Raw genomic sequence first — 72,089 nt, 5'->3', positions numbered from 1 at the left:
TAACAACATTATTGAAGAAAGATGCATTTTCATGGACTCCGGAAGCAACAAAGGCCTTTGAACATCTTAAAGAGGCAATGTGCCAAGCACCGGTCTTAGCTACACCGGACTTCACAAAAATCTTTATTGTGGAATGTGATGCTTCAGGAAATGGAATTCGTGTTGTTCTAATGCAAGATGAAAGACCCATTGCTTTTGAAAGTCATCCAATCAAGGGAAATTTTTTAAGCAAAGCTATTTATGAGAAGGAAATGTTGGCAATACTCCATGCACTTAAGAAATGGTGACCCTACCTAATGGGAAGACACTTCAAGGTAAAAACGGATCATGATAGCCTTAAATAGTATTTAGAACAAATATTATCCTCTAAAGAGCAACAAAAGTGGGTCACAAAGATGTTGGGTTATGACTTTGAAATCATCTACAAAAATGGGAAGCAAAATGTGGTGGCAGATGCACTCTCAGGAAAGGATGGGGATGTGGAAGCATTGTTGTGTGCCATTTCTATTATCCAACCAGATTGGATAAATGAAGCAAGGAAGGAATGGAAGAATGATGAAGAAGCGTGGGCACTTATTTGAAAGCTACAACAAGATTCCAGTACGTCTGATACATTTAGCTGGAAAAATGATTCGTTATGGTACAAAGATCGCTTATAACTCTGTAAGAATTGCCAGCGAAAACAAAAGATTCTTATGGAATTACACACTTCTCCCTTAGGAGGGCACTCAGGATTTTTAAAAACTTACCACAGGGTTAAGAAGGAATTTTTTGGGATGGCCTTAAATTAGATATTCAAAAGTTTGTGGCGGAATGTTTGGTTTTCCAACAAAATAAAGTTGAAACAATTAAGACACCGGGTCTATTAAAACCTTTATCCATTCCAAGCCAACGTTGGGAGGAGGTTTCAATGGATTTTATCACAGGTTTACCCAAATCTGAGGGAAAGAGTGTAATCATGGTAGTTGTTGATAGACTTACCAAGTATGCATACTTTTGTGAATTATCACATCCATTTAATGCCAGTACAGTTTCTACAGAATTTATGGAAACAATTCAAATGCTACATGGAAACCCAAAGATTATTGTAAGTGACGAAGATCCCATTTTCACTGGAAATTTTTGGACATAATTATTTTCTTGTCTTGGTACTCAGTTAGCTCATAGCTCATCTTATCATCCTCAATCTGATGGGCAAAATGAGATAGTAAACAAATGTTTGGAAGGATATCTTCATTTCTTTGTCTCTGATAAACAGACACAATGGGTCAAATGGTTGCCTTTGGCTGAATGGTGGTATAACACTTCCTTCCATACAGCAACAAAAATGACCCCATTTATGGAACTTTATGGGTACCAACCACCATCCATCACGTCATATTTAAAAGAAAATTCTAAGGTTCAGGTAGTGGAACATCACATCGAACATCAACAACAAGTCCTCCAACTCTTAAATGATAACCTTGTGTTGGCACAAAATAGAATGAAACCACAGGCAGATCAACATCGCAGTGAAAGAAGTTTTGAGGTAGGTGATTGGGTATTCCTATGGCTACAACCATACAAGCAAGTGTCCTTAAATCAAGCTAAGAAGGATAATAAATTATCATCAAAGTATTATGGTCCGTACAAGGTGTTGCAAAAGATTGGTACTATGGCATACAAATTGGAGCTTCCTGCAGCTTCTCAATTGCACCCAGTTTTCCATGTTTCATGTTTAAAGAAGGTTATAGGTGACAAGCTCCCAGTTCAAACAATATTGACAAAACTTGATGAGGAAGGAGAAATTATATTGGAACTGGAAGCAGTCACAGAAACAAGAACTCGACAGCTACGAAATCGATCAATTTCAGAGTATCTTATCAAGTGGAATAACTTATTCGCTGAAGATTCCACATGGGAGGATGAGAATTTTATGCAGAAGTATCCAGAACTACTCAAGTGTTGAGGACAACACTTTTTTGAAGGAGAGGGGCATCTTGGGTCCCTATAATACTAGTGATTACCCCATTACTATTGTAGTTATACCCCTTATTTATATTGTTGTGCCCCTATTACCCCCATGATGTTATTTATGTGCCCCATGGAATCCCTCTATTGTTATTTTTGTGGCTTTATATTATTATTGTTAGGTCGGCTGGATTATATTGTGACTCCTTAGACTCCTATATATAGAAAGGAGGTTTTGTCATTTGAATCATCGAAGAATTGTTCATTTATGTAATGTAAAGGAGGTTTTCCCCTCGTAGAGGCTGAATTCTAAGGCGTTGATCTATCTTTTCTATCTTTTCTTGAGCTGGTTTCATAACATTATGATGGATAGAGGTTGGTAGTGCTCTCCTAGTGCAGAGAGCCAACCCCTGGAGCTCACCCCTGACAGATGGAATAGAGCTGACCGCAAAGGCTAGAGTTCGTTATTATCCTTAAATAAGAGACAGAGAAGCACTTTTTATGCAGAAGGAAGGTCTTGACTCATACATTGGTTCATGAGGTAGTGTATGCACACAAGGCAGGGAGGTTCATCAGGAGGATGAGCTGATATCTCCAGTTATAATAGTTGAAGTTCTTTTACGATAGCCCCTGTGCTCAGATCTAGGCTTTTTGAGTTTGAGTGATACAGAAGGGTTGTAAATGAAATGATAGATACAGAATACTTCGATAGCTACTTTCACAGTTTCTTCGCCCACCACCAAGCCCCTGATGCAATGAGGTTGGACCAGGCGTTATTCTCCCTTATAGCTACAATTAGCAAAGTGACCTTATGTAAGTGGAATCTCCTTAGGTAGTGGCACAAGTTCATGGCATTGGACGCATACCAGACAAGGGACGCATGCCATGTTATTTTCTATTCTTTATCAATATAAAGTAACATGGGGGTCCTAGCCGATGGATTCCTCATTGGGGTTATTAACCTGGAAATTCTTAGTCAATATATATGCCTTTTTTAGCGTTTCTTGACTAGCTATGTTTTAAAGACCGGTAGTCCAGGATTGAAGGATTGGATTCCTTAGACAAAATAAGCTTCCAATATCTAAGTTGATAAAATTACAACAAATAAGCTTGGCTTATGCATTGACATATCTTACAATCCGACCTATTCATGGAAGGGCCTAGTGAGACAAGGAGCTAGTCAACCTTAGCTAGTCACCCAACCAGATACAGATACTTTCATAGCATAGATAGAAGGTCACTGTATTTTTCCTAGCTATAAGGTAACAACCAACCTTACATAACCTTCCTTGCTCACATTATGATAAGCTTGGCTTATGCTGACATAAGGAACCAAGGATAGGTTGGCCTAGCTAAGCTTGACAAAAGCATAAGATAAGCCCTACCTAGATAAGCTTGTATTACCCTAGATAAGCTTGGAATAGATAAGCCCCAGATAAGGAGGCTTACATAAGGTCACTTTATTTGGAGCTATTCACACATCTGACAATCCGACCTATTCACGGAAGCAAGAAAAATGATGCAGGGGCCAATTCATAGCATTTGACATCAGTGAGAGAGGGAGGGATTGTTGCACATATTTGTTTTTTTTTCTTCTTCTAGTAGTCCATACATTTGAATAATTGCAGACTGTTAGGTGCACTTCTAATTTAACATGGAATACTAACTTGCATCTACTGCTAACATCAAGCATCTGTCAGGGCATAGTAGATCACAGATACTTATGGACCAGCTCGTGGGTCCACACCAAGAACAAACTGTGCCTAGGCACTTTACACTCCTAGGTAGGATCAGAAACCTTAATGGATGACACCCATGTTTATGAATAAAACACTGCAATAGAGCAAATTGCAGGTTATACTAAATGTACATGTAGTGAGCTACCGATTAAAGGGAGAATTTATGCTTTAGGAAACTTGATTTGTGGAGTTAAAGTATTTAAATCCTGCAGTGGGTCATTGGCTGAAGCTTCTGTGTGCATGTTAAATAAAGCACTATTTTGAGCTTGAAAAGAAATTAAATCTAAGATCAGACTAGTTGTTCCCCTTTCTCAGAATGGTAGTGACTAGAGTTGGAGATATGGTGTCCCTTTTTCAATATAAAAAGTAGGAGAATTGTACAAGATGATGATCCCAGATCTTCTTTAGAAACTAAACATAAAAACTACTAGAATCTTGAAGATGATGAATGCAAATAGATTATAAGTATGCAGGCTTTATATAGCATGAGATTTTCCTCCAAAATCAGTCTCCTTTCTCTGTTCAACGTAGATTTAGTGTCCCTATGTAAAGGAAGTCCTCATAAAATTACTAGGGAGAGTGAATAGTTAGATGTTAAATTAAAATAGGCTACAGCTGAACGAGACAACATATTAGTACAAAATTCCAAGAACTGATTGGCACCTGGAAGACTTTCAGCCTCCCATCAAAGTGTAGGGAGAGAAATTTCTGAAAACTTTCTGAAAACTTGAAATATTTGCTGTGTCATGAACCAAATATTTATAAACATGCAATCGGTCATGTGACCCACTCGTGTAGACAGAATGACATCTCCATTTTGCATATTTTGCGATCTACTTTATGCCCATGTGTTTAGAAAATACAAAATAGGTTGTCAAACTAATGGTATCTACGCCTTAAGGATTATGTCGATGAACTACTTAGTACTTACCACAGGGTCACATTGCTTGTGGACATTACATGGACAAGGCTCATAAAGTCATGTAAAAAATGATTTGGAAGACTTTCAGCCTCCCATCAAAGTGCAGGGAGAGAAATTTCCAGTGCTTTCATTTACATCTCTACACTTTTTTCTAAACTCTTGCCTACAAGGGGTAGACTCTTACAAACTGATTGTCTAACTGATTACAGACATGCCTGCAAAGTTCAATCTTCATTTGCATCCCTTAAAATTCACACTGGTTGGAATTTGAGGGAACACATATTTTCTGAGGTTGAGCATGGGGCACCTTTTATTTTTCTTTGCCTAATCACGCAATCATTGAATGGTCTATCCTAGTGCTGCTAAATTCCTGTGCACAGTCATGGCCAACCTTCTATATTTCTCATCAATGTTATGATACAGAAGCTAGAGAGTAAAAGCTAACAGGTCTTATGTTGAGGCTACTATTCACAAATTTAAGTGCAAAAAAGGAGAGAAATACACCAATGGTATGATTCAGAGCAAGGAAACTCTGTTTTTATTATTTTAAGAGTTTGCCATCTATTTCCCCTAAGATCTAATACCTCCCTCGAGAACAAACCTAGACACCTGGAATCCTCACACCATGATATCTATCTCAACAATGCAGCAATCAAGTCATTGCTACCATCCTGCACACAGTGGAAAAACGGGCACTCATTCCTGCAAGGACCTAGGCACTCATTCCTGCAAGGACCTAAATGTCATATAAGGACCTCTGTAATAATAATGAGGAGCTGAATATGACATACTGAGTTCCTGAAATTAAGCAACCAAAAAGGGAAAGAGAACTATGAGTATCCATATTTGAAGCCTGTAAACATGTGCCCATACTACGTCATCCAAGACAAGAGGAGCAACCAGGAAATAATGATTGGTAGAAATTTTCAAATATGTATTTCAACAAATTTGAGAGGATAAATCATTATACGATATTTGAAACATATGAATATGTTGATCATAGCTTCAAAGGACTGTGACACAAATGCAAACAGCTACGGTGCTACTAGAGAGTGACAAAGACGCCTTTTGAATATTTGTGAAGCCTATTTTGAACTTGAAAAGAAATTAAATCTAAGATCGGACTAGTTGTTCCCCTTTCTCATAATGGCAGTGACTGGAGTGAGCCTGCCTATGCAAGCTTGGTAATGAGAACATGGTCGGTAGAGTAAATAAACAAAAGGTACAAGACCAATCAGACACATACCTATCGAGGTGTACATTTGCTTAATGAAAGGTGGAGCATATCCAGTAGATACAATAGCATTCAGGCTCCTAAATGCCCGTTAATGCAAGACCCAGCAAGAGAAAATGGTAATCGTAACTTGCCAGGGTGAAAAAAAATACCATTGCCAAGATGAAAGCTGAAATCGTACACAGCCTAGGTTACGTAAAAAACTAAACCCTGCAGAGGCTAAAATATATCAAAAGAATTTTTAGTTCAATCCATACTACTTACATTATAGAGCGAAGCTTCAAGGTCTTTAGAAATGGAAAGTTTGCATGGTTGGGGAATCCTGATCTATAAACCCCCTTATCTACCATTGCAAAATTCAATGGAGGGACAAAACTACAAACCAGTCCTTGTTTTTGGCACATCAAAGCCGCCTCATTCCTTGACCAAGCTCTGCCTGTAGCTACTTCGTCACTTGGTTTTAATTGCAATTTCATCGTGTAGCAAAGATGAACTCTTCACACAATTGCAGGGCATGGATAACATAATTTCTAGCTATCCTTCCACCTCATATCCCTTAACTTCCCAAAAGCAATATTTTCATTTACTTGCGAGCATTTGTATACAAAACCACCATAACCCATTTCCCAACAATGAAGAACTGAGATTTTGGAAATTGGCACTAAGAATACTTAGAAATAAACTTTACCATTTCGATGTTTTGACAATATTGTATCAAAACCCTCCATAGCCCACTTCCCAGCAATGACAGAGATTTTGACAACACTGACAATAGACACAATAGACACAGAATACATAAAAAGTACGCATACCGTTTTGTTGTTTTTCACAGTACTGCATACAATCCTACCATAACCCACTTCCCCAACAATGAAGCACAGAGATTTTGAAAATGGTCAGTAAGATTACTTTGAATTAAACATGTTCTTTTGTTGTTTTGGACAGGACTGCGTACAAACCCACAATAAGTCACTTTTGCAGTAATGAAGCACAGAGATTTTAAAAATGGGCATTGGGATACTAGTTATCAAAACCTACATTTTTGTTGTTTTGGACAACATTGCAAACAAAGCCACCATAATTGGCTTCCCTGAAAAAGAAGCATCGAGATTTTGAAAACAAGGTGGTAATAAAAAGAGAAAACTAATAATTAAAAGTTATATAAAAAAATTATTAACTAAAATAATATAACAATTAGAATATATAAAAATATAAAAGTCGTTGCAGCTGGACTTCATGCTACCGCATGAATACCAAGTGTCACCTTACATCCATGTACCTGGCTGTGGGCAACGGGGGAGGTGGAAGCCAGGATGAATAGGCAATGAATCCTTTAGTAGTGAGTAGTTAGAATGGATAGATATCGATTTGCATAGAATCAAAACAACCTGGCTTTTAAGCCGTAGCTTCCTGCTTGCTGGTCTCGACTCGATCAATCGAAGAGGTTGGTTGGTAAGGATCATTAGCAGCAAAGAGTTTGGGGCGGGATATCGATTTGCCTAGAATCCAAACAACCATAGCTTCGTGCTTGCTGGTCTCAACTCGATCAATTGAAGAGGTTGGCTGGTAAGGATCAGTAGCAGCAAAGAGTTTGGGGCGGGCTTCAAAACCGGGGAACAGCTGAACAACAATCTTGAGCTGCTTGGTCGCCCTTGCTTAAGAGGTTTAAACGAGTCCCCCAGTTGATTGAAAGAAAACTTAAGCACCTGTCTTAAAGCTATCAGAACTCCTATAGCGGTAAGGTAATCCGAAGGATTTATGTTGCCCCCTGTCTTACAAGAATGAAATAGAGGTGTGTTCGCTTCGCTTTGGGATATCTTCAAATGCCCTCTGGGAAATCTCATCCCCTCCAGTATCAGTCAAAAATCCAAGCGCGGAGACATACATATTCCTATTGGGATTACGTATAACCTATATGGGCATAAATGGGACCATGCCAGTTTACCTTCCCCTTCCTACGATCGAGGGGGCCATGTCGACTCAGTAGTTTCACCACCATCTCGTACAGATATGTATCCAGCACCAATGAATGATCCAGTTGCTCACCGAGCACTTGTAGCGGGGGCTAAGCCATCAAAGCCATAAGTGGAGGCAGAGGTGAATGCACCAATTCGAGCATAAGTAGTGCCCGCAAGCGCGCTGCGTTGAATGGGAAGATCTGAAATGGGCCATCAAATTGCGAGCTATGCTTTGCAAGGTGTTGACTTTGCCCCCGCCTTCCCACCACGGGATAAGGTGAAACTCCTGCCTATGCCTCTATTGCAGCTCTGCATCTCGTACAGATATGTATCCAGCACCAGTGAATGATCCAATTTCTCACCTAGCACTTGTAGCGGGGGCTAAGCCATTAAAGCCTAAAGTGGAGGCAGAGTTATTGTGGGACGAAACATGACACCTCCCGTGAAATGGGGACGAAACATGACACCTCCAGCCATGCATGTACACCTGCAACACCTGATGCACAACACCTCGTAACATGGTCAAATAGCCTAACTTGCAAACCATTGTGCTAATAATTTAGCCTAACCTGCAAACAATTGTGCTGATAATCCAAACTAATGTCAACATTAACATGAAACCATTGACAGTTAGTAATAATAAACCGGGCCTAAAGCAAAATACGCTATGCTCCAGCCTCTTCGGCCTCGGGAACAGGCCAAATAAGATGGCAAACCTTCAGTTCCAAATAAGACTTTGGTTATCGTGGCACAACCCGTTTAAGAACTTTGTCATAATCACCGTATAAGAGAGTTGAACAAATTGAAACTAATGCTAAAGCAAGCCTTTTCGATTACTATAGTCCCTGCCCATTGCCAAATGACAGGGACTAATAAGTAATTGCCGAAGATAAAAGATTTTAATGTGGACCGCGGAATCATTCATGACTCCCCAGGCAGCAGCATGTTACTTGTAAATAAAGATCCTTCCAATAGCACGTATGTTATCATAATGCTACCGAAACTGTAATACCAAAGTACAGAAGTTTACATCATTTCTTAAAAATTATTATAAAATGCTAATTATTATGCTATGGAGAGTATCTGGTTGACAATGACCGAAGGGTCACAATTAACCCCAGATGGAATTTACAGGTGAACATCAAAAGATGTATGGCAAGTGGTTCAAATAATTGATAAGAATTAGGGTTAAAATTATTGCTTGTTTGTAGTACAACAAGACACGGAATTTTCCGAAGCATCTATGCTGGTGTTAACGCAAATCTATGGGAGAAATATCTACGTTAATGCAAATATATGGGAGAAATATAGGTATGCTTATATGTTAATGCAAATATATAGGAGAAATATCTATGTTAATGCCACTCTACGCGACTAACTCAAGTTGGCAGCATGTTACCTGTAAATACAGATCCTTCAAATACCACGTACAGATACCAAAGAATGTGTTGTACTAACTGACCTGTTGATACCAATGTACTAACTGTACATGGTTTTGCAAAAAATTATTATAAAACGCAGAATATTATGCTATAGATCGGATCTCGAGCACAGACACTGAAAGGCCGTAGTAAAGCTGATATGAAAATTTATGGATGAACAGCAAAAGTTGTAGGGCAAATGAGTGGTCTACGGAGGCTGATGAGTTGACTTACTTATCAAAAAGTGCTAGGAATATGTATAAAAAAATTTCAAAAAAGTTATGCAGTCCTGAATCATTTTTTTGATATTTTTGATAGTGAAAATAGATTCAGCACCATCAAAATATTATAAAGCACCCAAAATATTTAAGATTAACAATTATAACTAAAATTAAAAAAAATTCTTATAAAATATTATGAAAATATAAGTGAAATTTCCATAATTTTTAAACCAAAAAAGCAATCTAACCAACAATTAATTAAAATATAACTAGAATTTCCATAATTTTCAAAGTAAAAAAACAATCTGATTAGCACTTAAGTTATTGCTGGTTTGTGTACATCATGACACGGAATTTTCGGAAGCATCTATGTTTATGTTAATGTAAACCTATGCGAGATATATCTATATATGACCACTAAGAGCTCAACCAATTCGACCTAAGGGCATTTTTTCTTTTTGAATTATCTTTTTAGGAAGCTCTGTATTACTTCGATATATTCTCTGTATTCGTTCAAAAATGAAGGCCCGAATTGTTGCCGTTATATTTCTGCTATATTCCTATTTACTTAATTCTCTATTAACATTTCAAATTTTTATTCACAATTACATCCGAAAATTTTCTTCAACTACACAAATATTTTTATATATATTAAAAACAATATGAGATACATATAAATAACCTAATTACACTAATTTAAAATAAATAAATTATATATATATATATAACATGAAATTAATATCAAAATTTTAACATAACTTTATAATACTTATATAAATTATTTAAAATTCATATTATTAGATTACATGATGTTCCCTACGAAAATATTTTTCAATCTCAATCAAACATGATATATACACATTATTTTAAATATTTTTTACAAACTATTAAACTAAGTCTAAATTTATGAAAAAGGACATTATTAAATTAAATGCATTTCTCTACCATAAATATATTTTAATCTCAATAAAACATGATCAATAAAAATTATTTTAAAAATTATTTACAAACTATTAAATTGACCTTAAGTTTATGAAAATGACATTGAAAATCCAAATTATTTATAAATAAAAACTTAAAATTGAAAGTGTACTCTCATTTGATTTTTCTTAAAACCATATTAAGTTTCGTTGATCTACTGCCTTTGTTTACTACATTTGTTGTGAAATACATATACATATAGTCACCTTGCTTTCACTATGCTTATAGACAGAGGTAGGAAAACAAACTTATTTATGCCATGGAATTCTACACGTGCTGATTCAAAAACCTAATGATTTAGAAGAACTACCTGGGAAAATTTATTGAAAGGCAAGCGTAAGCTATCAGCTGATTGCATTACATGGACCTTCTATTTCATTTTGAGTAGTTTCGGAGTTTCCGAGATTGTGGTAGTACTCCATGGATATCAACTAACGCATTACATGGATTTTCTATTTCATTTTGACTAGTTTTGAAGTAGTGAAGATCGTGGCAGTACTCCATTTTTGCTTGATCGACTGCAATGTATTCATCCACTTCCCGAGCCAACAAAAATGTTTATATTTTCCTATATACTTCCCTTTAAATTTACGGATCACTGTTTCTCTTGGTAAATTGTTTGTTACATTAACCCAATCATCAAGTTATTCCCATTAAATTGACAGTTCTCTGCTTCCCTCTGTAAATCGTACGTAGTCATCATGAGATTGAAGGTCGATTCATATGACTGATAGTGGGTGCATGCTCGCCTACTTTTCCTCTGCTTTTTGAATACGACCAACTCTTGAGTTTGCTTTTTGTCGTCATTGATTTGTGTAGACCATAGAGTGTAATCTCTTCCACTGCCATAAAGTTATCTTTCGTAACAACAAGTTTTTGTTTTCACGCTGCTTGTTTCCATGCATTTCATTTCTATCATATTACTTCACTTATATTTGCCTTAACATTAATTCAACTTCGCATTCGCGTTCTTAAATATATGGAAGGGTATATATTTATTTTAATCATTTTAATCATGATATATGCAATAAATCTTTTGTAACAGTTTCGATTTAAAATATACAAATAATTACATCAATTTATATGATTAATAATTAACATCTAATTATTTAACTATTTGACATAGATTTTTCAAAAAAACGAGTAGAGACAAATTCCCTATATCAAAGACATTCCTTACTTGTGCTTTTGCAGTTGAATGCTCTTTGAATTATGCTAACGACAACAAAAAATTTGGGGATGGCTCTCCACCCAACCATAAGTTCACCTGCACATAATCTTTCTACAACTAGCCACCCCCGAGCCCTCAATCAACGTCTTGTTGTCCCTCAATCAACGTCTTGTTGTTAGTGAATCATTTGTGTCACAACATTTTTATCCCAAGAAAATGGATGAATCTCATTCTTGTCTATTAAATAGACCAAAAAATTAAAAAAAGGGACCCCATGCACATATTCCATCTCTCCACATACAACTTTTATTTCTTTATTTTAAGTTTTACTTAATTTAATATTTCTCTTAATTTAATTCTTGCTTATATTATTCCTTTTTACTTTTTCTTAACATTACTTATTTTTACTATTTTTATAGCTTAATTTTTTATATATTTATTTTAAAATATAGTTTATTATTTATTATTATTATATTCTTCACATTATTTATTATTATTTTATTTTCTTTAATTTCTGGCTAATTATTTATCATTATTATCATTTTCTATTGTTTATTATTGATTTACTTATATTTTAATATTTAATATTTACTATTTTTATTATTATTATGGGACATTACATACTCCCCCACTTTAAGGAACTTTGTACCAAAAGTAGGTTGAATCATTTAACATTTTATTTATTTAGTTATTTATTACTTCATGTTTGCCCTACTCCCTCTGTTGAACTAGTATAACTAGCACACATCGAAAGATTCCACAACAGCCAAAAAATCTCAAGGAATCTCTGTCATTTTTCTCATTTTCATAACTAGGCATAAGCCTCATCGGTCTGTACCATAGCCCAATGATGTCCTCAAGTCACGTGCTCGTCTCCAACCTCAACTGCCCAAGGCAGACACCCATCTCAGTACTCTATGCAATAGTAATCTAGGCATCTTGAAAGGTTTACCCACTCCCTCCACGCTCACTAAGGTGTACAACCACAAGCATCAAAGTTCTTTCACCCCCATTAGACTTCGACATCCCAATATATTATTAGGCAACTCATCTATAATATTAGGTACTTGGCCTCCTCAAGATGGTCCCATAGCCTCCCAAGAGCTATACAAGATAAAGGAATCACTACCATTTGTAGTGTTGATTGAGCATGTCCCCAACCCATATGGGGTTACGTATCTCCGCTCGTAGATATGGGCTCCCACAACATCATCAAATAAACCAGCCATCTCGGCCCATTTGTGGATTTCTTGTTAATCACCACATTTCAACATGTAATCAGTGCATTAGTTCTAACATCATAGTATCATAGAAAATAATTCTTATGCCAATTGTTACATGCCATCATGAGAATATAACATCATTGTTAATCAGAACACTTTGAATAAAATGAACTGCATGGTCATGCATGTCATAAAATATGCATTCAATTGTCACATGCTTTAGATCATGAAATACCATCATAAGTTATAACATTAACATATATGTATCCAATATATATCATAGCATCCCATAATGGTTGGAACCACATGGAAATATAACCTTATACATTAACATCGTAAATATGAGAATCGTTTCAATACATGTCAAATATAGAGCAATAATACACCATAAGCATCTTTATTATTTTTCACAAGAAAAATTAATTTTATTTGTTTGTACAAACAATGAATACCATCTATGAACTAAAATTATTCAACATCCATTTAGGATCAAATATGCAACTAGTTTGTTGGTGGCATGGCTAACTAGGCAGGTGGAGTTCGTGATAGTAAATCCACCACCTAGACAAAATGGATAACTGTTTATATATATATATCTGCCTCTTTTCAATTCCAATGACAAACCTCTTAGTTTATATTATTGATACATCTACATGATCAATAGAAATTATAAAAATAAATTCCTTATCGAAATATTATTTGAAAGCTCGGTAACCAATACTACCCTTCTTTCTTTGGTATCTGCAGATCTGAATCAGGGTTTGTACTACCTATGTTTTTAAGTGATCCCTTTGTGCAATTGGAAGCATATATAGTTATATGGATTTGAGGTAGTATATGGGATTTCACTTTTCATTACAATAACAAACTTCAGCTATTCCAAAATTCATAAATTCCATAACCTTAGTTAAAATTTACCTTTATTTCTAACTAATCAAAATAATATTCACATACTATAGCTTCAATGTCCTTCTCCCAACTATCTTAAGGTATAATTTCAACATTTATGACTTCTGTAATATTTTTCTTATTGCAAATTTATAATTGAACCCTTCATTGAAACTTCTTATGTGTCTAGGACTTAGTTTAGGACCTACACTCGTTCATATCTTACAGAGGTGGATTGGCCCTTAGGCCGCACTATTTGAATTTAGAGCTCTGATACCATTTGTCACATACCCTCGTTCCCTTAATTTTACAATTTCATACTAGGCTCCCATTCCAACATTTAACTTCGATTAAATTTCGATTCAATAGTCGTCACACGTATAATTATTTCATCATCACATGAAAACATACTATTCATGCAGCTCTACTCATACTTTTAAACATTTGACAACATAAAAAGTAATGAACCATAAGATAGAAAAATGGAATTATACTCCTAAGTTTAAAGATATGACACATAAAGTGTAAGGATCCACGTACAGAACATCCCAAGAAACTCAATCCAACTATATTACCTGAAGAAAGTCACTTGGAGAATCGAGCACTGCCACCCAACCTAGAACTATCATCTACCAGTTCACCCCCGAGATCAGAGTTCTTGCCATGGATCAACTGCCCCTTGTTGATCTCTTCAATGGGTATTTAATGCCCTATTTCATGATATGGTTTCCATTAGCGGCATCTCACTTTTATGGATCTTTTTATCAATTTGCCTATGATTTTCTTAGAAATGCTCATCTTTCTCTCTCGCAAGGGCTTTTCTCATAAAATATTTTCTTTGTCTTCTGCAAGGCTTTTACGTTTTTTTAAAATTAACATCTTTCTCTAGCTAAGTATCTTAATGGATATTTATCTCCAAATCCATTAAGCTTGTCTAGATTTTGATCTGGAAGTCTTATCATGAAATAATTATCCATTCCCATTAACCAATGGGATCTGGAAAGAATATCATCTCTTGGTGTCTATATTTCCCAAGTGATTAATTTATTCAATAATAAATATTTACTTTCATTGTTACATATGAGACCTATCTTTTCGTACCTTAGGTCAACAGAGTGTTACATACAATGGTGGGGTCTTACATAAGGAAAAATCTCATTACGTATTCTGATTGAAAAAAACCAATTTTTAATCTTATGGTAGACAATATTTGAATCGTCTAACACCAAAATAAATGGCTCAAGATGGTATACATTGCATGGGAAGGGAATTCTTCTTAGAGGGAACACATTACAGCGTAAAGATATGAAGTTATGAGGTATTGTTAAGTATTCTTATTATTGTATTCTTATATTTTAGTAAGATGTTTCACTACCATTGATAATATTCAGAGTAATGATTAAAATAGTATATAAGTAATTTTAGCTTGTTGGTTTTTGAGTTTTATTAAAATATTTTCTCAATAATATTCTCCTTGTTTGGAAGTTGTTTGATGTTATGAGCACTATTTATATGGCTTGTAATTTAGCTTTGTAGTGTAATATACAAATTGTTTTGAGTGAATTTGTGCACCATGACTAATCCTCAAATTTCTAATTTGGTATCAAAGTCCATATGCGATTGAATCCTTTAAGGGATAGCCCAAGAAAATGGAAGAGAACTAAGGTTTTATTTAGTGGTACATACATAGGATAGTGTGTGAGAGTGTTTAATTTCTATCGTCGTGTGCGATGTGATGAACAATTTCTTAGTTTGAATGTGCAAATTATTTGTTGGAAGCTATGTAGGACCCTGCTTGCAGTGCTTCACTCTGCAATGCGACTCATTTATAGGAATTTATGTAGCAATTATATCATGATAGATGTTGCGATTGTGCTTTTGATCATAGTTGCTATTTTGTAGTGATTTAATGTGGCACGAATTAGAGACGAGGGTTTCTGTAATAATTTTTATCAAATTTTATCTTCTCATGTATGTTCATGTGCACTTTGGATTATTGGAGAGTATGGTATTTCTCTGTCCATAGTAGAATATGGTATATCAACCATTAACCAATGCCTAAGGGAATTACCATTTTATACAGTAGTCGAGGTTTTAGGGATAAATAAATCTCAACCATAAAACACCTTTACCATTTCTTTATGAAGACTTGTTATTCTTGTCGATAAAACTTATGCTATATAGAGCATTGCCTCAGAAATTTTCATTGTGACTATTGTGATGATTCCTAGATCTGTTATTTCTACTATTAATATGAGATCAATCCCTTTAAAATGAGATTTCTTTTTTCGTGTTATCATTTCTTGTAATTTGACTAAGTTGGTTCTTCATTTGCAAAAGGTTCAACACCTACGACCTGTACAACTTATTGCAGGCCACCACCATGTACATAGCACTGCATACTTTGGACTCGAATGATGCTACACATGCACATGAGGGTGTTCTTCGGATACAATGGACAAAGAAACTAGTCTCCCACATGGCTTTGTGACTCTTGCAAAATCTACGGTTGATGGAATTTTCCATTAGTGATCTACACGTTTGGGAGGAAATATGTTGTAATGTTGACAATTTCTAGAGTCATTTTTTTGCTACATGATTGGGTGGCTTTATGCATGTAGCTTCAGTTTGTTTTGGTCAATTTATATTTCATATTTTTTTTGTGTACAAAAATTATAATATACGAATACCACTTATTGAATATATTACCACAATTTAAAATAATGTTTCTTACTAGTTTCAATGTAGAGAAAACATATTTGCTAGTTTGATTATGTGAGTTTGTTATATCTTGATGGGTCGTGTTGTGCTTCGAGCTTCAAGAGCATCAATTATAGGTTGTGTTATGATATCCTCATGTGTGTGAAAAGGTTATGTTTTATGGTGAAATTTTAAGCACATCCAATACCTAGACAACTATCCTTGATAATTGTCAGGCACAATGAGCTATGTCCTCTCACAGATGGTAGCTCGTCAATAGGATGACTCACTACTTGGCTACATTTTGTTCAGTTACAACAATTTATGTAATTTGGCAGAATAAGGTGTGTCGAAATTGTTGATCATGCAAGTTCATAAAAGATGGTCTGGGGCATTTTTGTTTTAAATGGAGTTCAAGTGATAGATCGAAGATGAAGTGGTGAAGAAAGAGTGGAATTTCTGAGATTCCAGAGTGGATGTCAGTGTTGATGAAAACCAACCAGAAAAATGTGACTATATGTAATTTATGATTCTAGTAATAATATTTGTAATGATGGAATGTATGCAATAAAGGGGGGACTTTGAATAATTCTTACAGTAGTATATAGGTAAGTTTAGTTTATTCATTTTTTAGTTTTGTTGAGAGATTTTCTCAACAATATTCCCCTTGTTTGGAATTTTTTAGATCTCATGAGCACTATTTATGTGACTTGTAATTTGGATTTGTAGTGTAATATACAAATTGTTTTGAGTGAATCTATGCACCTTGACTCATCTGGAGATTTCTATTTGATTATCTATAATTTCTTATATGTGAGTATGGCTTCCTCTAATTAATTATAGTTTATTATAGGCCACTTATGGTTAATTTTAGCTAACTTGAGTTGATTTTGATCTAATTTGGTTGACTATGTTTGATTTTACTTATATAAATTTCATTATAATTGATTGTTGTTAGCCATTGACTATTGTTAGTTATAGTAATCTATCCAACCTCCATATGTTCATTTATGAATGTTATAATTCTTATTAATCTAATGATGGATATTGATTCCCCTGCAATTGTATGAGGAGACTATCTCCAAGGAGTTGTCATAAATTAATGTACCATAGGTGATCTTTTCCTATTTGATTGTCATCATTTTTATTTAAATAACATGAATTTAGTTTTTTTGTGATTAATAGTCACATCCATCATGGAGTGAAAATATTAGAGGATTTTTAGTTTCTTTCCAAGATCATAATTTCTCGTCACAAAACAACAATACGATTACCATATACAAAATAAGTTATGACCATACTAGTGAGCTTGGGCCAACAACTTCTCTAGCTTACGAATTTATTTGTCAAAAAGGGTAGGTGATAAGGGACACCCTTTCTTGAATCTAATATTTCATTTAATTTCCTTTAACAAATGCTCAATTGTCCTAATATTATAAATAAAATTTTCATAAATATTCATCATGAAAACCCTCAACTCAAGATCAAACATTAGTTCTCCTAACTTCTTCCATAGGTTTATTCTAGGAATACTATATTTTTCTCAAAATAAGTTCTAAAGTAAAAAGATCAGTAGAACAGATCAATTTTATTATTTCACCATTCCATTATAAGTATCCTAAGGGTAAAAATATTATCCATGCTTGACTAATGTGTCCTAAACCTATCTTCAATTTTGACTCTTTTACCATGGATTTCAAGCGAAAGGATAATCTTTTTTTCCAAAATAAGGTTGTACAACCTCGCTAAAGTGTGGCTAATCACAAATATGTTGTAATTAAAGGGGATTATTTGATCCAAACTCTTCAAGATAGACACAATAAGGCTTTTCATCTAAGGATTAAATAAGAATTGCTTCACTACTAAATTAAAGAGCTTGCGTACGTGTGGGATGAGGATAGGTCTCTTTATTTTAAATTTTATAGCTTCCTAGCATTCAATATCCTTAAATTCCCCATTAGCTAGGTACTTAACTCAAAAATAAATTTCTTCCAAAGAAAATATATCATCCTTCATAAGAGTTTTAAAAATGGTGTTCGTGGAGTTAGGGGATACATAGAGATTTATAAGGTCAATATTCTAGTTCTTCAACGGAACCAAATGACGTTGTTTAGCTTTGTAAATCGTAATCTTCTTAAAAAAAATTCTAGAGTTATAGTAAGAGAGGTGCAGTAAATGCTCTTGATTTCTACTTATATACTATATTTTATCCTTTAATAAGATATTTAAATATATTTCCCTTATCAAGTTTTATGATTTCATTATGAGCATCCCTAATATGTTTCCTCGAAAATTTACTCAGGTTTAACTTAGAGAAGTACAGTAATAGATCTTGATTTCTGCGTATATAGTATCCTTTTTTTACTTTAATAATAACTTTTTATATTTATTTATTTTATTAAGTTTTTAGGTTTTTTTAGGAGCATCCGTAATTTCTCTCCTCCAAAATTTTGTAAGGTTAGGCATAGAGAGATGCAATAACTAATATTTCTTTATATATATATATATTATGTTTTCTATCCTATAATAAGAGCTTTGTACATATTTATCTTATCAATTTTTAAGGTTTTGATGTACGATAACCTCTAATTCTAAGGTTATAAGTAGAGAGGTGCAATAACATCACTTGTTTCCTACATATATAAATTCTATTATTGTGATCATACTAAGGACTCTTATTTCTATTATTATTTTTATATAGAAAAGAGAGTTGTAGTAAAACTATAATAGATGTTTTTAATATAATTTTTATAATATAAGATGTGAAAATACTTATTTAAATCCTTTAAAAATGGATCCATTTTACTCTTGTCAAAACTTAGGTTGATTTGACTCATAATTCTCATTCATATTGTGGAAGGAGCTAGTTGGGTTAGCCGACTAATCAAATATGAAGAAGGCTAGTTGGCCTAGCCAACTAGCGTCATTGTAAGAAGATTGTAATATGAAATATGGATAAATAACGATAGATTAGATAGTGTGGTTAATCCGATAGTTAGACTCTTGTAACTATCTATCAGTCTATATATACTTGTCAATATAACAATGTAACATATATTCTTCATATAATATAGAATACATATATGGTTATGTCCCAATTATTGTGTCTTATCTCTTTACATGCCTTTTGAATATTTACTTATGTCTATATACTAGTAACAATCCACACTATTCGCTAGATTAGAACATTGGTTTCATTGGTGGTAGAAAGCACCTGAGTCCAATATAACATGAGAGCATAAATGTTAACCCTATACAAGATACAATTATTGTGGGAAGCGAAAATCAATAACTATTTGAAAAGTTATGCGAGAAGGAATAAAAAATTTATAACGGAAACCAGGGCCAACTTCTTCACAGAATCACATGATCGTTTTACTGAAGGATCTCCAATAGAGATTAAAAAATACATTGACAATGTTACTCATTAAAAACCTCAAAATAAAATTGACACCTGGTTGTTATTCAAATTATCAAATGGGTATTGAATAGACCTAGATGAGTGGCTTGAGTTGATCTTAGAGGACTATTAGGAAGAGAAAGCGCTATAATCTCAAACATCCATCGAACATATAAAAATTGGATTCCACAAAAATCTACAGGACGAGTACTTTTCCACAATACAAACTCTACTACATAAGTTCCTTTTAGAGAGAAGTGTAGGGCACAATTTGACTAACTCCCACCATTAGCAATTCTAGCAAGTACCAACTAGAAACAGGACTAGGCGAGTTGGCACAAGTTTCTAGACACAAGTGTAAAGACACGAAAGAAGCATGAGATTATTTTCTAAGAAAATAAGTAAATAAGTATGTCCCACAGATACTCCCTCACAAACTGACACTAGTCTGGTCGACATAGGGGGGATAGAAGATCATGAGGAATAAAAAGGAAAATAAAGGAATAAAAAATAAGTTGAAAATGTATTAGATCCAATGAAAATGGAAGAGAAGAAGTCCTTTGACAAGAAAAAGAAACAAAAAAAGAACAGACCAAATAGTGACCAACAATAAAAGTGATCGACTGACATACAAAAATTATCAAGGTACCTTAGAAAAATGTCGATGAAAAAAATTAGAGAACAAGAATACTAGAAGAAAATAATGTAGAATCAGGAGCACAAGGGCAAAGATGAATGGGAATCCTCAAAATAGTTGAGAGGCATAACACCACCTGCCCTGTCAGAGAATGAAGGTTTGCTAATAAATCCAAGAGAGCAAGTAGATGTTATGGAAATAGATAATTCTTGTCTAGCAATAAGAAGGTATCCAACATGATCTATTTTGAGTCTGAATATAAGAGAATTTCTTCAGTCATGGAATTATTCTAAAATACCTTCAGTCTGGTATACCAACGACCAACAAAGAAACCCTCAAGAAAACTAAAATTCTACTCAAAACAAATTGAATAATTATGATGAATTAGACCAAATACTTCTCCAACTATCTAGCCTCACAATGATACCCCCTCTATCGTAGCTCATATGTGTTGAAGGAAAATGAAAAGCATAATTGGTTGACAGAGCATCACAACCATAAACATCTTTATTCATAGAATATATAGATACGAAATATCAAATTGACGAATTGTTATATCAAATCATCAGCGTAGGAGAAGAAAGTAAAGGCCTAAGCTCTAATGATGAAAATAATGATCAGTTTCACCCAAATTCACATGATCCAACTAAGATGGGACTAAATCATATACCCATTTATGAAGGGGCTGAAGGTTGTTGGATCCCATTTTTGTCTTACATTTATTTATTCCTCTCATGCTTTGGATTGGATAAAAGAGTACTTTCGAAGAGTATTAGTTACTTCTTTGATTTAACAGGATTTCAATAGCATTAATGAGAGTTTAATTAAGGTTTGTATGTTGCAGGATTAAAACTGGTTTGATTATACTTTGGGATGTACCTGCACCAGTGAATTTATGTGCCTCCACCATTGCGTTTACATGCCTGCACCATTTTATGGCTTCCTACACTATGTTGAACCCAAACCTGGTCTTATGTATATTCATGAAGGCAATGATATGACTAAGTATTTTACTGGAAGTGGATTTGCACTTGTCCATGAAAACTCTTACACTGATATCATCATTTTTGAAGTTGTACCTATATTCAAACCCTCTAGTTCATGGGGCTCGAATTGTGGCAAATGTTATTGGCAATCCTATGATAATATTTCTGCTATGTCTGTGCATTATGGATTGTTGCAAAAAAGGGACTATCTTCATTAGTTATAAACAAACAAGTACCCGGCTCAACACACTATAGCATGGTCATATATTTCATATCAAATCAGTTGTTGCTGGGATCACTATTACAGCCTTTTGTATATAGAGATTATGAATTTAGTAATAGTGGGCTAAATCTTATTCTGTCTATTTCAAAGGGCTCCTACATTATCAGGCATAGTGTTGGGAGTGCACCTTGTATTTTAGGCAATGCAGTTGATTGTAATTATTACCGTGGGAAAATGTAACTAGAGGTAGATGTTGATATAGGTTCTTCAACTATTGCTAATGGAGTGTTGCGTTTAGATTTGGGAGTTTTACCAACATTAGATGGTAACAAGCATCCAAACGCTGAAGTTATGGTGCAAGAAAGCGAAGTTAGGAATGATGAAACAAGAAAATGGAATATAGCAACATGAAAATTAGAGAAAGAGGACTCGGAATGCACACATTTAACTATGCAAAGAGAGAACTCTGGCCTCAGGCAAAGGCTTAGTGAAGCATAATGTTTATATAGGAATGAAGTTGGCAATCATTGGCCTGAAGATAAATTTTCCCCTTCCGATATCTTGTCTTGCCAAACTTGTGCCCATCACGGCCCACAAAACATGTATCTCTCGCATCAGGTCGCTCTCCAGCTAATATGCCTATGGTTCCTACTGAATTCCCTTCACCAGAACTACCACAGAATAACCAAGCTATCCCCAAAGCATGTCTAGTAGTAGATCACCTTAAATTTTAGAATAGAATGGTAGCCACATCAATGCTGGAGTCAACGCAATGCCATGTCGACATCTATTCCAAGTGGTTATGACACAGCATTGCGCCCATCCTACATGGAGCCCGTTAACATCACCGTACCAGGAAAAGAACAATGATTAACCATAATTGTCCTTGTTTCGACATTCAATTGCAAACTAATGTTATTCATGGAAAATTGTTATAATCAATGATCTACCTCTTATGTTTTTTTAATTATCTGTTGAAAAGCCCTAAATTTTAAATCAATGCATATATAAGATTGAGAAACTACCTAAAGCAGGAGTCAGTCAGTTAATCAATTAATTAGACAGTAAGGAAGGAAATCAATCCAGCTAGGGATACAACGCACGAAGGGAGCATGCAAGAGGGAAGATGAGCTATCCCAATGTAGCATCATGCGTCTATCACCAATGGATCACTCATCTTGTCTTGCTGGAGTTGAGCATTCTATGCTTCATGTAAATATTGTTTTTCAGGAGTTAATTAAAGCCATTTTTATCCATGCTTTGCTTATTCATTTATTGCACCTAATGATTTTGATTACTGCGTGAACGAGGTTAAGCGACGATGTGAGTTGGCTAGGTTGGATGTCAAACCAGCTCAACACTGCTCTACAATTCTAAACTAATTGGCATTTATATTATTATTTATTGTGTAACACTTTTAGTCTCTGGGGAGGCGCTCAGGGGATTGACCTTGGTGATCTGCCGCATTTGTTTTTTTTCCTTCACCTAGTTTCTCTTGCAATTTTATGTTCTTCAAATTTATTTCTTTCATGCACTATTGCTTTCATGTTTCTTATTTTCTTTGATGTTGAAAGAACTCCCCACTCTACCTATACACCATTCATGTGCTAACGAATGTACCAGTTGGCCTGCTAAAAATAGGAAAATGGTATTTTAAGGAATCATCTAATGAGGAACCTTTACGCTGCTACAGAGACATACAATTCATCCAATGAAGAGTTAACAATTGAAAAATCTAATATTTTGATTAAACATAAGAATGATATTATTAAATATTTGATTTCAAAATTGGATGATTTGCAGGAAGAGTGGGAGCAGGATGAAAACACACCGCTTATCTTTTGCGCCAAATGTAGAAAGAAACACCTCCTTGGAAAGTGTCCACTTAGTAGCCTGAAAATTTGCAAAATTTGTGAAGAGGATCATCCAACGGAACATTTCCCATCACTACCAATATTACTGCAGGTACTCAGGAAATCAAGTAAAGAATCAAATCGACTACCAAGTATAACTCAAAACCCATTATCGTTTGATACTTTGAATAATGCTTATTTTGGTAAGCAATCTCATCAACATGTTTATAATCCTGCATTTTCATGGAAAAATTGTAGTCCTCCTCTAATCAAATATCCTACTTCATGGTCGTAGTGGCCCTCTCCTTGGCCCTCATCCTTGAGGTAGATATCTCCACAACCTTAAGAATCGTTTGGATCCTTATCTCTAGTGCAATATCCCATGAAAATTAAATCATATGAGCACCAAGTACAACCACAATTTCTTTCCAATGAACCATTAAGTTATCTTCCCCAATGGTCTCAGTCACATGTGCAACCTTACCCTAGCCTCAATCCATACCCTACCCCTTATCCTAATACTTACCCTACTCCTTATCGTTACCCATAACCTAGCTCTCATTCAAACCCTAATCCGTACCCTAACCCTAGTCCATGCCCTCATCCATACCCTAACCCTAGTGTATACCCTTATCCATACCCTAGACCTAACCCTAGTCCAAACCCTAATCCAATCCAAACCCAAGCCTTAGTCCAAGCATTAACCAAAACCCTAGCCCAAACCATATCATAAACCCTAATCGAAACCATGAGGTTGAACAACAATTGGCACCACCTATTCTTCTAGTTGATTCCCATGTTGAAAAAAATACCACATCTTCCATGTTTGGAAAGGGATTGAATTTGGAAACTTCCCTCATTACCACAAAATATTCACCCTAGGAAGTTATCATTCAAATACCACCATAAGAGAAATCTTCCATTGGAACTTGTTCTGAAAATGGTGTTGAAAATCGAAACCCTAGAATCTCTTTCAACCATTCTTTTCAATTTGAAAATCAAATATTTCTGCCTGAATTTGAGGGATTTATCTTTTTTCTTTCACCAGATTCTTTGTGCCTCCAAGAAAATGACTATCAAACTGTGGCAGACTTGCATCAATTGGAGAATCATACATATGTGGATTCCATTGAATCCTGGTTTTGAGCAGTCATCCAGCCACCTTATTTCCTCATCACTTAGAAAATCTTGGTACCATGTCAATTGAAGCAATTAGTCTCTCACGCTTTGGTATGTCTTGAAGTCTATTATTTAAAACTAAGTAGGTGTATAATCAGTATTTTGTTACACACATGGCTTCATTGGAAGTATGCATTCACATAAAGGTGATATTTATTTCTTTAAAAATAAGGTAGGATAATAGGATAATAATGAATAAATATGTATAACAACACTCTTGAACTTGTGATTCCCTAAAAGCACAACTTTTTGAAATTTCTATTATCATGTACTCTGATGGTAAGACTTGTCAGAAGAAATTTACACTTAATACCTCATATTTTAAAGTGACTTTGATTATTGATCAATATGTCAGTGAAGTAATGTTATATGATACATGTAATACTATTTCTTATTCTAACAAACTATCATCCCGAAAACATTTTCAATTTCCTCTTTGAAGGGACCGGTGAAAAACCTCCTACAGTGGAGCAGGCCTACAAAACTCTAATAAGCTTTCATAAAGAACCCTGAAATGATCAACTCAAGGGATATTTTTGGTCATTGTCCGAGATGTTTTTTTAAATAAGTTGTTAGGGTAGCATGACCAACCAGTAAAGAATAGTAATTAAAAAATTTTCACTCCATCCTTCACTCTTAAGGAGTAGATTTTATTCCCCACCTATTAAGTAACCCATATGAGGTTAATCATAATCAGAGTTTTTTCTAAGAAACATAAACGAGTTAATTGAGGGATAGGAGGTCTCATTGTGAGATGACCTACTATGATCATGGGTCCTAAGGAGAATGACATTATCTCACTGGTCACCAAGGCAGGGTAATGGCTTTCAGTTGAAAAAACTGCAAGATGAGAGGTCTCATCGAGAGCCGGCTTTTTCATTCTTGATTAGTTCTCATGAATGGCACTATCAATAACTAGTAACCAAGCCAGGAAAGTGGCCTTCAATTAACTTCTAAAAAGAGAAAAAGTAAAGTGGTCTTAAATGACTCTGAATCTATATCTAATAGGTGGGAGAAAACCATTTCGTAAGGTTAAAAGATACCCTTGTCGAGGCTATGAACGCCTGCTAGCAGTAGGGCCATGCATGTGGTATTAAAGTTGACCCTACACTATAATTTACTTGGTTTTTTTCTTTCCTTGAACTCACTATCAATCTCTTTGAGAATGGATTTAAAATCCTTTTGTTGTTATAACTTGGAGTTATATCTTTTTGGAATGATTGTTATGGGTATGAGGACCCTTAATGCAGGTAATTGACTGTGCCCAGGCAAGAGGAGCTTCACCTATACATGGATAATGGTAAAATGGTCACTATGGGAAGGTATTACTATGTCTATTTTTAACACCATTCTTTTAAATCATGTCACTCACATTTATAATGACGATTTTAAAGTGTAACTTCTAATCAAGGATGTCTACGAGATATTCTTTTGGATATTTTAAAAGTTAGCTATTTTATTCTAGTAATAACACCATCCGTACAATTTAGTTTCTATGGCAGTTTTCATTTTAGGTTTTCTTGAAATTAGTATAAGCGAATAAAGAGTCCAGCAAACACTATGTCAGGGAAAATTTTAGGGGCTAATATTCACATATGGGCTGATTTTCCATTGTTGTTAAAAAAAAAGATTTGCCAAATCCCATTTTTTATTAAAAATGATTCGCCCAAATTTTATAAGAAAAAAATATTTTACCTTAAAAATCACCAAAATTTTATAGAGACAATATAACATCACTAGAAGTTTGAATATTTTTATAAAATATAACCAAGCATGTTATCATTTGCATATAATGGATTAGTAATATTTGCCAAGGTTTCTAATCTTTAAGATAAATATCCATCCTTCAAATTTTCCCTGCACTCTATTTTAGAGCAATATTTATCTAGTGCAGGAAAAGTTATGACGAAAAATTGTAGGAACATCATTTTCAATGCCTACAAATGTTTCAATTTTTGTTTTTTGCAAGGAAGTAATAGTACTATATTTCCTTGAAAGAGGACATGCAAGATGGCCAACATGGGGGAATGTTGGGTCTCAGTTTTGCCTTATTTTTATTTATTTATCTCATGCTTTCAATTGGATAAATGAGTATTTGTTACTTCTTTATTTTAACATGATTAAAATAGCATTAATGAGAGTATAATTAATGTTTGTAAGTTGCAGGATTAAAAATAGTTTGATTATACTTTGTGAAATGCCTGCATCAGTGCATTTGCGTGCCTACACCATTGCATTTACATGCCTGCACCAATTTATGGCTTCCTGCACTATGCTGAACTCAAACCTAGTATTATGTCTATTCATGAAGGCAATGATGTGACTAAGAATTTTACTAGCAATGGATTTGCACCTGTTTATGCAAACTCTTACATTGATATCATCATGTTTGAAGTTGTGCCTATACTCAAACCCTCCAGTTCATGGGGCTCGAATTGTGGAAAATGTTATTGGCAATCCTATGATGCTCTTTCTACTATCTATGCGCATTATGGATTGCTGCAGAAAAGGGACTATTTTCACTGGTTATAAACCTCCAAGTACCTGATTCAACACATTATAATATGGTAATATATTTCATATCAAATCAGTTGTTGTCGGGGTCACTATTGCAGCGTTTTGTAGATAGCGATCATTAATTTAGGAATAGTGGACTGAAGCTTATTCCATTTGTTCCAAAGGGTTCCTCGATTGTCATGCAAAGTGTTGGGAGTACACCTTGTATTTTGGGCAAGGCAGTTCATTGTAAGTATTATCGTGGGCAAAAGTACCTAGAGGTAAATCTTGATATAGGTTATTCAACTATCCCTAATGAAGTGTTGGGTTTAGCTTTAGTAGTTTTGCCAACATTGGATGGTATTGGGCATCTAGACGCTGAAGTTGTGGTGCAAGAAAGCAAAGTTAGGAATGATGAAACAAGAAAACAAAATATAGAAACATGAAAAGTAGAGAAAGAGGACTCAGAATCCACAATTTTAACTATGCAAACAGAGAACTCTCGCCTTAGGCAAAGGCTTAGTGAAGCATAGTGTTTATATAGGATTGAACTTGGAAATAATTGGCCTGAAGATAAATTTTCCCCTTTTGATATCTTGTCTTGCTAGCCTTGTGCCCATCACGATCCACAGAACATGCATCTCCCACATCAGGCTACTATCTTGATAATGTGCCTACGGTTCCTCCTGAATTCACTTCACTAAAATTACAATAGAGAAACCAAGCTATTTCCCGAACCATGTCGAATAGCAGATTACCTGAAAGTTTAGAATAGAATGGAAGCCACATCAATGTTGGAGTCAACGCAATGCCATGTCCACATCTACGCCAAGTGGTTATGAGATAGAATGGTGCCCATCCTACGTGGAGTCCAGCAACATCACCATTCCAGGAAAAGAGCAATGATTCACGAGAACTGTCCCTGTTTCAATATTCAGTTGCAAACTAATGTTATTCACGCAAATTGTTATGATCGATGATCTTCCTCTTGTGTTTTTTTAATTAGCTGTTGAAAACCCCCAATTTGTAAATCGATGCCTATATAAGATTGAGAAATAGCCTAGAGATGGTGTCAGTCACTTAGTGAACTAATTATACTATAAGGAAGGAAATCGATCCAGCCAGGGACACAACGCACGAAGGGAGCGCGCAGGAGGGAAGAGGATCTTCCCCAATGTATCATCATAGGTTTATCACCAGTGGATCACTCCTCTTGTCTTGCTGGAGATGAGCATTCTCTGCTTGATGCAAAGATTGTTTTTCAGGAATTAATTGAAGAAATTTTTATCCATGCTCTGTCTATTCATTTCTTGCATCTAATGATTTTGATTATTGTGTGAACCACTTTAAGAGAGGATATGAGCTGGCTAGGTTGGCCACCAGACTAGCTCGACACTGCTCTACTATTCGAAACTAATTAGCATTTAGATTATTATTTACTATGTAACACTTTCAGCCTCTTTTACTTCTTCAAGTCAATGTTATTTAATTTGCTATAACAGTTTCCTTTCATCTGCAAATTTCATTGGTTTTCTGCATTAAGAAATTATTCCTGTACTTGAGATTTGTGGTTACACTTGGGATATTTCTTCATATCAAATTGTGTCCCTTGAGTTGTTCTTATTTGCAAGATCTACTTATACGTTCATAAGCTATCATTTATCTATATTGCAGAACATGAAAACAATGCGAGTGATTATGGTTTTGAGGTACTGACATATTCATCTAAACTATGCTTACAAAAATCATATATTACTTGTATGCCACAGAGCTAATATTAATGAAAGAAAATTGTGTCATGTTGAAAACAATAATATTTACTTTCCATTAAACTTCTCAACAATTCTCCATGATTTATTTTCAGGGACAAGGAAGGTGAGATTCATATTAATTTAATTTCCTTCATAAGTTTATTTACACAGTAAATTTCCTTGACTAACTTTACACAGAATTAGTACAGGTAGAATTAGTGCACGTAGAATTAGTGAAAGCAGAATGGCTTTTAATTTCTTTTGAATTTATTCAAGAATTTACAATCTTTTTGTTATTATGTCGGCACTGCTTGATTTCTATTTTAGGTTTCCCTTCTATTCGCTCGTAATTAGAATTTCCTTTCGCATTGTTAATTACCTTTTATTTCCCGCATCATTTAATTGTTTGGATTGGTGTTTTCTTGAATTCTTTGTTAGTGCAATATTTCATTTATTGATGAAATTAATATGCAAGATAGACTAGCATTTATTTTTCACATTGCCAGGGCCTTTCTCTGGCATTTCCAGTGCTGTTTCTCGATGTTCATGAACTTTCCAGATTGAAAAATTAAATTTTGGTACATTTATAAGCCCTACACTACACCCAACAAAGATCCAAAGAGATAATGGTTTTTTTGCAAAAAAACTAGACCGTAAATGAAATAAACGTCTAACACAAGCAAATGGTGCAATGTGCTACGACACTAAGCAAACAAGCCCTGACATGGTTCATGAAATTAACAAAAAAACAAAATAAGATCAATGATGTGATGGAGGAGGATCTAGAATTAGCCAGCAATGTGATGGTTTGTTCACATGTTGTAGCTAAATGAGTTGAATTTCACTGACCTGAGTGGTCAAAACTCAGTTTTGGTAGAGAGGGTTGGATCTCTCAAAAATGATCTTTACTTCATTATTGTAATAGTTAGGAAATTGGCTTCTTTTAAAATAAGGGATAAGCTGTTAGCATAGGTGTGTAATAGAGCTTAAAAATAGGGATTTGACTGTTAGATTGATTAAAATAGAGATCGAGTTGTTAGTACAGTTAGAATAGGATTTGACTCATAAAAGAGAAAAAAATGTAATGGAAATGGATTAGCTAAGATGATTGAGATTTGAGTGAGAGGTGAGAGTTGAGTGATAGATAGGATTTTTGAGATTGAGTTGGAGGTCTGATAAATTGTTGTAATTGAGTCGAGAGGGCCAAGAATCTGTAACTACTATTAAACTGTAGAAATTGATTCAGAGTGCATCTATGTGTTAATTCTGGTGAAGACTCTCGTTTACCTCTATGAATCTATGTTTTGTAACATAACTAGGTATTTTCTATGTTTTCACACTTTAATTTTAAATCTCAGTGATTATTTGTTGATCATAGTCATTTAGTATTAATGGCAAAGGAATTGACCACAGGGATAGAAGAGTACGGAGTTACTGGACCATCGTTGAAGTCCCACACTTACTCCTAGTCATCAATCTCAATGTCAAACTTTTAGGTCCCAGTCAACGGGGGGAGGGTTAGGCTTGTATTTAACCTGTGTATTAATTGAAGACCCGCAAGCCATATGATTTGATGGCCTTTGATATCCAATGGATATCGGGACATAAGGAGATCAGACTTTAACTTCAAAGTCGGACCCAAACATTTAAAGAGCAAGGATTATATTCCTTATCGGCTTTGTAAGGGAAGTTAAGTGTCACGCAAGTTCCCTGGCCAATATCGTTGTGAACCATTGGATCCAGCACACTTTGATCAATGGTGGAGGATCAATGGATTGTTTTGTTGATCGATGTGAGTGATGTCTGTTAGATCTGGAGAGAATTTATTCACAACATAGTGTGATGCATTGTTTCTAAAGGAAAGTGAACGTGGGATGACGTATTTAAGGAAAAGTAGGACCCTCAGTGTAAAGTAAGCACGTACAGAATCTGCTACAACGCATCTGATTGGTTATAAAGTAAGAAATAGTCTATTTTTAAGGCTCCCACCTTGTTTTCATCAGCCTCCTACATCATTTTGGTATCAGAGCAAGATATTGAGTTGAATACAGTAAACATGCCGCCGACGAGAGGAGTTCCATAGGTTGAGGAAGACCTGAGGCAATTTCCATTCTGTTGGAGGAGATCTGGAGTCTACGTACAAGGATGGACAAAATGGAGACTACTTAGAGGAGAACACCTGATGATGGAGTTACCAGTGATGCAGAAGAATCTTTTGAGGAAGAAGAAGAGGAGGAAAATGAAACTAGCAAAGTTATCAAGATGTTGGCTAAAGTAGGTGGAAAACCAAAGGTGTAAATTCCTGTGTATCAAGGGAGTCTCAATGCAGAAGAGCTAATGGATTGGATTAGTTCATTGCAGAAACATTTTGACTATGAGGAGTTTGATGACAAAAAGAAGGTGAATTTGCAGTTACTAGATTAAAGGGTCATGCAGTTATTTGGTTGGATTAGCTAATAACATCAAGAACAAGAAAATGAAAGTCCAAGATCAAGCAATGGGATAAAATGGTGAGTAAAAGGAAGGATAAATTTATGCCAAAATATTATTGGTTAAATCTTTGTTATAGAATTTAAGGAAAAAAGGAATGTCTATTAAAGAATATACAATGGAGTTTATAGATTGAGTATTAGAGCAGGACATGTAGAGGATGACATGGAGAAGGCAGCCAGATATATCAATGGCTTAAGATATGACATACATGTTGAGATCAACTTGTTGAGTCTGAAGACCATTGAAGATTCCTATCAAGCATGTTTGAAGTCAGAAGAGAAGATGTTGAGAAAACAAAATCAGAGGAATAGAGGGAAAAGTTTAGTAAGAGGTAGAGGAACTACTAGACCAAGGTTTTAGCAACGTCAGAATGAAGTAGGAAGTTCAAGTAGCAAACCGACACAGAGGGGAGATTTTAATAGAGGAATATTTGCACCCAGAGTAAGAGATATTAAGTGTTACACATGTGGATAATGGGGACATGGATCATGGGAATGTCCTCATAATAGAACAATAGGTTAGAGGAAAGTGAATGTGGCTTAGGTGAAGCAAGAAACACCTCAAATTTTAGAAAAGGAAGAATCCCCTGAAGTAGGAGAATCCCTATTGTTGAAAACAGAATTTCTTGAAGCAGAGAAAGAGATTGGAGAACCAGCTCAGAGGAATATTTTACTCAGAACTACTTGAAAATCCAAAGGTAAATGTTGTAAAGTGATAATTGATAGTGGAAGCATTGATAATCTTGTTTCTACAGAAATGGTGGATAGGCTAGGATTAGTGAAGACAATACACCATACTCCTTGCAATGTGTCATGGTTGCAGAAAGGATATTAGATTATTATGACAGAACAATGCAAGGTAGATATACGGATTGGTACTTATAAAGATGTGATATTGTGTGATGTAATGCCAATGGATGTATGCCATGTATTGCTAGGAAGACCTTGGTAATTTGATCAGAAAGCTATTCATGATTGGAGGAAAAATAATTATACTCTAGAGAAGGATGAAAATAATCATACACTGCTGCAATTGAAGGATGAAGATGAGAAAGGTGAACCTGGAAACAATGTTATGCTGATGAGTGGGAAGGAGCTATTGCAAGAGGTTATAAAAGGTAAAGAAATTCATTTTGCTGTCATAGGGAGACCTAAGGTAATTTCAACTTCCACAAACTTAGATGATATACGTGAAGAAATAAAAACTTTGTTGAATGATTTTTCTGATGTTATTATGGTTGAGTTTCCAAATGCATTGCCACAAATCGGGAGTATTAGTCATCATATTAATCTACTACCAGGAGAAAGTTTGACAAACAAAGCAGCTTACAGGTTAACTCCTCAAGATAATGCAGAAGTTGGAAGACAAGTGCAAGAACTAATGGATAAGGGACTAATCAGAGAGAGTCTTAGTCCATGTGCTATACCAACCATACATAGTCCAAAGAAAGGAGGTGAATGTCGTATGTGTATAGATTCAGAACCATAAACAAGATCACCATCAGGTATAGATTTCCTATACCATGCATAAATTATTTGATGGATTGTTTGAGTGGGTCAAAGTATTTTAATAAAATAGATCTAAAGATTGGATATCATCAAATAAGAATTAGAGAAGGAGACAAATGGAAGACTACATTTAAAACAAACAATGGGTTGTATGAGTGGTTAGTGATGCCTTCTGGAATCACTAATGCACCTAACACGTTCATGAAATTGATGAATGAAGTCTTGAAGGAATATTCAGGCAAGTTTGTTACTGTTTATCTTGATGATATTCTAGTTTTTAGTAAAAGTAAAGAAGAACATCTAGAGCATCTTAAATTGTTTTTAAGAACTTTGAAGAAAGAGAAACTACTAATAAATTTGAAGAAATGTAGTTTCATGAAAGAAGAATTCATTTAGCTGGGATTTGTAGTTTCTAAAGAAGGATTGAAAATGGATCCCAAAAAAGTAAAAGGAATTTGGAACTAGCATATTCCAAGGAATATATTTTAGGTATGAAGTTTTCTTGGGCCTGCAAGTTTTTATAGAAAATTTATTAGAGGTTTTTGTCAGATTTGTGCAACAATTCTTGAAACAATCAAGTATACTAATCAGCCATTCAAGTGGATAGAAGAAAAAAACAATAATTTTATGTTACTGAAGAATAAAATCATAGATAAATGAGTTTTAGCTTTACTCGATCTTGAAAAAGTATTTCAAGTTGAAACAGATGCTAGTGAAGTTGCAATTGGAGCAGTTTTGAGTCAGGAACATAGACCAATCGCATACTTCAGTGAGAAATTAAATGAAGCTAACAAGAATTATTCTTCTTATGATAAATAATTTTATGCTATTATACAAGCCTTAAAAAAATGGAGACATTATTTGCTATCAAAGGAGTTTATATTGTATTCTAACAATCATGCATTACAGTTGATAAAAAACCAACCAAAATTGAACCAGAAACATGTCAAGTGGGTAGAGTTTTTGCGGAGCTTTAATTTTGTGATAAAGCACACAAGTGGTAAGTTGAACAAGTTGTTGATGCTTTAAGAAGGATAAATTTCATTGTGCAAGAATTAAAATTTGGTGTTGTAGGATTTGAAGAAATGGTTGAAATGTATAAAGATGATGCAGATTTCAAATATATTTATTCCGCACTACAAAATCCAATAGTTCATAACAGAAGTCAATGGTTAGATTATCTTATCCAAGGAGGCTTATTGTTTAAAGGCAACAAGTTGTGCATTCCCAAATTTTCTATGAGGGAAGACATAATAAATGAGAAACATAGTGGAGGATTATCTGGTCACTTTGGACAAGACAAAACCTTTTCTCAGGTAAATAATTTTTACTATTGGCCAAAGATGTAGACTGATGTTAAGATATTTGTTGAGAAGTGCAGGATATGTCAGCATGCTAAAGGGAGAAGCTAGAATATAGGATTGTATCAGCCACTACCAATACCAAACCAACCATGGGATGCAGTTAGCAAGGATTTTGTTTTGGGGTTACCTAAAACTCAAAGGGGGAATGATTCCATTTATGTTGTGGTAGATAGATTTTCCGAGATGGAAAATTTCATTGCACGTAAGAAGACTAGTGATGCAACACATATTGCTAATGTATTCTTTTCTGAAATTCTAAGATTACATGGATTGTGTGTAAGTATTATGTCTGATAGAGATAAAAAGTTTGTAGTACATTTCTGGAGAACTCTTTGGACAAAACTAGGTGCAAGTCATAGCTTCAGTTCAGCATACCATCCTCAAACAGATGGAAATACCGAAGGGGTAAACAGAAGCTTGGGAAACATATTAAGAATTTTAGTGTATCAAAATCCTATGCAGTGGGATTTAGCACTAACGTAGGCTCAGTTTGGTTATAATTACACTCCAAACTGAAGTACTGGAATGAGTCCATTTCATATTATTTTTTGGATGAATCCAAGGGGCGCGTATGAGCTCAGAAATTTGGGTAAACAGGAGACAAGAAATGTAAATTCTAAAGAGTTTGCAAAGAAGATGTAGAGAGTACAAGAATATGTCAAAGGAAGATTGTAGGAAACCAGTAGAAAATACAAACAAAGAGTCGATATGAAAAGAAGAGATAAAGAATTCCAAGTGGGAAATTTAGTGATGGTGTATTTGAGGAAAGAAATATTTCCTCATAAGACTTATAATAAACTAAAAATGAAAAAGATAGGACCCTGTAGAACTATAAGAAAGTTTTCAACTAATGCTTTTGAAATTGAATTGGCAGAAGGAATTGGAATATCACCTATCTTCAATGTTGCATATTTGTATCCGTGCAAAGAGACAAAGACAAAGCTACAGGAGAAAACTACAGAAGATTAAGTTCAAACTTTGAACTGGGAAGAACAACTGCCAAAGACAGTTAAGAAAGAGGTGGAAGTTGTTTTGGAGAAAAGAGTATCCAAAAGAACCAGAGGACATGTTTATTTTAAATATCTAGGTAAATAGAAAGGAAATCCAGTGGAGGATGCTAGTTGGTTGACAAAATCAGAGTTGCAAAAGTATGGAGTAAACCCTGAAAGTCTGAGGGATGATTATTTTCTTCCCCAAGAGTCTGATGCAAAAGCATCTGGACTTAGCCAGCAATGTGATGGTTTGTTCACATGTTGTGGCTAAATGAGTTGGATTTCACTGACCTAAGTGGTCAAAGGTTAGTTTTGGTAGAGAGGGTTGGATCTCTCGAAAGTGATCTTTACTTCATTATTGTAATAGTTAGGAAATTGTCTTATTGTAAACTAATGGATAAGTTGTTAGCATAGGTGTGTAATAGAGCTTAAAAGTAGATACTTGGTTGTTATATTGATTAAAATAGAGATTGAGTTGTTCGTACAGTTAGAATAGGATTTGACTCATAAAAGAGAAAAAAATGTAATGTAAAGCAATTAGCTAAGATGATTGATATTTGAGTGAGAGGCGAGAGTTGAGTGATAGATAGGATTTTTGAGATTGAGAAAGAGCTCTAATAAATTGTTGTAATTGAACCGAGAGGGCCAAGACTCTATAACTACTATTATATTGAAGAAATTGATTTAATGTGCATCTGTGTGTTAATTCTGGTGAACACTCTCGTTTACCTTTGTGTGTTAATTCTGGTGAATACTCTCGTTTAATCTCTGTTTTGACACTTTAATTTTAAATCTTATTGTTTATATGCTAATCACGATCATTTAGTATTAATGGCGGAGGAATAGACCATAGGGATAGAAGAGTACGGAGTTACAGGATCGTGGGTAAAGTCCGACGCTGACTCCTATCCATTGATCTTAATGTCAAAATTTTAGGTCCCAGTAAACTGTGGGGGTTAGGCCTGTATTTAGACCATGTGTTAATTGAAGACCCACAAGCCATAGGATTTAATGGCCTCTAATATCCAATAGACATCGGGACATAAAGAGATCAAACTTTAACTCCAAAGTCGGACCCAAAATTTTATAGACCCAGGATTATATTCCTTATTAGCTCCATAATAGCGGTTAAGTGTCACGCAAGTTCACCGACTGATATCGTTGTGAACTGCTTGATCCAACGCACTTTGATCAATGGTGGAGGATCAACAGATTTTTTTGTTGATCGGGGTGAGTGATGACTATTAGATAAAGAGAGAAGAGATTCACGGTGTAGAGTGAAGCGCTATTTCTAAAGGAAAGTCAATGTGGGATGACATATTTTCAGGGAAAGGTAGGACCCTCAGTGTAAAGTAAGCACGTACAGAATCCAATACAGTGCATATGATTGGTTATAAAGTAACCAATAGTCTATTTTTAAGGGTACCACCTTGTTTTCGTCAGCCTCCTACGTCAGGATGAGATCAAAATGAGTTTCCTCACCTTCTTTAAAGCCTAACATTTTAATAATTTGGGAGAACAAATCTAAAAGAAATAAAATAGAGATCAAATGAATTTGTTCATGAATATGATAAGCTCTTTAAATACTTACTAAGTCAGATTACATACACTAACGACAGGAATATACTAGTAAAATGGTATATGGCTGGACTATTTCAGAAAATCCATGGGCCACTTTGAATGCATGAAATCGAGACATGTGAAGAAGCTCTCAAAATAGCCTAGTGAATTTTGCAAGATGATGAAAATCAATCAGTCAATTCACTAAACAATAAGAAAATTGAAGATAGATTAAACCAACTACAAAACTCTCTTCCGCAGTTATCTCACCAATAGAACCATGTATGGTGCGCTAATATCCATATTGAAGCACATACCAAAGATACATGTAGATTCTTATACTATTTTGACTAAGACCTTAAAAGGATACAAACCAATGTGTATTGTGACATCTATTAAACTACGTCTAACCACTCCAATAAATATTTCTAGTATAGCCTAAAAAATTCTAAACCAAAATGGTGTGCAATCTGTGAAGACAATGTACATTCCACCCAGGAATTTCCATTGAATGTAAAAACTAAACCCAATTATCATGATGTATATCATAAATAGGCCACTGAAAAATGATCCAAACAACTTCCATTCGAGTATAGAGGATGAGGTTGAGGAGGCGATGGTGGTCAACAAGGGATTTACAACAATAGAGGTCATGGTCGAGGGTAAGGTCGTGGGAGGTTTTACTGCTATACTTGCTCAAAGAAAGGACATTTCATGAAAAAATACCATTTAAAATATAAAATTGACTTATTCTTATGCAACATGTGTGGTACGGATGACAACTCGCTAGAAGACTGTGCAAAAATCATGTAAAAAGTTTTAAATAAAAGATCCATTAATTTATTGCAAGTTGTCGTGAAGCATGAGATATTGAACTAGAAAAACCTTCATGTATTTACAAGGTCAGGAGCTTGAAGAGATAACGATGATCAAAATAAGTAGTTGATCTCACCTGTCAAGAATTAAATAAAGTATCTAGATGTACAATAACAAAATAAAATAATGTATCGAGTAGTTGAATTGTTTACAATACAAAGTCAATATCAAAGTATATCTAAGAACCTAATCTTAGAAGAATTTCTTAAGATTCTAAAGGAAGAAAAATCTCTTGCCCGACTTGTTGAACTATTGAATATGTTTAAAAATTATAACAAAAAAACAAAAAGAGGAAGAAATGTGAGACAAATTTCTCATGGTAACTAGACAAATGAACTTGGCAAATAATTTGACATTGAAATAAATGGTTTTATCATTAAACAAGTATTTATTGACTTCGGATATTAAGTAAATATTTTACCGAGAGACACACAGATGGACATGGGATGACCAATTCTACATAGAACAACTAATTATCTTAAATTGGTTGACCAAAGATTCATTGAACTAATCAACACACTACAACAAGTTCAAACATCAATAATGGGTATCCCAACAATAGTTAGCATTGAAGTTATCAACTTAGTCGATGACATTACTACTTGTCCAATGCTAGTTGTCCAACTATGGAGATGAAGAATGAAGGAGAATATATCACTAGAAAAAGATAGAATCAAATGAAAAGGAAATAAAAAATGGATTATCATTCCTTTAGATCCTTGTGAAGGAAGTCCTTGCGTAGAGTCTACCGATGAAGGAGCTGAAATCATAAAATTGTACTAATTGCTACATGATAAGCATGATAATCGGCAACCAAATTATCTGGAAAAAATCTTAATTAGATCTCATATTTCAATACAACATAAATCAAATAGTGTATTATATGAATGACAAATCGAGAATTATGAATCAAAGGAAAGTGAGTGTTGGGCTAAACAAGCTATCCCAACATCAAAATTTTGGCCTTGTTATTCTATTGATGTTGTACCAATCATACGAGAAAATAAATAATCAGAAACATCATCCTTACCCTTGATTGATTTAAAAATTGACTCTAGTTCTCAAAAAGAAAGGACATCTCGGTTACCCATGTAGAAAAAGTAATGAAAGAAATTGGTGAACAAGGACGAATGCATAATCGAGTGCAAAAATTTATTGGTGAGGCAACAACATGGTTGGTTACACATTCACCCCTAATTCAGAGCTACATGACTCCAACCTCTTATTTTAATGAGATATTTGGATGGATAAATTTATCTGCAAAATAAAATATACCAACTTTTAGTGCTGGTTAGGATCCGACTGAACACATGAATCTCTGCGAATCAGAATCAAGAAGAATCAGATATAGGATGAACATGTCTTGCGACACATGTTCCCAAACACATTGTATATATTTCAAAAAAGTGGTACAGTCTAGAAGAAGCAAGGGTCCAATCCCTTCAATGGAAGGAATTAAAATAAAACTTCATTAAAGATTTTGAGTTTCAGCCAAAGGTGGAAGAACTAAAGGATGCAGTCCAAAAAATTAAAGAATTTGTACTATAAAAACCAGTTGATCCAAAGAATTTAATGAGTAATTCATTAACCAACAATTAATTTTCCTTTAATTGTGATCACAAGGAAACCAATTGGTTAGAAATGGAAGAATCACCCATTGTTCGCCACAATTTTACCTTGAATAAGAAACATCTAGAAGATTCTATGAACATTCAATCAATATACAAAGTCGATAAACAAGATATAGATAAAACAGAAAAGGTATACTTCCCATCAGCATATAAGGAGATCAAATTCGGGGACCAATAACTTGATGAATCTAAGGCCCCCGAACAAATGGACACAAAATTTAAAATAAAAGAAGTAGACATATCAAATAGCAACCGACCAAAAATCGCCCACGTGATGAATATTGGTTGCAGAAACAAATATTGTAATTTGTCAACTTGCTTAAAGAGTATAAAACTGTATTAGCTCGAGATTACAAATATTGAAAAGGGTTAGTCAAAGAAATGGGAGAAATAAAGATTAATCAGACCCTAGGAGAGAAGGGAATAAAGAAGAGACCGTATAAACTAGATCATAAATACAAGCCTATTGTATAATAATAAATAGAAGGAATGCTCGCTTCTGGTATAATATACCTGATAGAAACATGAGAATGGGAAGGTGCTATGCTTTTTCAACCAAGAAAACATTACCCAACAAGGCTATGCATTGGCATTGACTATCATGGATTAAAAAGGCTAACACTCATTGATCCATTTGCAACTCCCTTCGCTGATGATATCATTAATGAAGTAGCATGAGATGAATGTTATTACTTTACAAAAGGATTTTGGAGGTACAATAAAGTACCCATAGCAGAGGAAGACCAAGAGAAAACAACATTTGTAACGAAATTCAGCTCTTTTGCATATAAGTAAAAGTTGTTCGAGGTGAAGAATTCACTAACAATATTATTCATAATTATCATCAAAGCATTCTAGGAATATATTTTTAAGAACATGGCAATTTATTTTGATGACTAGACAATCTACACACTATTAGAGGACAATATTCAGTGGCTAAGGTTAATGCTCGCAACATGTAGATAGATACCGTTGTCTCTTAACATAAAAAAATTCATTTTTGCAACTCCCATTGGAATACTACTTGGTCACATCGTCTCAAATGACGAAATTAAAGTCGATATGGAAAAAATAAAAGTAATTCTAGACATGAAACCCCTATATAATCAGTAGAATATTGAAATACTTCTAGGACACATAAGGTATTATAGAATATTCATTCTAGACAAATTATCATGACACACAAGTTGACATGGAAATAAATGGTTTTATCGTTAAACAAGTATTTATCAACTTCGGATCTCAAGTAAATAATTTACCGAGAGACAAATGGATCAGCATGGGATGGCCAAGTCTAAACAAAACAACTAATTATCTTAAATTGGTGGAACATAGATTCATTGAACTAATCGAAACACTATCACAATTTCAAACATCAATAATGGGTATCCCAATGGCAGTTAACTTTGAGGTTATCAACTTAGTCAACGACATTACTACCTGTCCAACATTAGTTGTCTAACTATGGAGATGAATAATGAAGGAGAATATATCACTAGAAAAAGATAGAATCGAATTAGAATGAAATAACAAAAGGATTATCATTCCTTTATATCCTTGTGAAGGAAATCCTTAGGTAGAGTCTACCAATGAAGAAGCTGAAATGAGAAAATTGTACCAATTGCTACATGATGAGCATGATAATGTGCAACCAAATGCTCTGGGAAAAATCTTAATTGGATATCCTCTTTCAATACAACATAACTCAGATAGTGAATTATATGAATGACAAGTCGAGAACTATGAATCAACAACACTGAAACTCAAAATCAATCACCACTGCACTACAACCACCAAATACATATGCATCAACTAATCATTGAAACTCAATCATCAATCTCTGGATTACCCACAACTGAATCATTGAAAGCCCATCATCACTGAAGCAAATAACAATCAATCAATCTGAACATTCAGAATACTTTCATCAAAACACAATTACCAGAACATAGAGTAGAACCTAGAACTCTACAACAACCACTAGAACTAAATGCAAATTCAAATATCATATTTGATAGTGTATACACTACTTTGATGATTTGAACCAACGTGTATACATACTTTTACCAAAGCAAACCAACGTACAGATCTGAAAATGCTAACTTAAAACAACACAACTATTTCAGACTTTAGTCATACCCAGATAAAAACATTTTCAGTGTAAATCTCGCGTTAGCATTTAGATATAGACTATCCATGATGAAATCATATAATAATAATTCATTTCAGATCCTGATCCATCATTACATCTCATCCCTCATCAACAGCTAAGGTTCATCCTTAGTTCAGACTAAGCAAAGCACCATAAACCCATAACATGCATATTTTATTTTGATCACACTCTTCATAAGATATTCATAAATTTCACATCTAGCCTAATGATATTCTCCTCCTTATATACTCTTAGGCCTTTCTCAATACCTTGGACCAAAACCACTTAGGACCAATACCTTGGACTAGATACCTAGGGTCAATACCTTGGACCAAATATCTCAGACCAAATACCTTGGAGCAATACCTTGGATCAAAATACCTTGGACCAAATACCTCAGACCAAATACCTCAAACCAAATGCCTTGGATTAATACCTTGGACCAAAATCTTGGTTTTCCAACATGTATGCACTTTTCCTTCTGTGAAAGTGCATATATATGTATACAGTCCTTTTGTTCTATTAACCCGTGTGTATACACTTCTTGGACAAAGTGAACCAATGTATAATTCTTAAACCACTCTCTTTCTTCAATCTCTAGAGTCTGATCTATAAGTTAACCTGTTGCACTATGAACTGTGATCTGTTTGGGTTGCCATCAAGGACAACACGTATATCATAATGCCAACAATCTCCCCCTTTAGACCTGATTGCAACAACAACACCAAGACACTTTCCCCCTTTGACATCAAGGGTAGAGTGCATACCAAGATATTCTCCCCCTGAGTACATGTTGAATTCTCTTATTAAGCTCCCTCTTTGTACATGTTGAGTTTCACTAAACCGTCCATGCTCCCCCTAAGCACATGCAGAGTCCGCAATGAATATTTTTCAAAAAAATAACATGACTCTATAACTCAACTAAGTGAGTATGACCTTCCTATCACAATGACTCATATATACATCAATCTCCCAACCAAGTGTGGATACACCAAATGTTTATACATGAGTGAAATAGAAATTATTACATCATCCTTCCCATGCATAGTGGGGCTACAAATTAGGTCTTTTCATGACCTTTAGATCAGATGATATACATGACATTTATATCAAGGACCAACAATCTAAACAAGACCATGATAGTCATTAGAAACTATCGTACACCATATATGATCTACACCATTAGCATCTTTCAACAACATCAAGATCAACAACATGTATATGTACATCATCAAAAAAGTCATCTGAATCAAAACAACTATGTGGATCAAGCACTATACGCATCTTCAAGTACCAAGATTGTCTAATATAATGGAAACAATGCATTATTAGAAGCATATTCTCCCCTTGAACATGTGCCAACTGTTCATTGTAAGATCTGATTATTGCAAATATCAGTGAGAATCGTCAAGGCATCATCATTAATCAAATATACATAAACTTTTTTAGCACCTTGTGAGCACCAACATATTTCCACATATCATCAGTAGATTGTAGCCATGATCAAACAGAGCAGATAATTGGCTGAACCATATCAGACTCCTTTTCCTGAGTCTATCCCACTGCTTTTTCTTCAAAACACCATATACGTGATTATCCAGGTTCTAACTCGCATATATATGTGACTATACTTCATGAAACCCACGTATAATAACCTTCCTCTGAAAAAAATGGATTTAACAATAGCATGATGCAGCAACTACTCCGAGCTTTTGATTGAGAAATTCAAATGTTTCTCTGGGTAGTGGTTTAGTGAATATATCAGCAACCTATTCTTTGGAGGGAACATACTCTAATTTGACTCCAATTTGACCTTTTGTTGAAGCACTTTTTCTCGTATAAAATGGTACTTTAAAGAAGTCTGATTTTACATCCAGTTGATATACTTTGAATTTTTGAAAACTAGAAAGAGTAAGAAACATCCTTATGTCTTCAAGTCTAGCAACAGGTGCAAATGTTTCTTCAAAATCTATACCTTCTTGTTCGGCATAGCCTTTACAAACAAGTCTTTCCATGTTTCTAATTACTTCTCCATTTCCATTCAACTTATTCATAAATATCCATTTTGTTCCTATAATATTTTTATCATGAGGTCTAGGAATTAATTCCCAAGTATCATTCTTTCCAATTTTCTCAAGTTCTTCATCCATGGCCTTGACCCAACTGTTATAGCTCCAAATCTCACTCTTCTGGTTTGTGATGCTGTACTCATGGCCTAGGGCAACCCCTCCTTCCAGACTTGGTCCTAAAATTAAAAAAAAAATGTTTTATCCCTTATACGCGACATTGCACTGAGTTAAACGCGTGTATACGTGGGTATGTGTATAGCCAACCTGTGTGTATGTATTAAAACACTTAAAAAAATATAACACTCCTTATTTTCAGGCAGAGATCGCCGGTTTTACCTGCTGATCACTTGTTACTGCCCGTGGCCCAACTGTTCCCAACCAACTCCTAACTAAAAAACTATTTTGGAGATGGTATAAAAAGACCTCAAAGGGAAGGGGGGGAGAGAGGAGAGAGAAAGGTTATTATGCTGAGATTTTTCCCTTGACCAGGTCTGAAGTCCCTTCTGCCTTCTTCACTTCCCCCATTTTGTACAGGAAACCTTTGTTTCCTTGTGTGTTGATGTTCATCCACTATTTATGACATCATGGAGAGAGTCATGGAAGGAGTTTGTTAGAGGCTTGAGGCTGGAACGGATCCAGAAGGAAGCTTTGCTTGGAGCCTGCTGAAGGTGACTCAGGTGAAAATATTCCTTTTTATGTACTTTATTTGTCTATAATAAAAGAAGCACATGTCTTGGTTCCCAAAATGAATCTTTTTTATGTTAATGATATTCATGTTTAAAATTCATATATAAAAGGTTGTTTGGATTTCATAACTAACTACCTTTCTTTATAACATGAAGATGGTTTCTTTATTAGTTTTGTCCCTGTACTGATGTGTTCTTTGAATTGGTTGTTTTGCAGGACAAAAGAGAAGCAGGGAACTCCAAGCAGGGTTTGGACCCTAAGGGCCTTCTCAAACATAGGACCAAAGGTACGTACCCTTATCATAGAATTTTCTTACAATAGCATAATGGCTATATGAATGCATGTTTCTTTGAATAGATAACTTTCAGTCTGCTAGGGTGTCAACCCCAAAATCCCTAGGGGAACATTTCCCTCTATCAGAATTGGAAACTCCGCTGGGGACAACACTCTTGTTGTTCCTAGTTTGGTTGTTTTCAAGCCAATCATGGCTCAACTGCCTTGTCTGCTTGTTGTTACTGTCTGGTCTGTTCTTGAACTTTAAGCTTTGCCAGTTTCTTCAGTTTGTTTTTTTTATTTTTTTTGAAGCTTTTCATATACGTTGTTTTTATTAGATACAGAGGTGTATATACGCTTGTTTCTTTGAGTGAACCCGCGTATACGCAGGTTTCCTCAGACACAGTCGCGTATACACGCAATCTGTACTTCAGTACAGTCGTGTATATATTGCAATTTTCAAGATTTATAAATCTTTTTAGTCTCTGAAGGTTTGTTTGGTGGTTTGAGTTAGTCTGAAACAGTCATTTTCCAATATCAGTTATTTGTTTTACAGTGAGCAACTCGTTCTGAATTCTCTCTGATTATAAGGAGTATTGGTCTTGTTTTTTTGTTGATTGCAAGCGTTATCATTTTTTGCTAAAGCGCGCAAGATTTCTTGCTAGGAATCTGTTGAAGCCCCGAAAATTGGGTCGACAACAAGGGGGATACCCACCCGGTCCGGACCTTGGTTGGCAGCTCCTTATCCGTTTGGTATAGCGGGTCCGAATGGAGATAATGGGACCAGTTTCCCAATTTAAGGGTGTGTGTGTGTGTGTAGAGTTGGATGATGCTGATCTAAGAGTACTTAAAGCTAATTTAACTCAAACTTCTAAACTAACTCTATGCTATTGTAATCTAATGAGAAACAACACATCTAATCTACGCTAACCCATGGTGAATTTCTTCTATTATGCGATCTAAAAAGATTTCAAACAATAACTGGTAATAAATATCATTCAGCTATCATAAAAATAGAAATCGATTAAGATAAACTACTTTGCATAAAACGTTAGGCAAAACAGTTGTGAACAACATATCGCATAATAAGTTATTCATATATCAGACATAAATAAATGACTCCAGCGTACAAAAGTGCCAAATGGTAACTCATACATTCATGCAGTAGCATATAAACAACTAAAAACTGTATATTACTTTAAGAATATAAACAGAAACAGTCAAGAGATAAAAGTACCATTTATGACTGGTTCCACTCATAAGCTTCAAGCAACAATGATTTATCTCTCCTTTCTCTAACATCTACTAAGAGTACAGAAGTGAAACATCAGTAGCAGATATCAAATGCAAGCACTCATAAACCTTGATCCATCCATTCATCAAAACCCCCTCCGAGGGTGCAAAAGTGCATGTTTTGAGGACAAGTTTTTTGACAAATTTTTGGACCCTTCTCCTAATGCCTGAGAAGGGTTTAAATACTGCTAACTAATTAACTTAATTACATAAATTTAGGATACGGTTTTAAATGACCGTGCTTCTGCTAAAGAAAAACTATTTCTAAAAATTGAATCTAATTCGTAACCATTTATGTATTTGCTCCTTAGTGCTGCAAGCATGCAACATTCGCCTGGGAAGAGTCGGCTGGTCGCCCTCTGCTTTTGTTTGAGCTATGGGAATAGAAATAACAAGCGCTGACACCACTTTCTGGTAAACTAGAAGATATTTTCGAGAATCTTCCTCTGGCTGGGTGCATTCACTGCGTGTATACTTGGTAATAACACAAATTTCTCTCAAACTGATTATGCTTTTGCTATTTCGGTTTTCGGCCTTGCGAATGACTGAATAAGTTAGGGACTTTTCTCTCTGAACAATTTTCTGCATCGAAAACTGCCTCCGTTCTTTGTTCCAAGCTTTTCTGATGCGTTTTCCTTCTTTAGCGCCATTTTTCTTTTTGCTTTACTGAGCATAAGCTTCAAGATCTTTTGTAAACATGTTTCTTTTGTGCGCTTTTGACTCTGGGCATTGGATGGCCTATTGACATCAGAATCTATTGAGTGATACTCTGGGATTTGTGGTCCTGTTGCATGCGGCATCCATTTATGAAGGGATCTCTTCTCTGTTCTCCGAGCATTTGATGCTTTCCCCTTTTCCTTAGATGTTTCCTGCACATTGCTTCATGTTATTTCCTGTCTTACAGTTTACGCAAAGGAAAAGAGTAATGATAATAAGGATTGACATGAAAGCTTTAAGATCTTATGAATGCATAATCATGACACCTATAACGAACTGACTCTTCGAAAAACACAAAACTGTCCTTCTTGAATACTTTGGTGTACATTCATTAATTTCTTTTAAGGCGCGCGCCCAATTTTGGTTTACGGACAGCTTTCCTTGAATACTGTGTTGAGGAAAATTTGCGATGGGTGATTTCTGCGACTCGCATCACAACATCGCGGATCGCGTCGTCAGGATGTGTCATCGCAGAAATTCATGATCGCATTTATCGCAAATCGCATTCATCGCAAATCGCAGTATTGCAGATCGCAGATCGCGCTTAGTCATTGAATCATTGTGTGCTGCTTACGCGATGTTGTGATATGCGACGTCGTATATCGGCTGTCGGAGATTTCTTAAGATTTTTCTTTTAAGAGCGCTTCATAATGTATGCGATGCGATGAATTTCACGTCGCTTCTTCGCAGTTTATTATGCTCATAAGAAAATGTTTTATTCTCTTCTTGCGATGCGATACAGTTTTAAGGAGTTGAATACAAAAATTTTGAAAAAATGTTTTTTGGATTTTTTATTAAGGGTCCCCATTTCTTTGGTGTTATTGCTAATACCAAACAAAGAGGGGGGTTGTTGGTGGCTACAACAATGGCGATTCACTGGGAAGAACCAGTTATCTCTGCTTTTCTATTGAATTTTAACTTCCAAAGCAGAAAAATTTTCATAATTCTAAATTTTGTTATGGACAGATAGAGTACATTATGCCTTATCCTATCAATGATATTTTGTTTCATCCTTTTTCTATTCCAATTGTTTGCTTCCTCAGACTTTGTCCTTGCATTTACATCAGCCATTACTTGGTCTTTTAAAGATAAAATAAGGTCTTATCTGTGTGTTGGCTTTTAAAATATGCTCATTTGTCGTAGGTAGAGCCTCTGCTGCCAGCAGGCGTCCATAGCCTCGACAGGGTTACCTGTTACCCAGTAATGATCCTTTATCCTGCTTAAGGCTATTTACAACTTTTCAGAGAAAAACACATTTTGACACTTTTTCCTTTTTTACTCTCTAAAGAACAATGTCTTGGCTTGGTGGCCAAATTATGACACAGTCATTCACTTGATTTACACTTTTGCTGAACAAGCTGGCTCGTGATGAGACCCCTTGTCTTTTGATTGCAACAATCTTGAGTCATTGCCCTGTTTTGGTGGACAGTATTGGCAAAGTCAGCAAGTTATAATATCTGTGATCATGATAAGCCCGCTCGTGATGAGACCTCTTATTCTTTGAGATATAGTGTTTTCTCAAATTGTTCCCCTAAATGCTGCGATTTTCTTTAGCAGGGAGGAAATCATTCTTTTTCCTTAAGAAAGCTCTGGACGACAATAATAGAGTTTGAAAACAGCAGTTTTACAGAGAATATTTATTTTGTTATTGATACCTTTCATTGTGCTGATATAAAACAATTTCTTCGCTAAAGGTTGTTTTCATCAAATTTTTTGAAGTTGAGACTAGTATCATATCTACGCTAAAGTAACTCTATCTGTCAATAATAAAGATCAGATTTTTTGAAAAATTTTACTACTTGTACAAGCGAAAAAAAAAAAAAATCTGATAGAGAATTGGTGTCTTTTTCGTGAGCCCCTGTAGTAACCATCTACAACTGGTTTTATTATAAAAAAAGAAAAAAGAAAAAGAAAAACTAAAACTATCCTACAGAATAGAAGAGTAATCTTCTATGGAAAATATATTTTAAGGAGTTTTCCATTAATAGGCAAAGAATCCCTTCTACCTGCTAAATGCTGCAACACAAACATTGATGGGCCTATGACTTCTACAATCTGAAAAGGACCAAGCCACATCTTCTGAAATTTTGTATGTTTGCCCTTTTCTTCATGAGCCTTATCCCATTTCAAAACTAGATTTCCCATCTAAATTTTTTTTCTGGTCATTATGCTTGAATCAAAAGAGGATTTTATTAGCTCTTGGTGATGAGCATGGGTTTTCTTAGCTTGTTCTCGTCGTTCTTCTAACTTAATTATTTCCATTTGTCTTAATTGTAAGGAGGAAGTAGATACTTCATCGATGTATTGTACTAAAGACAAGGAGGGGATCACTAAGTGAGTTGGGAGAACCACTTCTTTCCCATAAACTAAATTAAAGGGAGAAGTGCCGATTGAAGCTTTCTTCGTTATTCTATCTGCCCATAAAGCATTTACCAAAGTTTTGTGCCAATTCTTTTGGTTCTGGTCAACTGTTCTTTTAATAATCCTGATTAGGTTTCTATTTGTTGACTCAGCCAATCCATTACCTTGCGGATAGTAGTTGGACGAATATTTTAGTTTGAACCCTCTTTTAAGTGCAAACTCAGTCATTGCATTCCCAGAAAAGTATGAGGCATTATCAAACATTAAAGCTGTTGGCAATCCAAACCTAGCAATTATAAATTGATCTATGAATTCAATGATGCTTTCAGAATTAGCTGTCTTGAGAGGAACTGCTTCTACCCATTTAGTAAAATAATCTGTTGCCATGAGGATGTATCTATGCTGCTTAGAAGAGTGAGGAACGATCTCACCTATTATGTCCAAGACACACTGACTGAATGGTTGATCAATGTTTATCGGCTGTAGTGGCATGGACGGTTTCTTCTGTCTCCCTGCAGTAGTTTGGCAGACTTGACATTTCCTCACATAACTGTGTGACTCTTTGAACAGCGTGGGCCAATAATATCCTGCACGTAAGATTTTATGTGCAGTAGCATCTCCAACATAGTGTCCGCCTGCTGGTCCATCGTGGAGTTCCTGCAAAACCTTTTCGGCTTTAGTTTTCTCAAGACACCTAAGAAGAACAGAATCGTAATTCCTTTTAAACAGAACATCATTTATGAGCTGATATTGTTTAGCTTTCAATCTCAGAGCTCTTTTCTTGGTGTGATCCAGGTGTGATGGAGCATACCCATTCTTAAGATAATAAATGGTGTCAGCATATAATGATTCTGCATTGTTTAGGCTTACCTCATACATTTGTACCTCTTCAGATGAATTTTCAGGAATTTGCGATGCTCCAGCCAACATTTTGCAGAAGCCTTGACCTCTCACAATGCTTGTTGGTTTGATCTCAAGGTCGTGTTCTTGTAAAGGAGTGATACAATTTGCTCTTTTTTCACCCACATCCTTCTGTATTAGAAGATTTCATACCGCTGGAAACAGTATTATGACCTTAGTATGGGTTTTAAGTAAGAAATGTCTGAAATATTTGACCGCTTTGAAAACAGCATATGCATGTTTCTCCACGTCTAAATAGTTGAGTTCAGCACCTTGTAAAATCGATCTAAAAAATGCGATTGGAGCTTCCGCTTTCTCTTGATTTGCTTGAGTTAGAATCGCGGCATATGATTTCTTTGAGGCAAATGTGTATAAGATAAAAGATTCTGAAAAATCCGGGGTTGCTAAAGATGGAGCGTTAATGATAGATTGTTTGATCAGGTTGAATGCCTCATGCTCATCTTGACCCCATTTAAAATTTGAATTCTTTTTAATCATGGTTTGCAAAGGAGAAACAATTCGTGAAAAATCTGGGACAAACCTCTTCACAAAATTGATTTGACCAAGGAAAGATTGCATGGCTTTTTTATTATGAGGTAGGGATATTTCAGAAATTTCTTTGATTTTGTCAGGCTCAAAGTGAATACCAGATTTTGATACAATGAGTCCTAGAAGTTTTCCTTCACTTAATGCGAAAAACGATTTCTTTGGGTTAAGTGAAATCCCATACCTTAAACATCGTTGAAAGATTTGTTTTAAGTCTTTGAGATGGTCGCTTCGCTTCTTGGAGTACACTGTTATATCATCCAAATAAATTAGTATAGATTTATTGACTAAACCCTTGAATGCGATGTCCATGGCTCTCTGAAATGTAGCGCTGGCATTGATCAAACCAAATGGAATCTTCTGATATTCGTATGTGCCCAATTTAGTTCGGAATGTAGTTTTTAACTGATCACCGGGATGTACTAGCACTTGATTGTATCCTGAAAATCCATCCAAAAAAGAGATTAGTTATGAGCCTGCTACTGCCTGTAATACCTGCTCCATAGGTGGGAGGGGAAAATTGTCTTTTTGACAGGCTTTCTTGAGATTCCGAAAATCGATGCAGATTCTAATATCTCCGTTTTTCTTTCTAACGGGTACCATATTGGAGACCCATTTGGAATGTCTGACGGGGAAAATTATTCTGGCTTTTAATAACTTATTTAGCTCAGTTTTTATCTGATTTTCTAAATTGGGGTGGATTTTTCTAAGTTTCTGTTGGACGGGTTTTTCGTTATCAATCATAGGGATAGTATGTTGAATGGTAGAAGTGTCGTATGTCTTCAGGTCATCGTAATTCTAGGCAAAAACATTTTTGTATTGTCTCAAAAGACGAATATACGCTAGTTTTTCTTCAGGGGCTAGGCCGTGGCCTAGATTAACATTTTTTGGTTTATCATCGATTCCCAGGTTTAATAATTCGTAGTTCAGAGTTGAACTGTAGAGCTTAGAATTGGTAGACCTTTTAAACCGACTTTTCAAAAAATATAAGTCTTCCAACTTAATCACTGATTTAGGTATAGCATTATCAATGCTATCTTGTTGTATTTGTCAATCGTGATGGTCTTCGTCAATTATTTGATTGGAGTAGGATCCTTCAGAAGTGAGGAAATTTACAATATCAGGATCGTCATTGAATACTCTCCAATTTGTAATGTTGTCAGGGATGGACGGTCTAAAGATTAATTCTATTGAGAATCTATCTGGACTAAAATCTTCGGAGGGAATAAGTCTAGAGGCTATGTTAGCTAAAAGGTCTGCACTCGCATTTTGGAGTCTTGGGATTGACGCAATATTGAATGCTATGAAATGCTCAGTTAGATCTTGTACTAAAGATTGATAGTGTTTCAAATTGCCTGATAGGCAATGTATGGTGTTACGTACCTGTTTGACTACAATCTCAGAGTCTCTGAAGACTTGAAGATACTTGACGTTCAGCCCTATTGCTTTGTATAGGTCTTGCACCAAGGCCTCATATTCCGCTGTATTGTTTGTGCAATCGAATTCAAGTCTGCATGTAAGCATGGTCTTATTTCCTTCTGGGCTAATGAGAATGCATCCTGCTCCTACTCCTTCGTTAGATTTAGAGCCATCAAAATATAATTTCCAAAACAGAGATGTATTTACAGGTTTGTCTACAAAATTAACACACTTTGAATTATCAGTTTGGGAAAAATTTTCGACTTGGGACAAAACAGAATTTTCTAAGTAAGGTGATATATGAGCATTGAAATTTCCGAGGAAAGAATCTACCGAGTAATTCCCTATGATACTATTGTTATATGCTATTGCTTCATTTTCTCCCTCCAATTCCGTCACTATGTACTTCTGGTGTAACTCTCGTTCAACCTTTATTTGATTCGGTTTACCATTGTAGGGTAACCACATGTGCGACCAGTCGGTTGAGAAGTATCCATGGAGTTTTTCGGACCAAACCCTGCTAAGAATTAAGCCATAGAATTCTGGGATATCAGCTACTGGAATGTCAATAACCTGACATACCTTCGGGTTAGATGACAATCTTATGGTCACTTGATTAAGTTCACCAATCACTTCGACTTGAGATCGATCAAGTTGAACTATGCGCACTGTGGATTTTTGTGGTTGAACATTCAACTTGGCACATATTGATCTGGGTAAAATATTCGTTGAAGCACCGGAATCTACCAAACAATTGTGCACATTTTTATTGAAAATCTCATAAGTGAGAAGAAAAGGGGGAGTGTGAGACCTTGATCTTCCTCCAATCAAGACGATGTCATTTGGATCAATCTTATTGATCGTGTTGGTTGGAGGTCTTCCCATGTTTTGGGAAGCTACAGCTGTAGGCAAAGATGTAGTAGGTACAGCATGTAATTCTTTCATCATTATCTTCTGTTGATGTTTCAATTTGCTCAATTCATAAAGAGTGATATTAACCCTAGTCTTTTTCATGTCATCAATAATATTGTATTCCATTTCATCTGACACTATCAGTGTTCTTGATGGAGGTGTTTGATCTGGTTGGACTGGGCTAGATTGAGTCACTTTAGCAGTCGTTTTCTTTGTTGCGACTTTATCTTTTGCTGCAGGGCTTGCGCCCTTCTGCTTAGGGGTAGTTTGGGGAAGATCAAGTTGATTTTTGCTTCGTGTGCTAACTGGAAATGCTTCTTGATCTTCTTCTTGTGGGAGGATGAAATCCCACATCCTTGTAGTTCCACAACTTCTTCGTCATCGGTTTGCCCTTCAGTGGTACTCTCTTCTTCTTCCTCTTCTTCGGATTCGACATTTGAGATAGCATTGGGTGGTTTCACATCCATTGAAGGGCCTCTTTTAAAAGCTCTGTAAGGCTTTTTTGAAGAAGTTTCTGCTACTTGTTTTTTTATGTCAATCATCTCATTGGACATGGTCTTTAATACTTTTTCAATCCTTCCAAATTGAAAGGATCTTTCATTTGTTTCTTCTTGGAGTCTTCCTTGAAGGTGACTTTTTTAGATTTGTGTTCCTCTATCGGAAATCTCTTTTCCAGGGCTACTACGCGTTTCTCTACTGCTATCGCTTCTGTCAGGTTTTCAACTAAGGTTGTTTTATTCGCCCTATCCATGAACATTGCTAAGTTTGATGGTAAGGCCATAATATACCATTCACATCGTACTTCTTCACTGGGTTGGAAAGCAGTGGGAATTTTTTTGAGGATTTTATTGAACCGTAAATTGAAATCTTTGATGGGTTCTCTAGCCTCGGCTTTAAGATTGGATAGGTCATTGATTAATGTTGTCGTTGATCTGTCATCACCAAACTTGGTAAGGAATTGAATTTGAAAAATGTCCCAACTTGTGATAGACTCGGAAGGTAATGAAAAGTACCATGACCCGGCTGTTCCTTGCATTGTATAGGGAAAAAGCCGAACAACAACATCCTCGTTGGTAACTCCGTTGAGATTTACAGAAAGCATGAAATTGTTAATGTGCTCTTCAGCTAGCATGCCTGTTTCTGGATTGAATTTGGGTAGCCATTTCTCAGGATGGGCCAGTATTTGGCTCAGGGGTGGAGGCATTAAAACTGCCCCAGGATTGTTCCATGGGGACTGGGCCATCGTTGAGCCGCTAGTAAATGAAAGTGCAGAGGATGATCCCTGACGCTGGGAAGATGAAGATATTATGATATTAGATGATTGAAGAAGAGGGGTTGTGGAAGATGGATGAGTGGTTTGGAATGAAGATGTGGGTGGCTAACTTCACGGTGAGGGAGTTGAAATGGACAATGTAGATGAAAGAGTCTCACTGTCATACTCTTGTGGTGTTTTCCTTGCTCTTTTCTTGGTGGGGAGAGGGAATTCAGTTGGCTGGATGCCAAATTTTTCACTCTTTAATCTGGTCAGGGGATGAGCAGGATTGTATTGTGAAGTCATGCTGCTTTGAGATTTATCAGACCTCTGTGTAGAAAGAGAAAATCCCTGGAGTTTTCGAATCAGAGTTTGAACTTCAGGGGGTTCAATCGTAGATTGGTCTGAAATATTAGGGTATGTAGCAGCTGTTAATACTCGAGCGACCTCTGACTCTGGATTTAAATGTACTGGTGAAGTCGGGGGAGTTGATGAGGGCGATTTACTCTCAGAATGTTATTTAGATTTTGATTTAGGTGCCATTCATAGTTCGGGCCCTCCTTCTAGCGCCAAATATGTTGAAGCCTCGAAAATCGGGTCGACAACAAGGGGGATACCCACCCAGTCCGGACCTTGGTTGGCAGCTCCTTATTCGTTTGGTATAGCGGGTCCAACTGGGGATAATGGGACCAGTTTCCCAATTTAAGGGTGTGTGTGTGTGTAGAGTTGGATGATGTTGATCTAAGAGTACTTAAAGCTAATTTAATTCAAACTTCTAAACTAACTCTATGCTATTGTAATCTAATGAGAAACAACACATCTAATCTACGCTAACCCAGGGTGAATTTCTTCGATTATGCGATCTAAAAAGATTTCAAACAATAACTGGTAATAAAGATCATTCAGCTATCATAAGAATATAAATCGATTAAGATAAACTACTTTGCATAAAAAGTTAGGCAAAAAAGTTGTGAACAGCATATCGCATAATAAGTTATTCATATATCAGACATAAATAAATGACTCCACCGTACAAAAGTGCCAAACAGTAACTCATACATTCATGCAGTAACATATAAACAACTAAAAATTGTATATTACTTTAAGAATATAAACAGAAACAGTCAAGAGATAAATGTACCATTTATGACTGGTTCCACTCATAAGCTTCAAGCAACAATGATTTATCTCTCCTTGCTCTAACAGCTACTAAGAGTACAGAAGTGCAACATCAGTAGCAGATATCAAATGCAAACATTAATAAACCTTGATCCATCCATTCATCAAGACCCCCTCCGAGGGTGCAAAAGTGCATCTTCTGAGGACAAGTTTTTTGACAAATTTCGGGACCCTTCTCCTAATGCCTAAGAAGGGTTTAAATACTGCTAACTAATTAACTTAATTACATAAATTCAGGATACGGTTTTAAATGACCGCCCTTCCACTAAAGCAAAGCTATTTCTAAAAATTGAATCTAATTCCTAACCATTTCTGTATTTTCTCCTTAGTGCTGCAAGCATGCAACATTTGCCCGGGAAGAGTCGGCTGGTCGCCCTCTGCTTTTGTTTGAGCTATGGGAATAGAAATAACAAGCGCTGGCACCACTTTCTGGTAAACTAGAAGATATTTTCGAGAATCTTCCTCTGGCTGGGTGTATTCACTGTGTGTATACTTGGTAATACCCCAAATTTCTCTCAAACTGATTTTGCTTTTGCTATTTTGGTTACAGCCTTGCGAATGACTAAATAAGTTAGGGACTTTGCTCTCTGAATAATTTTTTTCATCGAAAACTGCCTCCGTTCTTTGTTCCAGGATTTTCTGATGCGTTTTCCTTCTTTAGCGTCTTTTTTCTTTTTGCTTTACTGAGCATAAGCTTCAAGATCTTTTGTAAACATGCTGCTTTTGTGCGCTTTGGACTCTGGGCGTTGGATGGCCTATTGACATCAGCATCTGTTGAGTGATACTTTGAGATCTGTGGTCCTGTTGCATGCGACATCCGTTTATGAAGGGATCTCTTCTCTGTTCTCTGAGCATTTGACGCTTTCCCCTTTTCCTTAGATGTTCCCTGCACATTGCTTCATGTTATTTCCTGTCTTACAGTTTACGCAAAGGAAAAGAGTAATGATAATAAAGATTGACATGAAAGCTTTAAGCTCTTATGAATGCATAATCATGACACCTATAATGAACTGACTCTTCGAAAAACACAAAACTATCCTTCTTGAATACTTTGGTGTACATTCATTAATTTCTTTTAAGGCGCGCGCCCAATTTTGGTTTACGGACAACTTTCCTTGAATACTGCGCCGAGGAAAATTTGCGATGGGTGATTTCTGCGACTCGCATCGCAGCATCGCGGATCGTGTCGTCAGGATGTGTCATCGCAAAAATTCATGATCGCATTTATCGCAAATCATATTCATCGCAAATCGCAGCATCGCAGATCACGCTTAGTCATTGAATCATTGTGTGCTGCTTACGCGATGTTGCGATATGCGACGTCGCATATCGGCCATCGGATATTTCTTAAGATTTTTCTTTTAAGAGCGCTTCATAATGTATGTGATGCGATGAATTTCGTGTCGCTTCTTCGCAGTTTATTATGCTCATAAGAAAAATTTTTATTCTCTTCTTGCGATGCGATACAGTTTTAAGGAGTTGAATACAAAAATTTTCAAAAAATGTTTTTTGGATTTTTTATTAAGGGTCCCCATTTGTTTGGTGTTATTGCTAATACCAAACAAAGAGGGGGGTTGTTGGTGGCCACAACAGAATCTTGGTTTCTCTGTTTCATCATGGTAGGAAGATTGAATTCAATCTTTGTGTTAATCTTGCTTTTGGTGACTTTTTGTTTGCTTGACAAAACCGCTTTTTGTGACCATCCACTTCTTTGTTTCATGAAAGTTGTTGATTAACACTTTCTTGGAATTTGTCTTTTTGATCTTTTGGTTTTTGTTGCCAAAGCTTTCATTGCTGCTTTTGATTGTTAAGAGCAATTTTAAACACATTTATTTTTGTTGAGTTTTCATCCATTGAGTGATATTGATTCGCAAAAGTGTTTGATTTCCTATTCTTCAATCACAAGTTTCAGTGTTGTTGAGAGTATTTTTTGAAAAGACTCTTTTCTTTTTTGCTTTGAAGAAAATCTTTTGAAAATCTTAGTTTTGCTTTCTTGAACTTGCTTTTCATTTGGTTTCCTTTTAGTGAAGTGAAAGTGCTTTATGTTTGTCTTAGAACTTGTTTTTAGTGTTTAGACGAAATGAATGGTAGCATCTCATATTCCATCTAGACATTGTAAGTGGCAAGATAAAGATTGATAAGCAAGCAACTTTCATTTTTTCTTTTAGAGTAGTCTTAAATCTTGCATCCACATATAGTTGTTGCATTAGGATATATTTGCATCCCCATTTTAGGCATACATAGCTTTGTTAGCTTTTGTGAGTGTGAAGTGGGAATTAACGAAAAGAAAAGAAAAATTTGTTTTGTTAGAAGTACCTCTGAACCCTATAGAAATTGCTCTTCATCGAATAACGAAAAAGTGCATGTGCATGTAGTTAAGTTTTTATTAATTTATTTTGCGTCAAAAAACACCACTAGTTTCACTTCCGTTACCATGTGACTTAAAGAACAGCCTAATAAAATCAAGCGCTAACTAAAATTCACTAGAACTTTTTGTTTTAGTCAGTCACACAAACAAGATTAGGATTTTAGGGCCTTGGATTAGGTGAGTGGAGAGTTAACTCTCCAAGGCCATATAAACGTCAAACATAGGATTCTAAATAACGAGAGAAAATCCAATAGCGTTAGGAAGACCAGGAAAGCTCCAGATCTGGGAGTTAAGCACGAGTGTCTGTGAAGACAGGGAAGAGAGATACCCCCTCTCCTACGTGTCCGAACTTACCTCACGACTGTTCCGCCTGGATTTTGTGACGAGTTGGTATCCATAGTTGCTACTCTAGGGAACTACACAGGTGGCTACGGAGGGGAATCCCGTGGCACCTGAGGTTGACGTTGCATCACTCTCGACAGTACTACTGAAAAGGGCACCCTTGCGAAGCTTGGGGGCTTGCAGCGGCACAGGCTGTTGTTAGGAGGTCAGCGTAACTTCCTCTGATACCTTCGCTGATAGGACTGGGCCCTCATCATCCCAGACTATCTTCGGAAGGCCCCTTAATTCACTTTCTCATATTTTGGTGTCCAGTATTAATCACCCGGAGCGGAAATACTTGGAAGTTGTTTGACTGGCTGTATCTTTAGGGACTTTATAGTGTGTGCTCTATGCTCCTAGTTGGCCTAGCTTTCAATTTTTGAGTCTTTAGTTAGATCATAACAAAAAATTCAAAGTGGCTGACCGATCTCCAAGACGGTCTCGAAGACTTCGTGGTCTTTCGCCACCAAGTTTAGAGCCTTCTCCTAGAAGGCGCAGAGGCAATACTACCGGTGGGTTCCATCCCACGCTGGTTGATGCATTGGGGATTGATCCTCCTCTTGGGGGCATTAGCGGCCAAGCAATGCCTGGCACTTCTGAACAAGAGAGAGACACTCTAGTCCTTTCTCAAGTTCACTTTCAAGCGGAGAATAACATAGATGTAGAAGAACTTTTAGAGTCGTTAGCGGCTCCAAATTCTCCACTACCATCTAGTCATCCAGACGTACTGCAATACGTTGGGACTCCAACGCATAGACCGTCAAGTCTAGGTTACGCTACGCGCTTACCATCGATGACCACTACTGGAAGCATGGCTTCTACAAGTGCTACGACTATGCAAACCCCAACATCGGTGCAAGGGGGAGGAACCATTTCCATCTCCTCTGCTTCCTTGTTTGGATCTTTTGCTAGCACATCTTTAGTTGGGTCTACCTCCATTCCGTCCACGAGTGGAAATGCCCAAAACAATGCATTTGGTACTGGATTCTTCCCATTCGGCACCCATTCACAGGGTATTCCATCGGTTCCATTTAGTGTCTCTACGTCCAGGATGGGCAGATCGGCTTCATTCCACGGTTTTCCTTTTGGAAGTGGTCATATACCACATTCCAACCTGATGGTAGGATCCATGCCTTTTTCTTCTGTAGGATAAAGCAGCAATCCTTTCCAAGGTTGGAATAACCCTGGGGTTAGTAGCGCGGGAACTGGGAATCCATTTATTGGCCAACAAGGGAATGGGTCGTACTCCACGGGAATCCGTATCAAGGGTTATCAACTCCTTACAATCCTTTAGGAGGAAACTTTGTTGGTTATGGAGGCTATACGACCGGATTTGGTCAAACTACGAATTTTGCTGGATCACAAGGCTTGCCTTTTGGTTCAGCCGGTTCTACTGGTTACTTCGGGCAGCCTAGTGCCTCTCAAATTCCAGGACAATCTTTTCAGAACTTTGGGAGTTCTACCCAGTCTGGGTGGAATCCCCAAGGTCCTCCTAGGCTTCCGTTTCTAGCAACGTTAAACTTGCCAAATCTCACTAAGTTAACAAATGACCCAATCAAGTACAATCCAGCCTGGCCTCCGATCCCAACCAAACTCCCTTCGGACATTCTAAAATTCGAAGGGAAGAGTGGTGAGGACCCTGGCGACCATGTAACCACATTCCATTTGTGGTGCTCATCTAACTCGATTAGGTTGAGACTTTTTCAGCGCACCTTGACTTGTAATGCGGCCAAATGGTATATAGAGTTTCCAGGGGGCAGCTTTACATCGTTCGCTGACTTAGACAATATTTTCTTAAATCATTTTCAGTTGCCTGTCTGCTATGATGCTGGAACTGAACTTCTGGCCACCTTTCGTCAGGATAAGGCAACCCACATTTCTGACCATATTCAGGAATGGAGACGGAGAAAGAGACTCATTAAAGCCGAAATCCCTCCGGAGTACCGTCTCGAGTGGTTTTTGAAGTCTTTACAACCCGACATCTCCAAGGATGTCTCCATGTCTGGAGTCTATTCTGAGGCGCAAGCCATTTTTAGGGCCCAACAATTAGAATTGATCTACTCTCAGTCTGGGATCCTACAAAAACACTTGCCAGATGGTCCTGGGTCTAAGGTTGATCTAGCTAAGTCGAAGCCAGGTCCGCACGCGGATGGTATCGTTGGGTCAGTAGACACAACTACCGTGAACTTGTTGAATCAATTACAACAGTTGTCCTTGCAAACTGCTTCTAACAACCAAGTCACATCGTCTAATCCTCTCGCTTCCCAAACATATTCAATAAATGCCGTCCAATCTGATAACCCCAAAGGAAATGAAAATTCCAATGGGAAAAAGAAAGGACGAGGTAAGAAAAAGAACCAGGATGGGAAGCCTGATGCAAATAAATCTGGAAACAATGCTGGTGGTGGTAGAAATGAATCGAGAAAGAAAGTCAAGTTTCCATGCAAATTGTGCAGTGGAGACCATCTAATTCATCTCTGCCCGAAGATTGAAGATGCTCAGTGCTTGTTAGTACAGCAAGGGACTTCTAGTTCTCAAGCTGTGTTAACCAACCCATTTCCCCAAGCGCAGCAAATTCTTGCTGGCGCGAGTTCAAACCCTGAAACCTCCACAGGGGGCAACCAGGAAGGGGACAAGTCATCAAATGTTTTCATGATGGGTGCTCACGCTAATGTGATCACACGGTCACGCGATTATGGTGAAGGTGAAACTTCCAAGGGTAAATAATTTCCCAAAACTAATAACCCACTTCATATTGAGTGACCTTCTGTCGAGACTATACCTCGGGTACCGAAAGGTTCCACAAAACGCGCGACTATCAACCCTAATATTAGGGCAGCCCAGAATTACTCCATTGTTGAGGATCTGGCTCAGAGTCCACGTGCTATGTCCGCTTTAGAGGTTCTCCAGTCGTGTCCTGCTCAACGAGGTGCCTTGCTATCGGCAATGGGGGAAGTGGATCCAAGGAATTCTTTAGCTCTCACTTTTGATATGAGTAATTTCAAAAAGAGACTTCCTCATCACATGGTTTTCTAGATAAAGTCTACCTACTAGAAAACGAATATTTTTCGGACGGTTATAGATGAGGGAGCTTCCACGTGTGTCATGTCTATGTCATGCTGGAAGGCCATTGGATCACCGTCAGTTGTTCCTCCACCTACCCTCTTGACAGCACTTGATGGTCATTCTCATAGGCCATACGGGATTATCCCGGCCTTTCCTATATGTGTTGGAGGAAAGGTCGTTAATATTGAAGTAGAGGTCATAGATGCTAACCTATAATATAATCTCCTCGTAGGAAGGAATTGGGTCTACGAAATGGATGCTGTTGTTTTGACTCTATTTCGTGTCATTTGCTTTCCTTATGAAGGGAAAATCGTTAAGGTTGACCAATTGGACTATTGCCCAGTTGATCCTCAAGCAGCCTCTGACTTTACTATTCCTTTAGTGGGTAACCCTCGTCCACCTACTGAGAGTCTAGGAGTCGGGATGTACTCTTCATTGATGGGTACGTTTAATCTTCCCCCTCCTACAGCTGGGATAGATACAATTTCATCCTCCAGGGATCCTTTACGGAGAGAGTTTGTTCAAACTCCTTATTCTTCGAAACCTGGAACCTTACCTTCATCTGTGACCACATCAGGTGACGACAAGGTGGGTGGAATAGGATCTCATATGTCTGCAGTAGAGCTTAGATGTGAATCTATCGATAACTCTGTAGATAACCATTATAGTTCTTCCTCTAGGAAAGAGATAGATGGTGATGTGGCTCATTTTCGGACCCTCAATTCCACCTCTGCATAGGATTGCTTGGATATTGTTTTTCCATCGGATGAAGTGATATTCGAAGCAATGAAGACTGTAGATCAACCTTTGGAAGATTTACATCGTCGGTTACACTTTCATTCCCCTGTGCATGAAGTCGAATCTCGGTCCTCCAGTTCAACTAGCGATGTTTGTACGGTCCCTTTGGCTCCAACACATTCATTTTCCAAAGGGAGTATATTGATTGGTTCGATCATCGTACCTATAAAAATCCCTAGGAGTAACTCATCGGAGCCCCTTGACAGGCTCCACCAAAGAAATACTTTGCTTAGTTTTGGCCAGGCAATGGCTTCTTTGTACTTTATGTATATTTGTACATATATCGTCGAGAGTTTTCTAATATCAACACTTTTTGGTCTGCTGTGGCAAGTGTTGACGGATGATTTGGTCTATTTTGGGTTCGCCGATGGTGCTAGTCGGCACACTCGAAATCTTGCTTCCGCAGCTTGGGCACTTTATTATCCAACTGGTCAATTGATGGCATCAAGAGGCGTATGTATCGGTCTTGCTTCAAACAATATGGCCGAGTATACTGCTATTATTAGTTTATTATCCGAGGCAATCTCTCATGGGATCGAATCGTCGGTAGTGTACCTTGATTCTCAATTGATAGTGTCTGAATTAAATAACATTTATCGGATACGGGATCCATCTTTATCGCCAGTATTTAAGAGTGAGTTTGTTGCAAAGATTATTTATTTATATTAATTATTTGCACATTCCAAGGTCTCATAATTGGTTAGCTGATTCTATCGCTAATCAGGAATTAGACTGGCACATCAATCATTCATCATAATAAAATCAAGCATCAAAAAGTCAAACTGTATATATATATATATATATATATCGTAAAACGTCTCGAGTGTACATATGTGTGTCCAAAAAATATACAAAATTGGGACTCAAATTCCCATAATCATGTCTGGCATATCTAATGCCTCAGCTCAAGATGAGCGTCTAAGTATGTCACTATAGCATTTGCCACACACCGAAAAATGCAAACCCAGTCACGTGGCATGCCAACCACATGACGCTGCATATCCTCAGGAAGGTCCTCTATGACGGCCATCAGTACTCAGCAGCTCAATCTCGCCAAGTGTCGCTGGACGTTGTTTAGATTCCGTTCTGTATCAGCAGCCGCTTCTTCGGCTCCTCGGCCGCGCCGTCCATGCCGCGGGAATCCATCTGGTCGTACCGGCCCGATGTCTAGAACATGATCATCATATCAGTCATTTGAACCTCATCAAATTTTTTTTTCCAAAATTCATCATTATGTTTGAAAAATCCAAAAAATCATAAAATCAAAAAAATCTTACCAATCTCGCCCCATGCTGCATTCGGTGGTAACACTAGATCAAGATCTCCTCGGAAATCTAGCCCAGCATAGGGGTAGTCATCCACGGCGATGATCTGCTGATCCCACCAGGTGAAGAAGTCATCGTCAAAGGCAGTCCTTGGGACCTCCCCACCCACCAGATGTTTCATCAGATCAACCCACTGGCCCATGTGTGGATCGCGTGTGGTGCTGATGGAAACTGCTACCCTGGGGCGGAGTGCGGGAACCTTCTCAAAAATGAAAGTACACAAGATGCTCCCATATCCAAGGTTTTTAGTCTGACCCCTCCTAATAGAGGTGAGCTAGCTCTTCATGTTGGCCAGAAGAGGAGTACACCAATCGAACACAGTAGTGAGACAGTCAACTTCCACGCTCATGTTTTGTCGTGACGCCTGATGCAGAGAGGATGATACATTCACTCGAGCCATGGTGAACAGGATTATCCTAAGTGATAAACTCGCCACATGTGTAATGGAAATCTGGCTCCCAACCTTCTTGGGATGTCCCGGGCAGTATATTTGTACATAGTCCTCTATCGAGAGGCCACTCTGTGTCCTGCTCCGGGACTGTACTACCTCTCCTCTTCAGGAAAGGCCCATGAGAAAATAGATATCCTCCACTTCTACCCTGAGCGGCATCTGATCGATCATAAAAGCTTCCTCATCAACATCCCAATAATCAATGAGCATCTCAAGCAGACGCGTGTTCGCTTTCATATTTGGCAATTTGAAAAATTTAAGCAAACCGCATTCCCGTAGGGCATCTAATGCTTTTGGACTGTTCATAACTTCATTATCTACCACTGCGTGCTCTCGTTCATGCCACGTGACAGACATCCTGAGAAAAAATCGATTTAAGACCGTTAATTTTTGTTTAAAAATGGTTCGCGGCGTATACGCGGGTCCCTGTGCACACAGTCGCATATAGGGCCCGCGTGTATGCGGGTTCAATATTACCAACCTGCGTATACGCCGCAAGGAAATTTTGGACAAAAGTTCAACAGTGAAACATCAATCAAAAATATTAAAACCTGTCACAATCAATTGCAAGCTAAGTATAAGAGTTACCTGGAGGTTTTTGACGAATTTGAACGGTTGAATCTAGCTATGGGAAGTTTGCTCCTTTTGCTCCAAATCCTTTGCTCTCAAACTCAAATGGTAAAAATGGTGAGTCCAAAATGCTTATTATAAGTTTTGAAAATGCAAATTTTTTTCAAAATTTTATTTTGTTTGGCCTCATGTGACTTTTAACTTGGGAGCTCGGAATGTCGAGATTGGTCTATTTTTCAGGACATTTTGGACGATTTTCAGTTTTGAGACGGTTCCATGACTGCTGAACCGTCATGGCAGGTATCGTGTTCTCATTGGCATATAGGTTAGGGACACCATTTTTCCGTTGCATTATGCATACTAGCCTCCATTTGACCGATACATCTACCATAGGGTCGATCCCATCGTGTTATGGTTCATAAGCCATCTTCACTCACCGATTCTTTAAATCATGACACGATGGTAGAGCCATCCTTTACATGGGCATCCTAGTTAGCACCTCACTGACATTTGTTGCTCATGTTGCTCCGATTTGAGTAGGCTTGGGAGTCCTCTGTAGTCCCGCCATGACTTATGCGTTGAAGACTCATTTCTCTTAGCTTCTCTGCTTTGTTCTGGCCTTGTACCCTAGAGGCTCCTTTGTGTTGAGTTGTACTACTGCATTACATGTTGACCACTTGCACCTTTTGGCCTAGAGCCGGCTTCACTTGGACTCATGTTTAAGCCAACTTTTGACCATGACGTCTGCAAAATCAACCTTGCATACCTTTGACTTCTGCAGCTTGACACACCTTGACCCGTGGAAGGAACATACCTTTGAGTGTCACTGACCAGTTTTCACCTCCCTGCATTGAGCATAGGAACGTTCCTTTCCCAGGAACTAGATCATTTGTTTCACCGACACTCGTTCTTTCCACTGTACCATAGCATTCTTTTATTCTTTTTCCGACTTAACAGAAAAAGAAAAAAAAATTAAATATCCCAAAAAAGAACTGGAACGGGACATTATTTCCATTTATTTTTGGCAGCTAGAGTCAGTCGTGTCGCCCTTGAACAAAGCACTCAAAACAAAGTCTCCTCCGTATGGGTGGGATTTAGTTTGACTTAGGTACGCCATAACCTTGTTATTGAGTCAGTTCTCGACCGATTGGTTGTCTCTTCCAATCATATGGATGGTTCGTTCGTGCCTCCTGCATGGCGAACATATACAGAGTCATCATATGCTGCCACATAGTCACATTGAAGTCATGGTTTTGTTCAAGGGAAGTTAGCCTGAGTCGGCCTCTCTGCGGTGTTTCTTGACTCATTTTTCAGTCGACCATCCCTGGTTGTCTGTGTCATGTCTATCATCACATCAGTTATATTGGTCCTTTACTCATGCCGGTTTGAGAAGGTCCCTATTGACTTCTTGCTGGCGGGTCTTGTCCTTATCGACGACGACATCTTGCTCTGAGGAGAGGCCTAGAGCTGCACCCTTTCCCTATTTTCATTATTGATAGGTTACCTTGTGCTCAACATCGATCAGTGTCATGGGTCTTTGACTGAGTGGTTTCCCTTGTGTTCGACATCAGCTTACATTATCACACATTAGGATTCGTGCAGTACCTTGGTTTCCATTTGACCCTATTAGTGGATACCTCGCATCTGTGTCAGCTTTCATTATTGGTTGGTTCAAAGGGTTTCTGCCGTGCGCTAGCCACATCTTGTGTATGCCGGAAACATACTTCGGTTGGGTTACTACATCTTTTTCATCTGATTCCTTCCACATTATTGGCGTACGGGCTACACTCGCACTAGATTGATGAAGGATGCCTTAATGCCTTCCTTCTAGCGGATCTTTCCCTATTGACTCCGACTCATTGCTCTGGGGCAAAGATCTGGAGTCCATTTGGCAGTACCTTGGGGTTTGCAGTCATTAGTGGCAGATCCTTCGCTATCAACAGTGGGAAACCATCATTGTCTCCTGATCGATAGATTCTTACAGGTGTTCGACTCCAGCTCATCTATTCACACTTGTTAGATTGTACTGGGTACCTTGACGCTCATTATCATTATCGGTGAGTAGTCTTGCGTTTGTTAACGGTATACACCAATGACCGGTAATCAAACGATTTCTCACATGGTCGACTTCAGATCATTTATTCCCATGGTGTAGAAACGTACCACGGCGGTCGGTGAAGACCTCAGGTTGTATCAGCATTCATTGGTTCACTTGACAGTTGCTCCTGTTCCTGCTAGTTGATACCACTCCACTTTATATGTTGCAGTCAGACATGGCGACATTCTATATGCTGGCACCTGAGTTTGCAGTGTAGTACCATCCTATTCCATCATCTTCATTTGGTACCTTTTGGGGAACAGTCTTTGATATCAGTGATCCGTTGCATCTTTCAGCATCATTGACAGTCTTATATGTGATATTCAGACATGTACTTGTTCATTATGATCAGATGATCCATTATGTATCTTTCAGTCATCTATACTTGTATACTTAGTGGATCCACTTGTACTTGATATGCGGACATGCTTTACCTTTTCTGAGCATGGGTATACCCACCTTAGACAATGTTTCTTTCTGATCTCCTTTGGTGGCTTGGCAGGCTGAGTTCTCGTGAAGTCCTCCTTGGTTTTTCACAAACTTCCTTTCCATGTACTTGCATAATATATTTCGGCCATCATGTACCCCTTCTGACCTCATATATTAGGGGGCATCTGTTATAGCTCCAAATCTCACTCTTATGGTTTGTGATGTTGTACTCATGGCCTAGGGCAACCCCTCCTTCCAGACCTGGTCCTAAAATTTAAAAAACAGTGTTTTATCCCTTATACACGACATTGCCCTGAGTTAAACGCGTGTATATGCGGGTATGTGTATAGCCAACCCGCGTGTATGTATTAAAACACTTAAAAAAATATAACACTCCTTATTTTCAGGTGGAGATCGCGGGATTTACCTGATGATCACCTGTTAGTACACATGGCCCAACTGTTCCCAACCAACTCATAACTAAAAAACTACTTTGGAGATGGTATAAAAAGACCTCAAAGGGAAGGGGGGGAGAGAGGAGAGAGAAAGGTTATTATGCTGAGATTTTTCCCTTGACCAGGTCAGAAGTCCCTTGTGCCTTCTGCACTTCCCCCATTTTGTACAGGAAACCTTTGTTTCCTTGTGTGTTGATGTTCATCCACTATTTATGACATCATGGAGAGAGTCATGGAAGGAGTTTGTTAGAGGCTTGAGGCTAGAACGGATCCGAAAGGAAGCTTTTCTTGGAGCTTGCTGAAGGTGACTTAGGTGAAAATATTCCTTTTTATGTACTTTATTTGTCTATAATAAAAGAAACACATGTATTGGTTCCCGAAATGAATCTTCTTTATGTTAATGATATTCATGTTTAGAATTCATATATAAAAGGTTGTTTGGATTTCATAACTAACTACCTTTCTTTATAACATGAAGATGGTTTCTTTATAATTTTTGTCCCTGTACTGTTGTGTTCTTTGAATTGGTTGTTTTGCAGGACAAAAGAGAAGCAGGGAACTCCAAGAACGGTTTGGAACCTAAGGGCCTTCTCAAACGTAGGACCAAAGGTACGTACCCTTATCATAGAATTTTCTTACAATAGCATAATGGCTGTATGAATGCATGTTTCTTTCAATAGATAACTTTCAGTCTGCTAGGGTTTCAACCCAAAAATCCCTAGGGGAACATTTCCCTCTATCACCAAAATTCATCTTTGTGGGCTTGATTTACATTTTGAGCTTCGGTGGAGGATAGTAATTCTAGATAGCTTGAGGTCCCTGTAAGAGTTCTTCTTCTCTGTACACCAACCCCCTTTTCTCCTAGAATTTGAGATTCTAGATGATTCTTCTAGACATACCTAGATAGAGTATTTTCCATATCTGTTGTATCTTCTTCTGGTGCTTCATTAGTTTCCTCTTCAATATCATTTTGATTTGATGTGGGAAAGAAATCCCCATCTTCCTCATTGTCATATTCCTCTGTTGATTTCATATGTTCTGGATTTCTACACGTTTCATCAACTACAACATTAATGCTTTCAAAAAAAAATTGAATTCTTTTATTATAACATTTGTATCCTTTAATTCTGGAAGAATAACTAAGAAGAATATGTTCATCTGCTCTGAGTTCAAATTTACCGAGTTTTTCATCAGTCCTTTTGATAAAACATTTTCTTCCAAAAACCTTAAAGTATTTTATAGTAGGAGGCTTACCATGCCAAAGCTCATGTGGAGTTTGAGTTTTATTTACCCAACCATTTGATTTGTTGAGAATAGTCATGGCAGGAAAAGTAGATTCACCCTAGAATGTTGCAGGAGTTCCAAATTCATCTAGCATAGCTCAAGCCATTTGTTGAACTGTTCTATTCATCCTTTCTACCACCCCATTTTGCTGAGGAGTTATTGTGGTGGAGAATTTCCTTTTTATTCCATGTTGTTCACAAAAATCAAAGAATTCATCTGATATGAATTCTCCCCCTCAATCAAATCTGAGACATTTGATTTCTCGATCTGATTCATTTTCAACCAAATATTTGAAGGCTTTAAACTTTTTAAATGCTTCATCTTTGTACTTTAGAAGACATATCCAACACATTATGGAAAAATCATCAATAAACAAAATAAAGTATTTTTCTCCACGAGGTGACTTTTTCCTTATTGGTCCACATAAATCAATATGGATCAGTACAAGAGGTTTACTTGCTAACCCTTCCGTTTAACTGAAGTGAACTCTAGTTTGCTTACCGATTTGAGATGGTTTTCATATGGTATTTTCTAGGATGTTTATATATGGAAGATCACAAACTGCCTTGAGCCTACATGCTTTTCTTATTTGATAAAAGCTTAGGTGTCCCAATATTCTATTCCACAATCAGTTTTCATCTATTTTTCTTAGATAGCATTGTTGTTGTCCTCCTTTGATTATGTATAAGTTGTTTGGAGTTCGTGTACCTTTGATCACAGTCTTTCCTGTATCAAGCTCACGAATGACACATCCATTTGATCGAAACACCACTTCATTTCCTTGATCACACATTTAACTGAAACTCAACAGGTTATGCTTTAAACCATCTACATAAATAAAATTTCTAGCTTTAACCTTTTCTTTCAATAAAACATAACCTTTACCTTTAATGATAGTTGGAGTGTCATTTCCAAATGAGACATTCTTTTCCGTTTGTAAAGCATTATATGAGTGAAGTTTCTCTTTATTGCCTATCATGTGTTTGGAGCATCCACTGTTGATGTACCATTGATTTTCTTGTCCTTTAGCATGAAAATCTATGCCACATCTTTCTAATTGATATTCCTTCTTTCTCCATATATTGGGATAAAATGATGTTCTCCTTTAGAAGTGTTAGCCGAAATTTGCTACTGCATTCAGATTCTTAAAGACCAAAGTTGTTACAAATCAAGCATTCTTTTTCATTTTTAAGAGAAGAAAAGTTATTATAGGAACTCTTCTTGATTCCTATTACACTCCTTTGATTTCGTGCTTCTCTAGTGATGATGATTTTGTAAGCCAAATATTGAGTAGCCTTGTGCCCAAAGTTATGACATGAGAAACATTTCCCATTAAAGATGTTTCCGCGACCATCAGATCTTTTGAAATTGTTTACCTATTTGTTGTGGCTTCTATTTATATTCATCCTTGGAATAAATTGAATATGATTTACTTGATGATTTGTTTTATGCCTTTTCTAATGATTAACATACTATTCACTGGTCTTTGCTGCATCAAGATAGCTTCTGGTGGAGGTTGACGACTTCTGCGATTGAGATGATTCTTTAGTATATCCAAGACCTATCTTTATCAGAGGAGAATGCTGAACTTTGATAATTTCATTTAATGTTTCTGATCCTTTAGCAAATCTAATATTGAGAGATTTTTCTTTCTCAAGATATTTTCTTAGAGCCACAATTTCATACTCTATATTTTCATTGTGTTTTTCTCTTTTAGCAAGTTGGCGTTTCAAAGTATCTATGATCATATTATTTTCTTCTAAACATGTTTTGAGTTTAGTGATTATTCATGAAAGTATTCCTCTTCTAATGCATCCAAAAAATCATCACTGTCATAAACCATGAGAAGTCTATAATCTTGTTTAGTTTCATCTTCATCACTATTAGATAAACCATCACTATCTTCATGTGTATAGTAACTCCTATTCACAACCTTTTTCCTATTTTCTTTTGCATATTCCTTTCCTTTTTCATATTTATCTTTATAAGGAAATCTGGTAGCATAATGACCGACTCTACCACAGGTAAAGCATTTGAAAGGTAGCATACCTTTGAACCTTCCAGAACCCCGTTGAAGCTTCTTGACAAAATTTACCTCATCTTCATCTTCTGAAATGTGTCTTGATTCATTGTGTTCTTCCTTTTCTTTTCCTTTTGGTGAAGCTTTAACTGCGACTTCTTTAATATTTGATGGACCTCCTTTTCTCATCTCAAAAGCAGTTAGCATTCCGTGAAGCTTTGTCATAGTGATATTCTACAGATCCTATTTTTCTTCTATTGTAGACACTTTTGATTCAAACTTAGTAGATAAGGATCTCAAAATTTTCACAACTACGGTTACTTCCTTTGTTTCTTCACCCGGATTCTTCATACAATTAACAACCTCATCTATATGTAAGAAGTAACTAGCTATACTCTCATCACTATGCATCTAAAGAGATTCATATTGAATTATGAGAGTTTGAAGCTTAGCACGTTTTACCTGAGAGTCTCCTTTGTAGCTCTAAATGATTTTGTCCCATATCTCTTTGGCTGATTTGAGCTGCATGACTTTGAAAAACTTTGATTGTAACAAACTTCCCAATAAAATACTGAAAACTTTTGCATTGGTTCCATATTTCTTTTTACCTATCGTGTCTGTAGGAATTGATGTTGGAAATTTATATCCTCCTTCCACAATTTCCCAGATATTTGTTCCAAGAGATTGTAGATAGGTTGTGGTTTTTATTTTCGAATAAGCAAAGTTTCTCCCATCGAAGATTGGTGTTCTGATGGATCCCATGCTTTCATGATTATTCATCTTGATGGATATTCCTTCAAGTGATCAAGCTTCTTCTAAAGGACCTGCTCTGATACCAATTGTTGGAAATAATATTGAGGGGGGGTGACTAGTATTAGTCAAATCAATAAACTTTTCTTTTCATATTCAAATTTATATATGCTACTTCAATGAAGGTAACTCGCGTGTACAAGCAACTGTCTTTAAAGAAACCAATGTATATCCAACAAACCTATGATTCGGTTAATTCATCATATGTTGATATTTAATCAATTCATCAGTACCTCATTAACCATGTGTAGTAAGAAAAAAAGATCATCACACATAAGCAACACACATGGACACCAATATTTAAGGTGGAAACCCAATGCGAGACAAAACCACCTGCTACTGTATTATTTTAATATAATAAAAACATGTTTACAATATTGGACTGGTGTAAACTCATACCAGTATGTAGGCACCCACCTATAGAAGACTACAACCTTCTCTCGTTCTCCAGCTTCTACTTTAAGGGAGCTACAACCCCCTGGCTCTTGTACTAGCTAATTCATTTACTAGTACGTAGGCGTCAGCCTACAGAAGGCTACGACCTCCACTTCTTCCTCCAGGGATCGTGTTTCATTATTTTTCAGGCTAGATACTCCTGGAACACAACACCAAGATCTGAAGGCCTTGTTTCATCCAATTTTCATACTTGACCCATCAACAACATTGAAATTCAAAATCAATCACCACTACAATACAACCATCAAATACATCTGCATCAACCAATCACTGAAAATCAATCATCAATATCTGAATTACCCACAACTGAATCACTGAAAGCCCATCATCACCGAAGCAAATCATAACCAATCAATCTGAACATTCAGAATACTGTCATCAAAACACAACCACTAGAACACAGAGCAGAACCCACAACTCTGCAACAACCACGAGAACCAACTGCAGATTCAAATATCATA

This window comes from Pinus tabuliformis, chromosome 1_2 (genome assembly GCF_031772625.1).
Source record: "Pinus tabuliformis cultivar Carrire ecotype Pingquan chromosome 1_2, CPIR1, whole genome shotgun sequence".
Lineage (NCBI taxonomy): Eukaryota > Viridiplantae > Streptophyta > Pinopsida > Pinales > Pinaceae > Pinus > Pinus tabuliformis.
The sequence above is the reverse complement of the archived record's forward strand: the minus strand, read 5'-3'. Positions refer to the sequence as shown.